General features: G+C 34.7%; 7 protein-coding genes across 7 annotated transcripts; 4 read left to right on the forward strand and 3 right to left on the reverse strand.

Moving 5' to 3' along the window:
• Positions 1–10,494: 10,494 nt before the first annotated feature.
• Positions 10,495–13,269, reverse strand: LOC120160290 (4-coumarate--CoA ligase-like 5). Its single transcript, XM_039170704.1, has 5 exons — positions 11,865–13,269; positions 11,618–11,763; positions 11,465–11,532; positions 10,812–10,914; positions 10,495–10,728 (listed from the first exon to the last, which is right to left on the reverse strand). The coding sequence occupies exons 1-5, from the start codon at positions 13,159–13,161 to the stop codon at positions 10,615–10,617; spliced, it is 1,728 nt and encodes a 575-aa protein (XP_039026635.1). The 5' UTR covers positions 13,162–13,269; the 3' UTR covers positions 10,495–10,614.
• A 7,498-nt stretch (positions 13,270–20,767) lies between these two features.
• LOC120160380 (NADH dehydrogenase [ubiquinone] 1 beta subcomplex subunit 2) lies at positions 20,768–22,419 on the forward strand. The gene is made up of 4 exons (XM_039170798.1): positions 20,768–20,960; positions 21,423–21,468; positions 21,553–21,591; positions 22,199–22,419. Exons 1-3 carry the CDS (start codon positions 20,857–20,859, stop codon positions 21,589–21,591), a joined length of 189 nt encoding a protein of 62 aa, XP_039026729.1. The 5' UTR covers positions 20,768–20,856; the 3' UTR covers positions 22,199–22,419.
• A 2,223-nt stretch (positions 22,420–24,642) lies between these two features.
• On the reverse strand, positions 24,643–25,332 carry LOC120160173. Its single transcript, XM_039170597.1, has one exon. It carries the CDS (start codon positions 25,330–25,332, stop codon positions 24,643–24,645), a length of 690 nt encoding a protein of 229 aa, XP_039026528.1.
• A 2,937-nt stretch (positions 25,333–28,269) lies between these two features.
• LOC120160288 (ATP-dependent zinc metalloprotease FTSH, chloroplastic) lies at positions 28,270–31,101 on the forward strand. Its single transcript, XM_039170702.1, has 5 exons — positions 28,270–29,532; positions 29,800–30,046; positions 30,129–30,312; positions 30,535–30,706; positions 30,797–31,101. The coding sequence occupies exons 1-5, from the start codon at positions 28,270–28,272 to the stop codon at positions 31,016–31,018; spliced, it is 2,088 nt and encodes a 695-aa protein (XP_039026633.1). The 3' UTR covers positions 31,019–31,101.
• Positions 31,102–35,366: 4,265 nt separating this feature from the next.
• LOC120160174 lies at positions 35,367–35,869 on the reverse strand. Its single transcript, XM_039170598.1, has 2 exons — positions 35,801–35,869; positions 35,367–35,750 (listed from the first exon to the last, which is right to left on the reverse strand). Exons 1-2 carry the CDS (start codon positions 35,867–35,869, stop codon positions 35,367–35,369), a joined length of 453 nt encoding a protein of 150 aa, XP_039026529.1.
• A 7,972-nt stretch (positions 35,870–43,841) lies between these two features.
• Positions 43,842–44,170, forward strand: LOC120160314. The gene has a single exon (XM_039170737.1). It carries the CDS (start codon positions 43,870–43,872, stop codon positions 44,167–44,169), a length of 300 nt encoding a protein of 99 aa, XP_039026668.1. The 5' UTR covers positions 43,842–43,869; the 3' UTR covers position 44,170.
• Positions 44,171–47,554: 3,384 nt separating this feature from the next.
• On the forward strand, positions 47,555–52,039 carry LOC120160313. Its single transcript, XM_039170736.1, has 11 exons — positions 47,555–48,092; positions 48,291–48,382; positions 48,511–48,704; positions 49,480–49,519; positions 49,662–49,743; positions 49,887–49,964; positions 50,054–50,179; positions 50,518–50,639; positions 51,330–51,369; positions 51,471–51,545; positions 51,784–52,039. Exons 1-11 carry the CDS (start codon positions 47,818–47,820, stop codon positions 51,917–51,919), a joined length of 1,260 nt encoding a protein of 419 aa, XP_039026667.1. The 5' UTR covers positions 47,555–47,817; the 3' UTR covers positions 51,920–52,039.
• The last annotated feature ends 1,410 nt before the right edge of the window (positions 52,040–53,449 follow it).

Consider the following 53,449-nt stretch of genomic DNA (forward strand, 5'->3'; position numbering starts at 1 on the left):
TTCAGTTCTTCCACCTTCACAAACCTATAATATGATACAGGACTTTGCACAACTAGAATAGAGCAGAAAACAAAAACAAAGAAGCAAAAGCATAATTTCTAGTCCCTGTACATAATGATATCAAAAGTTACTTATAGATAAAAACACAATGTAGAAACAAGCAAAAAGTTAGTTAATTAATGGCCACTACATAAGGTTTAAAAGCATCAGTTTTCTGGTGCAAAGCAAACTTAAAATGCCTTCTGCAAAATAAAGTATGTGGAACTTATGCAACAAAAGTTGTAAATCATTTCAATCACCAAAGAACTTTTTCCAAGTCAGCGATTAACTTTAAATGATTTCTTCGCTTAACATGTCTCAATTTAGACAATCTTCCCCGTTCAACAGAAAACCTTGTCACATGAAGAAAGGCAAAAATGCAAAATCCATAAATCATCAAAGCCTGCAGCCTACTTGCCCATTCCATGTAGAAACAAAATGCTTACACCAACTAAAAATTGTTTATTTATGCATAAACTAACATAACTCAAAAACCATTCATAGGATAAGCTTCTATTTCTAGAAACTGCAATTCAACTTATGTGACGACCATGTTTACAGCACACAAAATTCAAATATCATGAACTTAATTTGATGAACATTTTTTCCATGAAACACCCTTTGTCAACTAATGCTCCTCAAAGGATTTACAAGCATACGGCACGTCTCTATGATTCCAGAAGAATCAAGTCAACCAAAAGGGTGCATGTAAAGCTACCATCAACAGGAAATAATTAAATGAGCCAACATCTGAAATCAATATATGAGTTGATTTTGCAAAAAAAAAAAAAGTCATGACAAAACAGTCAATAGAAAAAAGGAAAATAAAGTTCCACCAAAATATAACTTAATTTTTTTTTTTTTTTTGATAAGAATGACAGGCCTCCTTAAAAACCTCCTTCTTGATCAAAGAAGGAGGAAAAGAGTGCCTTAGAAACTTTATTACTCCTCCGAAATTACATAAGATTTAACGTAGACACCATACTGAAAAAACACAACAGACTAAGCTACTCAACATAACCGAAAACCTAAACTCAAACGATAAAACGCACTGGAAACGACTAAACATCAACCAATTCCCATCTTTGCTAAACTATCAGCCTCCCCATTACACACCCTTGGAATCAGTCTAATAGAGTGCACCCTGTCCGTGATAAAAGATGAAATCTCTTTAACTAATGGGAGGATAAAAACTGGGGCCATAGCTGGTGTATGGACCCATTCCACAGCCGACTTACAGTCACTTTCCACAATCAACCTTCCAACCTTAACCCAACAAGAAGACATATAGATTTCAATGCCTCTCTTAATAGCCTTTAACTCAGCAACCGGCGGGGGACCCTGACCTACATTTTCTGAAAAAGTCAGAAGGGAGTTGCTATTCCAATCTCTCAAAATACCTCCTATACCTCCATTTGAGCCATCAAGTCTAACAGCTCCATCGACATTCATCTTCAAAAATCCATAGGGGGTGGAATCCAGCGAGAAACCTGAAAATTGTAAATGTTGAGAGCTTTAATACCATCTGCAAGAGATGGATCACCAATCAGCACATCCTCCTGAATAGGACACTTAGGATACTTGGCTAGAAACCATTTAGATAACCTGAATCTAGCAATAAAAAACAGAGACATCCTATCCAAGGGGGAACCATCGAACACCATTGCATTCCTAGCTTTCCATATCGACCAAAATACTACTCCCGGGATAAATTTCCAAATCAACGATTTCCCCCTCAGCTCACCCCAAGAACATAGCAAAGAAGGTGGATCCTTTGGAAGGACTAAGGCTATTTCCCAATAGCTTGCTATCTTGTTCCAAAGTTCCCAAACAACATCACATGAAATAAATAAATGCTGAACTGATTCCACCTGTTTTTTACAAAACGGACATAAAATTTCATCCCCTAGCTGCAAACCTCTTTTCACCAACTCCTCTCTCACTGCCACTTTCTGATGAGCTAGCTGCCACAGGAAGACTTCAACACGAGGAGGAGATAAACCCTGCCACACCCCTTTTACCCATAAATCGGACTCCCCAGACACCTTGCCGAGTTCCTTTCTACAAGATTTCACTGAAAACAGTCCATCCCCACTTGCAGACCAAGAAAGAAAGTCTTCAACTGAATCAGTCAGTTTAAAGTCCTTCAGTTTTGTCATTAAATCCAGCCACTGATCCAACTCCCAGTCACACAAATTCCTTCTGGTATCGATGTTCCACACCCAACCGTTCGAATCTGAACTTCCAAACTCAGCGACCATACCCCATTTATTTGTTGACAACGCATACATTCTAGGGAAAAGATATTTTAAAGGAGACTCATCAGCCCATGAATCCGTCCAAAATGCAATAGACTTTCCATTTCCCAGTTTCAACTTGGAGTTAGATCTGATACGTTCACCCTCCGAGTCGTTCTTCAAGAAATTGTTGGCAATCCCTCTCCAAATCCAAGAAGATTTGGGCGAAAAAACCTTACAAATAGACATGGAATTACTACTTACCTTGTGCCTGCAACATAACACACTTTTCCACAAAGTATTTTTTTCATTGGCGAACTTCCACACCCATTTTCCCAAAAGAGCCCGATTAGATATGTTCACATCAAGAACACCAAGGCCACCACAATTTAGAGGCGTGCAGACTGATTTCCAATTAACCCAGTGTATCTTCCTTTTGTCCTCATTATCCCCCCATAGGAAACTGGCCATTAAAGAATTAAGCTTCTTACCAATTTTACAAGGCATTCTAAAAAGAGATAAGAAGAATATTGGTAGGGATGTTAACACCGACTTTAATAAAACTGTCCTGCCCGCCAATGAGAGACAATTAGCTTTCCAGCCGGCTAGTTTGGAACTAAAATTCTTGAAAACTGGATCCCATAAGGCTTCTGAGTTTTTCTTAGCACCTAGAGGAAGTCCCAAGTAATCTGTTGGAAGAGAATCAATAGAGCAGCCCACCGAAGATGCCCATTCTGATAAAACTTCCTCTTCCACATTAATACCAAATAGCTTACTCTTAGCTAGATTAAGATGCAACCCTGTCATAACACTAAAAATCCTCAATACTCTCTTGACATTTTTAATCTGGGAGAGAGATGCTTGACAGAAGATGATCAAGTCATCTGCAAATTGTAGATGTGTCAATCGAACAGAATTTTCAGATTCCCCAATAACAAAGCCTTGAAACAGACCCCTGTCCACTGCTTTAGATATCATCAAATTAAGCAGCTCACCTACAATGTTAAACAGTAGCGGTGATAAACTGCACCCTTGCCTAAGTCCTTTGGCCATGTGGAACTCTTCCGATGGAGACCCGTTTACGAGAACTGAGATTGAAGCTGTTGAAATACACTGAGATATCCACGACAACCATCTCTTACCAAAACCCATCTCTGACATTATTCTAATTAAAATTGGCCATTCCACGGAATCATAAGCCCTACGAAAATCTACTTTGAAGGCAACCCCTTTTAACCCTTTTTTCCTCCAGTAATCAATCCCTTCGTTTGCTATAAAAGCACAATCCAGCAACTGTCTCCCTGGTATAAACGCAAACTGAGAGTGACTAATAATATCACCAACACAACAACTCAGTCTCTTCGAAAGAACTTTAGAAAGTATCTTGTATAAGCTGCCTACAAGGCTGATTGGTCTAAATTCCTCTACACTGTCCGGATTAAGCTTCTTCGGAATAAGTGTGATAAAAGCATGGTTTATACCGTGCTCCCATTTCCTTCCAAAATAGAAATCTTCAAAAAATTTCAACACGTGCTCCTTTAAAATCGGCCAGCAGTTTTTAAAGAAACCCATGGTGAAACCATCTGGTCCTGGAGCTTTAGAGCTGTCTGATGAGACTATAGCTTGCCAAATTTCCTGTTCTAAGAAGTGCTCTTCAAGCTTCTTAGACTGATCCCCTGATAGCTTAGCAAAATCCAGTAGTAAATCCTCCGTTTCCAATGTTGAATTGGAATTATAGGCTGCCTTGAAAAATTCTGAAATATGTACCTTTAATTGTTGAGGATCTGAAACCACACTCCCATTTATCTTCAAGCTTAAGATTTCATTTCTTTTGCTTCTGTTCAGAGCAGACAGATGAAAAAACCTTGTGTTCCTATCCCCCTCCTTGATCCATCTTGCCCTTGACTTCTGAAACCAGATGCTTTCTTCTGTCCTATACAACCTCCATAGATTTGTCCTACACAGCCTCAACTGATCCCACTCCTGCTTCGAAAGAATTCCACCTTGAGCTTTAAGATCCAATTCATTAATTTTCCTCTCTAAATCAGAAATCGACTCAGGGATCCCAGTAAATTTACTGCTGGACCAATTTCTGATTGAATTTTTAGTACCTTTTAAGATACTGAAAATACCCCTTTTATTATTTCTCCCCCTCATAGCAAGCATTGAAGATTTAACCAATTCCTCAAATCCTTCCTCCTCTAGTAAATAATTAAAAAACCTGAATGGTTTCGGTCCCCAATTAACAGCTTTGTCCTCTAATGAGACAGGATTATGATCAGATAGGGATTTAGGCAAGAGACTTTGCACTACATTTGGAAAACATGACAGAAACGTCCCAGAGATTAAGAACCTGTCTAGTCTTTCCCAAGTCGAGTCTTCTCTATTATTGCACCAAGTATACCTTCCTCCCACCAACGGTAGATCAATTAAATGTGATTGCTGTAAGAAGTTTCTAAATAAATCAATAGAATGCCAGTTTTGTGATTTTCCCATCTTCTCGTCCGGATCAAGATACACATTAAAATCTCCCCCAATACACACTAACATATTTTGAGCCGAAACAAACTCCAACAATTCCCTGAAAAAATCTTCCTTTTCTGCTTCAATTGATGGACCGTATACATTGATAATCAGACACTCTTCACTTGAATTTCTGAACTTCCCAAAGACTGCTATGAATCTGCCATTAAGATGGGTGTTCGAAACTTCAAATCATTTTCATTCCACATAATCATCAATCCACCAGCAGATCCCACTGCTGGCGCAACAATCCCTCCTCTAAGGAATCTCCCCCCTATCCTTCTTCTAAGAGCCAAAGAAACAGATTCTAGTTTTGTTTCTTGAATTAGAATCAAGTTCGGCTTATTCTTCTTCACCAAATTAGCTACCACTCTTGACTTTTCCTTTTTTCCAAGACCCCTTACATTCCAAGAAATAATGTTGACATTTATCATATCAAGAAGATCTACACCAAATCCTTATAGCTAGTCTCCAGAGAAATAGAGACTAAACCCCTGACTTCCCCTGTTCCCTACTCTCAGCCGAACCCTCTTCAAGGTGATAATTTTGTCCAAAAAAGCCTTCTTCCCATCTTTGAAAGAAATTCCTAGAACTTTACATACTTCCCATGTAACCATCGCTTCCTCAACCGCCTTCGAGAACTGAGGAGTAAAAACTAAAGGAGAATTAACCATATCAACTGCTTCCCTTGTTAAAACTCTTCTCTCCCTTCTTTTAGACCTTTCTGACCCTACAGCAGAGAAAGGAACTACTGCCAAGACCTCCGAAGAACTATTACAATTATTTGGTGCCACATAAGGGTTCTGATCATCAGCTGCACCATTTAAAATCACTTCCCTTCCACCTTCCATATTTATTGAAGGAGGCTGCAAATCCTTTCTCACCGGAATACCTTTGTGTTTATTCTCAAACCAGTTAATTCTCACCCTCGACCTGGTATAATGTCTTTTATAGCTGGCCATTCTCCTCCTCTCTATGGGCAAACTTTTGGGCCAAAATGTTCTTCTATGCTGGAACAACGATCTGTCTCTATCCCTAATCAGTTCAGTTCCAACCCCCCTACAATCGTCCTTTTCCAAGACTACTACTTCCTCTAACAGATCCTTATTTGGCTTATTTGAGATCCCTTCAGATTGAGACTGTACTCTATTGAACCCACCCTCAATCGAAATATGTTTGTAACCTGACAAATCAGTATTCGAATTCTGCATTTTTGAGTCTACCAAAACAGAATGCTGAAACTCTCCTTGAACCTCCATCCTACTTAATTTAACATCATGCCCCCCTGGAATTAGATTATTAGCTGGTGAATCATACTCCCTGTTAGATTGTGAAGACCCAGCAGGCAACAAATTTGGATTTAAGTCTGCCGAGACATTAGCCCAATTCTGCACCTTTATTTTATCTGAATCAGATTGCTGCTGAGAACCTGCAAATTCCACCCGAGACTCCAAACGGTTACCATATCCCAGTTTTAATAAATTAACAGCTGGCCCAGAAGGTACTATTCTGTAGATATTTGTATTGGACTCACTTGAGCCCTCTAAATGGGCTTCTTCAAATTCATTAATAGAGACATTCCTTAGACCAAGGCCCCTATAGTCCTCTTTAAAATTCAAATCTTCTGCAGAAAAACCTGACACCTTAGCACCACTAGGTTGACTTTCTCCTTCCTGCAGTATTAAATGTTTACTTCCACTGCCTCCTGCCACTGTTGTGCAGACATCACCTACCAACCATCTGTCTACTGTGTCCCTAGAATTCTCAGCTGGCAATTGTGGGCTACCTACTCCACCTGAACTCCGGACTTCTTTCTCTTCCGATGAAGAATCAACTCTAGACACACCATCTCCGGCCACCTGAAGAATTTCTGCAAAAAAACTCTCCTGTTTATAACTGACCGATCCCACACTAATCTTAACCTTATACGATCTCCCATATGCACCCAAGGTAACAGAATCCTGTATATCATAAGGACTCGCCACCCTCAACAAAGCTCTTGCCACCGCCAAATCCTCTCTTCTGATCGTGGACTCATGAATACACACCAATTTCCCCCACCTTGAGACCAGCTTTTCCAAAAAAGATCCATTACAACATAGTAAAGGGATTCCATGCAACTCCACTGAACAGAAAGCCATCGGGACTCCATCTACACTCATAAGTGGATCAAGCCAGTCGAACCAAAGTGACACTTCATCCCTTCTGTTTTTCCACGCCTCCTCGAACTCTTCCTTCGACCCAAAGGTTATAATGCAAGAGTTCCAGGTATAACCCCATTTAGTTCCCTTGACCTTGATCCCTTTACTAGCCAACCCCTTCACTACTGTCCCCAGATCAAAATGGGATTTAATGATCCCAGTTATTGATCTTTTCACCCAATCATATTCGTCTGGGGGAATATGCATTTCCCACAAATTCCTCACCCCTACTTCCTTGTCTTTATGGCCTTCCCAAATCACTTTAGACGCCGGACCTTCTCTCCTTCCATCCAAAGACGCTAACGCCTCCTTGTAAGATCTCTCATCTCTCAGTCGGCTATAAGATTCTGGTCCAGCTCTTCTACTCCGATGCGTATCCTTTTCCCACTTATCAACTTCCTTACTGTCGTTACTTCTAACAGCCTGCTTTAGTCTCTTCTTCTGGTACTTAGCAACTCCTACTGATATTTTCTTACCATCAATCCAGATACCATTAATTTTTGCTATCGCCCTCAACAACCCATCCTCATTAGCAAACTGGACGAAAGCAAACGTATAATTTCTATAATTCGGCTTGTTGGAATTATTCGGAATGTAGACACGAACAACACTCCCCTGTTGATGAAAAATTTCCTTAAGAGTTTTCCTAGTTACCCTTTTACTCAGATTGTCAACGAAAACCGTCCACTCCTCACCGGAAAACTGACCAACTGAAAACCTCTCTCTCTCTCCCACTTTCTCCCTGACACTCTCTCTCATCTTACTGATTATTCTATAACTTAATTTTTTTATTTAGCAAAGCCGTATACTAGGATTCTTATTCTTTCCAAATAAGAGTGAATCAAACATACCAGCTTGGAACAGCTCTATAAATAAGAGGTGTATAAGATCTCCAACAAAAAGGGTAGGAATGTGTAAAGGTTCCATGCTTAACAAGCGTGCCTTTTGCCTGAGAAATAAACGATGAGATCGGTGAAGTTATGGAGAAAGAAAAGTGCATAAAACCTAGTAAGAAACAAATCTTGGGAAATGTCAACAAGATTCTTTCTTCTTTTTTTGGCTCATAATGGTATTACAACCATCAACAATAGCTTTATATGTGCCTGAGAAATAAACGATGAGATTCTCGTCCTACATGCCAAAAATAGATAAATGAATAGTAAAAGAAGTACAAAGAAGGATGATATTAATCTGAAAGGTAAAACATAAAAAAAATGGAAATTAATTCAAATCACATAAAAGTGCAAACAAATATGGTGAATAAAAGAAATGAAGCCAATGCTTTGATTTATACACTAAATTTTCAAAAACAAAATAAACAACAAGATGCATTTGTAATAAAGGAAAACAACAGGAGAAAGAGCATCAGAAAATATAATCAAATTGAAGAGGGAAGTTTAAGCAGCAGCATTCCTGCCAGAAGGACACAAATCCCTTGAAAGTTAAGTTACATTTGTGATAGATAGATAGAAATTGTAAGCTGCAGCACTCTCTAATTATCTCTAAAACTGAACCTTTCTTAGGCATGAGACTTAGACACTTATTAATAAATGAGTTAATCCTATACTTCAAGATCAAAATCCGGACAAAGAGGGGATACAATACGTTTAGAGTCCAAGAAAATAGAAAATTGTTTAAGAATGAAATCTTATTGGTTCTGGCCAGTTCATACTTCTGAACCATATCACATCTCAAGTCTGATGCAATAGGATGAATTGGAAAGGTTTTTGAATATGCAATAGGATATGAATCCATACGAAGTTTGGACCATCTATGAGAGAGAAAATAATGAATGGATCTTGTAGGATTCCCAATGAATTCTTCAATTTCTTTCGGAAGAAAATGTTATTCACCCGTCTCTCATGTTCCATGGATAACCAGGGCATAAAGTTCATAACAGAAAAGTATTAATTTTGCAAAAACCATCAATCAAGAACATTACCGAGGCATGAAAGCCAAATGAAAAATCCGAAATATACATCAAAATATAAGACTAAACAAACATAATAGCTGGAGTAAATACACTCAGATAAATTACTCAAGAGCAAACCTTAATGATTATTTGATTTTCAGTACAAACACGGTAGTCATCTTCACCAAATGCAGGAGCACAGTTTACAATTCCAGGACCACTATCATCTTTCACATAATTGTCAGCTATTACCGTAAAAGCAACATCTGAAAACTCCAAGAAGTAGTTGAACAATGGTTCATACCTGCAACACATGTTCCCTCTTAGTATCCTACTACAAAGAAGCTGCATTGGCTCAAACCAATTTAAATACCACAAAAGACAGTAATGAATTTTAATGTTCTCTAGAACATTAGAACTGGCAGCCAAATATCGATCGCTGGCTCTGCAGCTTTTATATATTCCACTTAATGCTGCACGTGCTGCATTTCATTCCTACTTATGAAGACCAATTGCTATATAATATAGCATACTAGAGATCACCCAGACAGGGATCCTTAACGTATGAACCAAGGTGCCTAAAGCTAGATATCACCGCTTAATAATTCCCAGAAGAACTGCTTGGATGCAGACAGTACAAAGTTTCTTTTATAGTCGGCTACAACCAAAAACAGAACTATAAATATGAATACTTACTTTTTCCCCACTAATGAAAGCCCCAGAAAATTTTTCTAAGACCTCAAAGGAATCAGCTGCAGAATCTTTTGTCTTTTCACCAGAAGTTCCTTTGCTCTTAGATTTCTTGGAATCACCAGAAGATTCATTAGACGAATTTGACTTTGGTTTCTCAGTTGGAAGCGCAGACAACCTTGACTCAGCAACCACGTAGATTTTTCCAGAGTACTTATTTAGAACCTGAAATATAATTACAAAACCCATGTCTTTAGGAAGAAAGTCATATCTACGTCTTGCGTTCAGGCATGCCTTAAAAATAAAAGATGCAACTATATATTCCCCATGCATCAACCAATAAAGTTCTAGGAAAAGGAAAAACTATTCATGCACTTCAATATTATGATCCCACTCCTTTTGTAAAAGCTCCATCTGTTTGAATGGAAGAGCTATTTAAAAACTTCAAAATCTAATACATGAAAGACAAATAATTTTAAACAACAAACGAAAAACCATAAACTATTAAGCTCAAAACCCCAAAATTATAGTAAAAATTCTTAAAAGATGCACTTTGTCAATTGCCTTTCAAAATTTTTTTATAAGACGTATTTGAAGAGCACATGTTTTCTTCTTACGTAATACAAATAAATGCTATTTTAATAAATAATTAGAAATTAATGTTATTTCAAGTTTTAATTAATAAGAATTATATTTCGAGTTTTAATTAATAAAAATAATATATAGGTGCTAAAGCTAAGAGTATCAACATACCATTACTATAAGGTAAAGGATTTAGAGAAATCTTAATAATGTTACACATAAAATTCACATCAAACAGGGAAACGAAAGATTCTCATAAAACATAAATTTTGTTTTTTTATTAAGCAGAGATAAATTACATTTTTAAGATAAATGACAAGATTCAGCTCCACACAAGATGAGACAATATAAATATCGTTGACCACTTAATCTCGAAACTTTGCTTAGAAAATACAAATTTTATCATTATTGAGCTGTCGATGAGATAGTCTCAGATTCTGGAAATTGCAAGCTTGATTAGCTCCCTCCTAAGAATCTTCCCAGATGGGTTCTTGGGTATTGAAGTTACAAATGCCACTTTCCGGATTCTCTTGTATGGTGCTACCTGTTTTTGTTAATTAACACCTTTATCTAAATCATCATATCCTTCTTCAATCTTTCGACAATACAATATATATAATTGCTTACCTGTTTTGATATAAAATCAATGACTTCAGCCTCTGATATATTGCAACTACTTTTTCTGATCACATACGCCATGGGATATTCCCCAACCTCTTCATCAGGAAACCTAATAACAATATATGAAGAAATAAAACAATTTTTATGCATTTTGCATCGTAAAATGGTGTTGTTGGGTTTAGGGAACTAGCATTGAATAGAAAAATTCAAATTTTTTTATTTAATTTAACGTTAAAATATTGGACTCCTAATTTTATAAACTAGACTCAACTTAAAATTTTTTAAATAAACTTTGAGTTTTATAATAAGACTCGAATTTTTTAATAATTAATAGATTGATTTACAAGTTCGAGTCGAATATCTCAACTCTGCATGTATATGAATATCACATATGAAAAAATACGAAGAAATATATATATATACATATGCATATTGTATATGGTTATAAAACAATCGATTACCATAATTACATAATATTATAAACATTTACGATTAAATTTAAACAAAAATTTAAATAAATCGATTATATTTTTTAAAATAAAACTTGAGTTATGAAATAAGCTGATCAATCAACTACCTACAAAAAATTTACTTGACTCGACCCAATATTTCAACCTAGTTGTGTCAATGGGAATGACCTAAATGTACGTTAAACTTACGGTATAACAGCAGCATCAGAAATGTGGGGGTGAGAAAGAAGCAAAGCCTCAAGTTCAGCAGGAGGAACCTAAAACAATATAAACAAAGACATTACAGCATGTAAATGAAATTAGTTTTGACTTGTAAAGAAGAAGATGAAACTGTTTAAACACCTGAAATCCCTTGTATTTGATAAGCTCCTTCAACCTATCGACAAGGTGAAGGAAGCCATCATCGTCGATGTAGCAAAGATCACCTGTTTTCAACCATCCTTCTGAATCAACCGTTGCTGCTGTCGCTTCTGCATTGTTGAGATACCCTAAAATGGCAGCAGTCCCATTAATCAATGTATTTTTTTTTTTAAAAAAAGTGCCTTTCATAACTGAAGAAAGACGAAATTTCCATCAATAAATGATGTACCTTTCATAATGGAGGGCCCCCTTAGCCAAAGTTCACCTCTCTGATTGACCTTCAAGGCGTTCCCCGTTTCAGGATCCACAATTTTGGCTTCCAAGCTCGGCGACAACAGCCCTACGCTGTCGTACTTCCGGCTCTCCTCCTCTGTAAGCATTGAAGCTCCAAACCCTGTTGCCTCTGTTAAAGCGTACCCCTGACGAATATCTACCGTAGGAAACTTCTCTAAAAACCTATCTATCAAATCCTTGCTCAGCGGAGCGCCGCCGCACACGAGAGTTTGCAGCGAACTCAAATCGTACTTCTTTCGTATCTCATCAGCATCCTTCACCAACGCCAAGAGTATAGGTGGCACGAGTGGAAGGCAAGTGGCACGGTATTTCTCAACCGCCGACAGCATTTCGTTCATGTCGAACTTCGATAAAATCACGACTTTGGTTCCGTTCCCGAGCTTCCCGATGGCGAAAGCTCCGAATCCATATATGTGGAACATGGGAACGGTGCAGATATGGATTTCCTCTGGAGTACTCAAGCCTGAATATGCTTGCACTAGAGCTATGAGGTTTCTGTGAGATGATATCACACCTTTACTGGCACCCGTCGTGCCCGACGAATACAGTAGAGTCGCCGCGTCATCCTGGTACACTCGGTCCCTTACTCGGATCTGATCCGTTGTTCCCTTCTTCATCATTTTGTCAATAGTAGTAACTATTTCAACTTGGCCGGTGGCTTCAGTCGTCACCGGCTCATCGTCAACAAGTACGACGGGGATAGACGATCCAGCCAGCTTCGGGACGAGTTGACCGGTGGTGAAGACAAGGACGGGCTTTGAATCGTCCATTTGTAACGATATTTCACGAGGCGTATTGAGAGGGTTGCCGGTGGTTATAATAGCTCCAATATGCATCACAGAGAGGCAAACGACGGGGAAGAAGATGGAATTCGGTGCGATGATTAGAACGACGTCGCCTCTCCGTATGCCCAAACCCGATAAACACGTGGAAACGGAATCAACCGCTTCCCAAAGTTCGGAAAACGAGAGTTGGCGGCCGGAAGTGGCTTCGACGAAGGCGGTTTTGCCGTGGTGAGGATAAGATGAAAGAAATGTAGTGATGTCGAGGGAGCGGTTGGATGGAAGTGGAACTGGAGTGCGTTTGCTGTAGAAAGTATAATTTGAAGAACAAAACCCGCTTCTGGGATCGATTGCTAAGCTGCTAATTTCGGCCATAATAATGGTTTGATTGAGTTCTTCTTCTCTCCTACAGTTGCTACTTCTTTGATAACAGCAGTGTACTGAGAGCATCTGTTTCGAATTGTATTAGTATTTTCTGGGAAACGGACAATTGTGCATCGGTGATAGCACTTGGGAAATGGAAAGTGAGCTCAATCTTTCTGCCCCACTTCGTTTATTATTATTAGCTTACTACCAACGATGTATGGCAGTATGGAAGGCGTTTTTACCAAAATAATCACCCTCAGACCTATACGGAACGCGCGCATATATGAAACGCGTAGTTCATGAGAAATATTGGCATAACACCATGGAAGAAGTACGTTTCAAGATATATATGCCTTTCAAAATACACATCATTCTTTAAAGTATTTAAAAAAATATATTTTAAAAAATTTTAAAAATAAAATTATATAGACTAATATTATAATTTAATACATATTAATTTTTTATGAGTTGAAGAGTTTAATGAAATTAATTTATATATACATATTATAGTGTTTAGGTTATCTTTCTTGACAATATGAAATAAAAGTTAAAAGGTATATTCTTTAATTTTTTTTATCTTTATATCTAATAAATCTACTTATACATTATTGTTAACTCCTTCGGGATCTCCCATTTAAAATTGTTGAAGCTCATGTACCTAATCAATTTTTTTGTTAGTAGAAAGCAACAATCTTGATTGTCATAACGTGAAAAAAATACTTCAAGGTGATTCTTACAGAAGTTTTGACTCTTAAGCTCATCAATTTTAGAAAGAATAACATCTTGTAGCTTATTTCATCTCAAATTATTACAGCAAAAACATATAATTAAATAAATTACATGAAAATTACCCATTATCTCATAATCTAGATTTAAAACAAAAGAACATACAATATTTTAAGGCGTTTGAGCCGCTCGAATATAATTAATCTTATATTCGATCTTACATGAGTATATTGTTCCCCTCTTATATATATTAGCTTCAAATTTTAGTTTAGTATAAATCTTAATAATAAATATTAACATAATGTAATTATTTAAATGCATTAACAGATAAAAAAATATAATCTTAATTAATATAAACCTTAATAATAAATATTAATCTAATATAATTTAATAATATTGTATAAGTAGATTCGTTAGGTATAAAGATCAAAAAGTATACACTTTTTAGCTTTTATCTCACATTGTCAAGAAACATAACATCAATACTCCAATATACCTATATAAGTTAACTCCATTAAGCTCTTTAACTCATAGAACGAATATGTATTAAATTATGATGTTTGTCCCTATAGTTTAATTTTCTAATTTTTTTAAAGTATATATTTTTTAAAATACTTTGAGGGATGATGTGAACTTTGGAAGGTGTGTATTTTGAAACACACCTTCTCTTGTGGTGCCATGTCAACATTTTCCATAAAATGTGCACTGTATTATCTTGTATATGTCAGAAGTTCAGCGAATGCACGTATGATAATCCATGTCTTTGGTGGTTAAAAATGCTTGAATTATATCAAAATTTTATAAAATTTGCATTAGATTTTTAAGGTCTAATGAAAAGTAAAAAGTTAATTTTTTTAAGGTCTAATGAAAAAGATCAAGTAAAAACGAAGATGAGGAGTTGGGAATATGTTGAATTATGAGATGGCAAAGAATTAAAGTCTGATAATGCATTATTAAATCCGCGTGCAGGACCTTTGCATTATCAAACAGACAAACACGAAGATATAAAATTTTATAATTAAATTAATTATTATGTTAGTTTTATTAATTGTTGTCTCATCTGTCATTAGACTTTTAATAGAAAAAATATTACTATTGTTTAACTTAAGCGATTATTTTATATTTTTTATGATCGAGGGACCTAATAAAAACATCTTATGATTTCTCTATCATTTGTATATTTTATTCGAACTATTTTTATTAAATAAATATGAATAATGGGAGTCGTTGAACATTTTCAAGTTTATGAATTGTGGGAGTGGTTGATCTGTTGAAGATTTTCCGTGGGACTTGTCATCATATTTGAAGTTTTATTGCAATTAAATTAATGAATTAATAAAAAAATAATTTTATTAAAAATATTACATTTATTTATGATGATTTTTTATAAAGGAGGTTTTAACATTGTCACGTGTTTTATATAAAATTCAATAATTAAAATTTTAAAGGTTGGGTTTAAGAACTAGAATTTGGAGTTTATAGATTAGGAATTAGAATTTAAGGTCCTTAAATAAATTAAATAACAATATTAAAATCTCACTTGTGAAAAAAATAGGGTAAATAATACAAAATGATCACTCTGATTATAGGGTGTTATTTTGTTGAGTCCTCAAACAATTAAAAATTACAAAATGGTCACCGACTATTCATATATTCTAAACTCGTCATTTTTCTTTAAAAATGGACGGTCTTCTGAGTTTGACGTTAACTTAATGACTAAAATATAATAAAATCTGATCCCATAATCGTTTGAGTTATATTTTGTGGATCAGATATCCATTTACATTATGTCGTCGAACGAGTGCTTGGAACATTATGTTGTCGAGTCAGTGCTTGAAAGCAACAACGATGCCAATAGACATCATTTAAATATGATTTTATTATATCTCAATCAACACGTTAACGTCCAACTCATATGGGAATCATTTTTTAACAAAAAGGACAAATTTAGAACATATGAATAGTCGAATGATCATTTCATAAATAGTCAGGGGACTCAACAAATCATTGCCCTAAAATTAGATGATCATTTTATTACTTTTAATAATCAAGTGACTCAATAAAATAATATAATATAGTCAGAATTATTTGTATATTTTACCCAAAAAAAAAAATTCATCATTAATACATAAAATAAAGACTGGTACTTTCTTTTTTCTGGTATATATAACATACAAAAGATCAACTATAGTTGTTGGACGATATCCTTTAACACCATCGCTATCAACTTTAATGGATGCTCGTTAAAAACCCATTTACCTATAAGTTTATTATGACTCAATTTGATTAGTGCACCCGCAATGGTATTCTACTCTCTAGAAACATGATTGATCTTCACTTCCCAATCAAAAAAATAATAAAACCTCAATACCCATTGTTTCGATCTTCATTCTTATTATGTATAAACTGTTAAGGATCTGAACCACCTGCAAATTATATGATTCAATCTTCATTTTTATTATGTATAAACTGTAAATTTAATATTTAATTATTATAGTCTTTGTATTTTTAAAATTTTAAATTGTAATTTTATCCTGATAATAATTAAATAAATTTTATTAAATTTTATTATTAGTGTCTATATCATTAGTTAGTTATAAATTTAATTGTCTATATCATTAGTTATAATTATTGTAGTCTTTGTATTTTTTTTTAAATTGTAATTTTTATCAGGATAATAATTAATAAATTTTATTATTAGTGTCTATATCATTAGTTATAATTTTAAATCATACAATTTAATTATATTGTCTATATATTGTTTAAATCAATATATAAATTAAAAAGATTTACAATATAAATATTTATTAACAATAGCCCTATTTTTTTCTATTTTTATTTAATCACGTTAGTTTTTTTCTTTTTCTTCATCTATGTGATTGGCGACGCAACCGGTCTTGGTGTTGGTCGTTGACCGTCCATATTCATTGTTTTTCCTTTACTTATTACAATGTATATTTGTTTTTTTCCTTGTTTTTCATTTTTAATAATTCTACCTGTATGACACATTTTTTCTGTCTTTATGACATATTTTTCTTTGTCTTTATGACACAATTTTATTTATCTTTATGACACATTTTCGTTCATTTGGATGTTGTTTTCATTTTTTTTAGGGTTAGATTTGACATCGATACAACTTATCAAGATGACGCTTATTTGTTATCATGTTGATCTTCCCTTCTTTGGACCATCGGATTAGATTTGAATGTGCGATTTGCATTTATGAATAGTATTTTCACGTCGCTCGATTCTAATTTACAGTTAATCAGTGGTCTTTCAATAGCTCAATATTCTTTTACGATTTATTTGTCGATACTGTTAGATTTATTCGTATCTATATTTTGTTCGATTTTATTTGGTTAGGTTTTTTAATCTTTTCGATCCTTATGAATATTTAGTAGTTAGTTTTCTTATACTTAAGAAAATATTTTTATTATATGTTTAGTCTACGGTTGTGGTTATAAATCTTTATTGTAATTTTGATATTTTTTATTTTTAATCAAACTAATAATTTCTTTTAAAATATAAAATTAATTAAATGATAATATAAATATTAAGTTTACCATTTAATATAAATACCGAATATAAAATATTAAAAATCTGTTTTATTGAAACTTTCAAGAATCAAATCTCCAGTCTTTTTCTAAAAGATTTTTCAACCTGCTTTACTTGTAAAGTCGCAAACATTATGATCATTTTAATAATTTCATTTTCAGAATATCGACACAATTGAACAATAAAAATATTATCTAAATCCCTCCCCGTTTCATCCGTTCTTCGATCCACTCATCAGGAACGGGCCTACATTATAAATAAATAAGTGATCGCTAGTTTTAAAATAGGGTAAAATATACAAATGGTCCCCAATTATAGATGTTATTTTATTAAGTCTATCAACTATTAAAAATTATAAAATGGTTATTCAATTATAGGGCGTCACTTTGTTGAGTCCTCCGATTATTAAAAGTTATAAAATAGTAAATCAACTATTTATGTGTTTCAAACTCATTTTTTTTGATAAAAATTAATTAACGACAATCTGAGCTAGGGGTGAGTATTCGATCGAGTCGAGTCAAAAAATTTTGAGTTGACGATTCATATTTTATGACTCAAACTTAACTTGAAAATTTTTCGAGTTTAGTTGAATTGTTCGAGTTTCTATACAAATTTAATTGTAATTATTTATAGTATTACAATATAGTTTTGTTCCTAATTGTTTTTACTTTCTCTAACCATATAAGATATATATATTTCTTCATATTCTTTTCACATTATAATGTTACTTAATATATCATATACAATCTAAAATTATAAAATATATTTATAATATTATATTTCAAAGAATGTATTTTGAGGATAAAAGATTGATGAAAGAGAGTACATTTTTAGTAAAAAAAATAAGAATTGAAGTTACATATGTATTCTATAGTGGTAAGAGAGCATGTGGTTTAAATTTGGTCAAAAACGTACTTAAAATGAAGGATGAATCGAAGAAATACGGAAATCATGCAAAATTGATGAACTAAATTGAAAAATAGAAAATTTGCTATCAAAAAAGTGGAATTGAAAGTACATATGTATTATATGATGGTTTAGGAGCATGTGGTTCAAATTTGGTAAAAAATTGTCTTAAAATGAAGAAGGAATTGAAGGAATAGGAAATCAGGACCAAATCAAAAAATTTGTCGAAATACTCAACCAAATTTTTGATTTTTCGAGTTACTCGAAATTTTAAAATTTAAACTCAACTCGAACTCGAAAACAAAATTGATAATTTCAATTGACTTGAATAACTCGAAATTGAAAAAAACTTGATTTTTTGATCGAGTCGAGTTTTGCTCACTCATAATATGAGTTGGACATTAATATATTAAAACACGATCCCAAAATCTCAAACTACTATCATATCTCAATTAGTATGTTAACGTTCAACTAAGACGACCGTCAATTTTTTTACTGAAAATGACGAGTTTGGAACATATGAATAGTCGAGTGACAAATTTGTAACTTTTAATACTAGAGGGACTCAACAAAACAAACATCATATAATCAAAGGACCATTTTTTAACTTTTAATAATTGAAAGACTCAACAAATAAACATTATATTATTGGAGGATCTACTCCCACATAGTTCAATCCTAACTTCACGCACATCCAACCTTATAGTTGGCGCCGCCTCACGGCAACTGTCTATCCCATTGCCCTTCTCTCCATTTTGCTGCCGTAGATGGTGAAGCTATTTCTCAACGATTCCCTGTTGCGTTGATTGACTGTAATTTGGTGCCACAAAATTCGTCGACTAGCTTGCTTTAACGTGACCAACTCACTCGGAAGTGAGGAAAAGGTGTTTTTGTGCACTGTTTCAACCTTTATCGAAGGTGAACAAACGATTTGACCACACAACCACATGTCCACAATTACATTGATAAGAGCTTCATCTTAATACATTCATTTAATGAACTATTAAAAGATAACTAGACTTACACCACATGAAACCATATTTTTTTAAAGTCCCTATTCTCTCTGTTTTTTAGCATTTGGCCCTCAACGTTTTATTTTAGGACAAAAAGTCCCTCATTGAATAGAAAATATTAGTTAACAAACTATTAATGCTCTAAAATAAGAGTATTTTTTATCCTAAAATGAAATATTGAGAGCTTAAATGCTCTAGAAAAAAATAATAGTCAAAGTGACTAATTAGTCAAACGTTAGGATTATTTTACCTTAAAATGAAATATTAGGAGTCAAAATACTCTACAGAATAAAATTAGGATCAAAATGATCATTTTAATAAATATTGAAGGCTAATTTTGACATTATACCTACAAAATTTATCTAACATAATTTGTATATATTTTTTAATTTAAAAATATAATACTATAAATATCTATAATCAATCTAAAAATATATCAACTATACTAATATAACTTTTTAAATATAATTTATATATAGCTTTATTTAAATTATATACTAATTCTTTTATATTTTGCGATGGCTATGGCCCACCCCTAGATACGTCCCTGATTGTATCCTTATTGATCTTATTACGTGTTCAAACTTATTCATTTTTACTTATGTTACCTATCATCTTTACTTTTATGAATTACGAGTATTATAGTAGACTAGAAGTGTACCATTAAATTTTGTAAAACTCAATGATTAGATGTCTCTGTTTATAAGTTAATAGTTTGTACTTGTTCAAGGACCATCGTAATAGGATTCCAACATTGTCGTATCTAAGAACTAATTACTTTAGAGGTATACGTATCCATAAGTCCCTTATTTGTGTATGTGGTCCGTAAACTTTATTGATATTGTATTATTTTAATTTACATCAACAAATATTGTATAACTGTCGTGATTGTCGTATTTTGGTAGGTCAACATTGTATATTTTTCTGGTCACATAACATGTATTTTGAACTATAACATAAAGGAATTTTAATTTAATGATTTCTTTAACAACCTAAATGTGACATTTTAGATAGATGATATAATAATTAGATTTGGACTGTTACAATGACTTTCATAAATAATTTTAAAATATGGTATACTTGGATAAATTAATCATTATTACATATTATAATGAATTGTTGTACGAATCAAGAGACTCTAATAATTAAGGGATTATCATTTATTTTAAATAAATACTAATTTATATCACCTAAATTAAAAATAATAATAATGAATTGTCTGTTATGTACGGAGGGCGGAATACAATTTCAGACCCTCCTTTACTGTTTTTATTTAAAAACAAATTAAATTCAAATTTAATTTTTATCAATTTTCTGTGGTTTGGGCTAGGTACTGGGTTTCGTCAATTTTGTTTAGCCGATACTCAAACGCCCATTATAACGAAAAGAAACGAGTTCATGATCCGGTCCAGCACATATAGGAATCGGGCCCTCAGTTAATCGAATTCGCATCCAATGGTTTCGGGATCGGTTTAGATCAAAGCAACCGGCGAGCGATTTAATAATTAATACTCCAGCTTCGAACATTTGGGAACGTTTCTGGTGATTTAGGGTTTGGCTACAGAGAGTGATAAGAGAGATGGGAGGAGGCCATGGAGGGAGTACAACTTACAAAGGTGTAACTTTGCATCACCCAAAGAGATGGCATGCCGTCACCGGCAAAGGCTTGTGCGCCGTCATGTGGTAATATTTTATTACTTTGAATTAATCTATAGTGATTTGTCATCAATCGGCATTTATCGAATGATTCTGTTGAGCTAAGACGTGTTGAATTGGTGAAATTTCAATTTCAATTTGAATAGTTGAATATAGAATTCATCGATATGCATTGAAAGTGAAATTTTAAGGGAACTGGGGGTTTTGCTGAAATTTTTGCAGTGAAGGCTTGAATTCGATCAAATTAATTGATTCTCAGAGGATCTTATGTCTTAGAATTTATCTTGTTTTTCTGGTTAGGTTGTTGTTCGAACCTTTTCATTAACGATCATGGGTATTGATGGTTGTGTGTTGCTTTTAATATTTTGTCACTATATTATCCTTCGGATTCATAGACGATGTAGTAAGTTAAGTTTCTCGCAAACAATAAATATTATACCGAAACGCTGGTGGATTTTCTTAAGTTTCTCGAAATCTGGCATGTTTCAGGTTCTGGATTTTGTACAGGGCTAAGCAAGATGGTCCTGTTGTATTGGTAAGAAGTTCCTCGTTTCAGCTGTCTTCATGATCAATCCTTATTAACTTGCTTTCAATCCTGGACTGACTTTGTCGCTCTTAGGGTTGGCGACACCCTTGGGAAGGCCATGACGATCATTAGGTACTGTTTTTCTTTTTATGTGACCTCTTGGCATGACTTGTTGAGTTTCGATTTTGCATGGTTTTGCATTTTTTATGAGAGGTTAATTGAAAACAACTAGAAGAGAGGTCATTTATTCTTTGATGCTTGAAAGCTTACTTTCTCCTGTACCATGAGTTATTATGAAACTCCAATTTGGTGTTACATTAAGATTTAGTGCTTTATGTCGAAATAACTTTAAGGCTTTATGGTCTGCTATACTGGGTTAATGTCATTTGCATGCGTATGCGTAAGCAAAAAAGGATCATCACTAGTACAATAATAGAGAAGAGATAAACTGAGGATTAGCATTGTTATTATCAAATATTCAAGTATTCCTCAATTAGGAAGTTAAAGTTCATCTCTTCTGACATTTAACGGCCATATCTTTTGTCAATCGGTTAGTAGGCCTTAGGAAGTTAAAATTCATCTCCTCCAACGATTAAGGTCATATCTTTTGTCACCTCATTTGTTTGTTGGAAATTATAATGTGCACATAGTTTGCTGCTTAACTCATCTAAGTGCGTGCTTAGGTAATATCTATATTCATGTTGTGGCATGAAAAAGAAAACTTTGTTTTCCATTGCAGTGATTATTGGCAATGTTTTAGCAGCAGCCGGTGGAAGAATATCGGATTATAGGTTGCTGTTGCAGATGCTGTTAAAAATGTCTAAAGTTCTTTAGTTTCAATAAAGTGATTGTGAAGAAAGATTGTAAGCATAATAAGATAAATAAACGGAACGTCATTTCAACATTGGGTTTTGTTGTTTCTAAGCATGGATTCTTGTTAATGTATGTGTTGCTTGTGCACTCCTATGCTCAGCAGAATTATTATTTGATGAATTTACAGTAGTGTTTTTTAACTTTACAAGTACGATTCAGTGGTCATAATCTGTTGTAGAGTGAAAATAGCATCATCGTCAATCTATTAAATAATTATCCTTGATAATTATAGGGTGAAGTATACAAATATATAGGGTAAAGTATACAAATAATCCCTCGACTATAGGATGATGTTTTGTTGAGTCCCCTAACTATTAAAAGTTACAAAGTGGTCCCCGATTATAGAATACTATTTTATCAAGTCCAATGACTATTAAAAATTACAAAATGATCAATTGACTATTAATATGTTCCAAACTTGTCTTTTTCTGTTAAAAAATAATAGCCGTATGAGTTGGGTGTTAACATAATGATTAGGATATGATATAATCATATTTTAATTATGTCTATTGGTGTCATTGTTATTTTCAAGCATTGGTTCGATGATATAAAGTTTCAAACACTTGTTCGATGTTACGCTATAAAGGAGTGTTGATACTCAAAATATAGCTCAAACGGTTCTGAGATCATTTTTTTATCATATCTCAGTTAATATGTTAATGTCTAACTCAAATGATCATAAATCTTTTAATGGAAAAGGATGATCTTAGAACATATGAATAATTGGTGATTATTTTGTAACTTTTAATAGTTGGAGATTCAACAAAACAACATCCTATAGTTGAAGAATCATTTATAACTTTTAAATAGTCGATGGATTCAATAAAGCAACATCCTATAATCGATGGACTATTTGTGTACTTTATCCATAATTATATATATAGTGCTTTTTATCTTGGGTAAATTATGAATTCCATCACTCAATTTTCTTCTCACTTATATTTTGGTCTGTAAAGTATAAAAAGATTAATATACTTGATTTTTTTATAAGCAAAAAGATTAATATTCTATCTTTAAATACTTAACAATGTATTATTGAACATTTTTTTATAAAAGTTATAAAGTGGTCTCAAAACTTTCTTTATTTTTTGTGAAAGAATCATTGGTTTCAAACTCCTTTTGATTTCTTGATGACGAGGCATCTTCTTTCAAAACCCAACGTTCGGGATATGGAGGAGGAAGCAAGTTGTATATCTTGATTCCACTTTAATCAAATAGAGGATATTATAGATCAAAGTGATTTAGGATTTTACGAGTTTTAGGTTTGGGGTTGAATTTTTTGTGTTTTAACGTGATTTTGATAAAAATTAAAATGATGAAGTGGTATGAGACGATGAGATGAGTTCGTCAATACCTTGAGTAGTCGAAGACAACGTCGTAGAATGGTAGTTGCAGTGTCGACGTGAGATAAGAATGAAATTGTAAATTGTAATATTTGAAGGAAGAATAAAATAAAAAAATGTTATGGATGACATTTGAATATCATGTCAATAAAAATCATTTCACATCAACATACAATTGTCATGTTACCCTTTTATTATTATTTAATCCTCAACTGATTGGAATAAAAGTAAATTAAAAGTTTAATGAGTAATTTTTTTTAATTTTAATGATCAAAATAAGAATGAAAAGAAAGTTTAGTGATGAAATTTATAGTTTAACCTATATTTCACTATGAGAGAAAGAATGATCAACATACATTGCATTTATTGAGTAACCCGGTACCATATTTATCCATAAATGTCATGTAGTTTTAAGACATGGATTACAATTTCACTATGAGAGAAATATTTAATTTCTTTAGATAAATGAAATCCTCTCAACAATATATAATGGTCAAATTTTATGAATATATAGAATGTTATTCTTTGTAGAGGTCTCGAGTTTGAACAGTTGCGTCTGCATGATGTGTGCGTGTCATCAATAGTTTATGAAAGTTCTGAACAAATATTACTTTGTAATCACTCTAGACTAATTTAAAAAATAATCAAATTTCATCATTAATCATTATATTAAGTCTAAGCTATTAATTAATTTTATATGCTTGAATTTGATTGATTGTAGTTTTATCGATGGATATAAATTAAATCTGCAATTTACATATAACAGAGATATTAATAATAAGGTTTAACAGTTAAATACCAATAATTAGGACTGCGATATCTTATTGAAAAAGAAGCAAAGAATACAGCAGCTTTTGGTTTATTCAAATACTAAACCAAATTAGCATAACAATTAATCAGTGAAGAATTTGCCAATTGAAAGTGAAAAAAATGAAAAAGTTATGTATATATAGTGTATGGTGATTAATTAGTTGGTAAATATGTTAAGAAGTAAAACTCTAGTCTGTATCAAACATCTGAACATACACTCTATCTCAGCTTCAAGATCCTCAATCGTTATTTCCACTGCCTGCAATCGTTTATTCGCGCCTTGAACCTCCAGTTCATCACTTATATCGTAAAACCTCCGGCAACTCGATCGCATGAACTTCGATCCAAAATACCCTTTACACGATTTTCGTTCCAGCCATGGAATCGAAACGAGGGGAAGAAGTGACTCCACAACGGAGATGGCAGTTACTCTCACTTCTTGTAACACATCTATAACCATCGACAAGTTATTGTCGATGGGTGTTACGATGTCGTTAGCTATAGGTTTGTTTTTCATCCCTTTTAGTGATTGCAAACACTTGAGAGTATCTTTCTTTAGCTTCTTCGAGTACTGGTTGTAAACCGATATCTTGGTTCTGATATCGGACTCGTCGGTGCTTACTCGACGCAAGGTGAATTGTAGGTTTTGAACGTGGTCCTTGACGAGCAAGAGAATGTCTCGGGAGATGCCGCATGCATCCAACATCCTCAGAGACGATTCGGACACTTGATGAACCCATTTCTCTTGACCCCGGTGAACGAGTGCTCGCTTGATTATCGGCGAGTGAAGGAGGTCGTTAGCGGAGTTATGTAAGTCCCTTAGAGCATCGAAATTCAGGTTCGCCATTGTCGAAAACAAAGAGGAGAATTCGAGTGAAGGGTTAGGGCTGATGAAGGGGCTATGGAAGGCCAATAACACATGAACCTGGCTTTATATTGACTCTGTTAAGGGCAACTTATCCTACATTAGATCTCAGATCCGTGGGAAAAGGCGTACGAAGTCTCCTTCAGAGTGCGGGCGTGGGACAATTGGTAACAGCTAAGGGACCAAATTTGTCTGCGGGAACCTTCCGCTGAAGATATCGAAAATGTTCTTTATATTATTCCTAAACTCGCACGGATATATATAAAATTTTATGTTAAAGATTAATATATAAAATTTTAGAAAGAACAAAAATATAAATAAAATATATAAAATTTTAGAAGATGTGATCACTCTGTTAATACCTCTCGATTTATCCCTATATATTCCGATATAACATTTCTAATATAGATATAATATATATATATTCGAGTTTGCGTTACATAAGATTTGGATGCCAGCTTGTGTTAAATTGTCAAAAGGCACAAGAGACAAGATGTTGCCGAAGTGATAATGTCTTTTGTTTGCTTCTTTTCTGGTAATCAACTGTGTGTGTTTTGTGTGAAGGCAACATTAAATCTGATATATAAATATTTTTTATATATATAAAGATTTCAACACTCTCGGTGGGGGAATTTCCAAGAAAGTTTTGTGAAGGTTACTTTATATATATTTATAAAAATATAAAAAGCTTATTGTAGTTTATTAACCAATAACCATAGTTTCTTGGCGATCTATCTAAACTCGTAAACCCCTGCTTCTGCATGCGCCATGCAAGACGACGACTCTTCATTTGTAAAAGATCGCATACGTCAATTAAGCCCTACAAATCGGAGAGCAAACTACTCCGAAATGGAAAAAGTCACGTACATCATCCGGCCATGAAAATTTAAATTTTCATATATTTAAGATATAATTTTATTGATAATTTACTTTTATCTTCTAGAATATTATAAATTTGCACGTAGTATAAAATCTCATGTCTATCCATAAGTCTACTCTTAAAAAAATTATCTTCAAAGACTCCCTTGAAGCCCTCTCAAAGACCATGACTCCTGCGCACTAATGCATGGTGAGTGGAGGTAATCGTCTCCCAAATATTTTTAAATTCTTTTATATTTTAGATTTTTTTTGTGTTTTTTTACTAATTATATGTTTTAACACCTAAATTTTTTTTAGTTTGTTTTCCCCTTTAAATTTTTTTAGTTTGTAGTATAAAAGATAAAGATGTATGGAGATCGCAAATAGTAGCATCTTTAAAGAGTGAGTATATTACAGATAACCTAACATAACAAGAAGATTAGAGATAAGAGCATTGGGGTACGCACTCCTCGACAACGTTTTACACAAAATTTCTTTATAGACCATTTGTTAAATATTTATAAGTGAAAAACAAATAATGTAAGATCAACGTAGAATAAGACACACGTAATAAGAGACAACATTATAATTTTTGTGAAAAATGTGTTTCATACCAAACATATGCAATTATCCCTAGACAACCTGCAAAATATTTGAATATGGACATCAACCCATGTCTATTTGCAAAATGGGGTGAGGGATAAATTTACTATGATCTTTTCCTCTCACATGGAAAAAGAAATATTTGGTGGTTGCATACTACTATTTTACAAAATGGATTGAAACTGATCCTATCGTTTTTGTTACATTTTGGAGCATGAAAAACTTCATATGGAAAATTTCCCTTTGCAGATTCGACTTACCCTAAGAAATAGTGGTAGACAATGACACATAATTTGTGGTTACTAAATACTCATCACCTCCTGAAAATTTTAAATTATCATATATCTTAGATATTTTTTATATTTTCTATTGATAATTTTTTTATCCCCTAAAATTTTATAAGTTCGTATTTCTCTAATATAAAATCATGTGTCCGTCTTTAACTACGGTCATTGTTATTAGTTGTCGTTAAGAAATAATGATGTGACATGTTAAATTCTCCTTCCTCAAAAAATATCATTATTTTTCAAATCGACAATCACCACAAAGATTAATTTTTCGATAGACAAAATGATCGTCAGTCAATCCCAACAATGAGAAGGTCATGCTTGATCAAAAGATTAATGAAGTTTAGTTTCAAGTTTATTGTACTGTTAACAATGATGAATTATAAAGTTTTAATTTTTAGTTTTGGATCATCACCTCTCCGTCGTCATTTCTATCACTATTTATGGTTTCTTTGATAAAAAATTCATCAATTACTCTTCTTTTTTCTTTCTTTTTTTATTTCAAATTGATCGAAAAATCTTTTAATCCCTTCAGATTTCAATCAAAATTAAACACTAAAACTTTTCAATATGCCACTATGAATCAATATGAGGATTTGAGTTCATCACATAATCAAGTCCAAAGTTAGGGATGCAATGTTTGAGAAGGAAAAGGTGACAAGTCACCAAGGCTCAATGGCTACACTTCATTTTTTTTCCAAATGTGCATGGTCTGTTGTTAAAGATGAACCTTTTTGCAGTAACTCAACATCTCTGTTACTTTGTGCCTTTAATAACAACCACTCTTGTCCTTGGGCCTAAAATTCAAGATTCTGAGCACGTGGCTAATTTTTGGCCCATACTTTGTTAGAGTTGTATAAGCTCTGGGTCAGTGGGCCTTGTTCAGCTTAATTCCTCGTTTGATTAAGGAATCATTCCCAAGTATAGATTTGTGGATTAGAAGAGTAAGATTATAATGAAAAGGAGCGGATAATACGATGAATACGTAGCCACAACCCCAGCAACAATGAAGTCCACGGCGTTGCTTAATCCAACACACTCAAATGAGAATCCTCAAAACTCAATTCCTCCACGCCATTTGATTTCATAACAAAAGACTATTAATACCATACCACTTGGCTGTAGGTGTAGTAACAGAAACCGATAGCTTAATCTCTGATATTTGCCATCAATGGCGAACTCATTGCTTTCTTCAAATTTCTTCGGTACCCAACTTTTACTCTCTCCCCCAACTACAAAAACCACTAGAAAATTGCAAGTAACTCGGTCTATCCTCAACAAGAAACAGACTGTCAAAACCCTTCAATCTCATGCCACTCTTGCTGCCTTACTGTTCTCTTCGGTTGCCCCACAAGCGCTCGCCGTTGATAACGCACCGCCTACACCTCCTCCGGTGATTGAAGCCCAGCCAACGAAGCCGAGCCCGTCGAACCAGTCACCCTTTGCGCAAAATCTCCTCTTGACTGCTCCCAAGCCTCAATCTCAATCCTCGGATCTTCCAGAAGGTAGCCAATGGAGGTACAGCGAATTCTTGAACGCGGTCAAGAAGGGGAAAGTGGAGAGGGTCAGATTTAGCAAAGACGGTTCTGCTCTCCAACTCACCGCCGTCGATGGCCGTAGAGCCACCGTGATTGTCCCTAATGACCCTGACCTCATCGACATATTGGCAATGAACGGCGTCGATATTTCGGTATCCGAGGGTGATTCCGGTAACGGGCTTTTCAATTTTATTGGGAATTTGCTTTTCCCTTTCCTTGCTTTCGCCGGATTGTTCTTCCTCTTCCGTCGGGCTCAAGGTGGTCCAGGTGGCCCCGGCGGGATTGGAGGACCCATGGATTTCGGACGATCCAAATCCAAGTTCCAGGAAGTGCCGGAGACTGGTGTTACCTTCGCTGATGTCGCCGGAGCTGACCAGGCAAAATTGGAACTCCAAGAGGTTGTCGATTTCTTGAAGAACCCAGACAAGTACACGACTTTAGGAGCTAAAATCCCGAAAGGGTGTTTATTAGTTGGCCCTCCTGGTACCGGAAAGACTCTATTGGCGAGAGCAGTAGCAGGAGAAGCCGGGGTACCGTTTTTCTCATGCGCTGCTTCAGAGTTTGTGGAGTTGTTCGTCGGTGTAGGTGCTTCCAGAGTAAGGGATTTATTCGATAAGGCGAAATCGAAGGCGCCTTGCATTGTATTCATTGATGAGATTGATGCTGTTGGGAGACAAAGAGGAGCTGGTCTTGGAGGTGGAAATGATGAGAGAGAGCAAACAATCAATCAGTTGTTGACTGAGATGGATGGGTTTTCGGGCAATTCAGGTGTCATTGTGTTGGCTGCAACTAACAGACCCGATGTTCTCGATGCCGCTTTGTTGCGGCCTGGTAGGTTTGACAGACAGGTTACAGTCGATAGACCTGATGTCGCTGGGAGAGTGAAGATTCTCCAGGTTAGTCATTTCAATGCATTTGGTATATTTTTGTAAGATGAATGCTTGCACTTGGAAAACAACGTTATAGTAGTAACGTTATAGCGAAGTTGCAATTCCGTTTCCATTAGAAAGTGAAATAGATTGTCATTAGCTTTCCTATTAAACTTGCCGGTATTGCAGCTTGTGGCGATATTTAATTTCTACTACATTGATTTTTCTCAAATATGGTGTTGCCTTCAATTTCATCGTTGAGTTGCTCATCCTTGAGCCTTTCATTGACACTAGGTGCACTCGAGAGGAAAGGCACTTGCGAAGGATGTTGACTTTGAAAAGATCTCGAGGAGGACCCCAGGTTTCACCGGAGCTGATTTGCAGAACCTGATGAATGAAGCTGCCATTCTTGCAGCAAGGCGTGAGCTTAAGGAAATAAGCAAAGATGAAATATCTGATGCTTTGGAGAGGATCATTGCTGGACCTGAGAAGAAAAATACTGTCGTCTCTGATGAGAAGAAAAAATTGGTTGCCTATCACGGTGCGCATTGGTTCCCCGGTTGCTGCTTTGCCTATGATTTGATACTGGGTATTTGACTTTCTGTATGCACTTCAATCCACAGAGGCCGGCCATGCTTTAGTTGGTGCACTTATGCCTGAATATGATCCCGTAGCCAAGATTTCTATCATCCCTCGCGGTCAAGCTGGCGGACTTACCTTTTTCGCTCCAAGTGAAGAGAGGCTTGAATCTGGCCTCTATAGCCGAAGCTACCTAGAGAACCAGATGGCCGTTGCACTTGGTGGAAGGTTAGTTTTCTCGAGTTTTATTTGTCTTAAACAATTGGACTGAGATGAATTCTCGAGCCCTTTTTAGTGTCGGATGAGATAGGATGGTTAGATAAGATTCATAAATATATCTAGATCCTATTTAATAGACGTGATTCGAACAGCGTACAGTGGCGCTTGCATCTTTCCATTCAATTTGTCTTGTAACTTTATTCTAGGAGCTTTTCTCTATAACTTGTGCAGGATTGCCGAAGAAGTAATTTTCGGTGAGGAAAATGTGACAACAGGAGCTTCGAACGACTTTATGCAAGTCTCACGAGTAGCAAGGCAGATGGTTGAAAGATTTGGATTCAGCAAAAAGATTGGACAGGTTGCGATTGGTGGAGGTGGTGGCAATCCTTTCTTAGGTCAACAGGTGATGTTCTTCAATTTATTATTACAAATGTTGTATCTATATATCCTGCGGACTATGTAATCTGACTCGTAAATTCGATTCGATTCTTAGATGTCCTCTCAAAAAGACTACTCCATGGCAACCGCCGATGTGGTGGATGCAGAGGTAAGGGATCTAGCAGAGACTGCATACAGTAGGGCAAAGGAGATAATCACAACCCACATTGACATTTTACACAAGCTTGCACAACTTCTGATAGAGAAAGAAACTGTTGATGGAGAAGAGTTCATGAGCCTCTTCATTGATGGAAAAGCTGAGCTGTATGTTTCTTAGATCGTATATTATATACGATTGAGTCCTTGTACGACTGTGACAATCAAATGTTGAAAAATTTTGTACAATTCTTAAACTTTGCATACCTCTCCTCACCGTAAATCAAAATCCGAAAATATTGTACACTTAAGTATGTTCGACTTGACTCCTCCTTGTATGTACGGTGGTACCAACCAAACTAAAAAACTCAGCTCTTGTACCACATACAATGGAAATTACTTCAGCGTGTTCTGCAATTATTAGGCTCTTTATAAGCTTGCCTGCAATCGATAGCAAGCTTCTCCATTGCCATGAAAATCTGGTTTAGACCATATGGGTAACTATTTGCATACCTTGTATCACTGCGATGTGCGGTGTATATGGTAGGACATTGCTGCTGTCTTCCCTTGCCAACCTCATAGTCTTCTTCACTCGGCTTGCATTAACTTCTGCATCCTTTGCCCCTCTTTTCCAACATCTTTCATTTCCTTTCCCTTCCATGTCCTTATCGGATCTGCATTATGCTGTTCCACCACTTGGTTTACGCTCATTACAAGTCCATCTTCGCTTTATCCAATTCCTTCTCCGAGATTTTATCTTTATCCATGGCTTCCAACCGCCTGTTAAGGATCACAAACACAAGGGGTGCTCCACCTCTACCGGGAGATAAAGATGACGCACCGTCTGCTGTTTCGTCGGGTTCATATACGAGACATCTTTGAGCCAACCATTCAACTTTGATCCTCGTATTTACCAATAATCATTCAACTTGAACAAAAGGGCAAAGTGAATTTCAAAAGCAATTGACCCATACCTTGACTTCGCAGTTTCCTCAGAACTGAAGATAGATTCTGTGAACTAACAGTTTCATCATTCTCCATTGAACTAACCTTCTTTTTCTACAGTAACGACTCTGTCTCCGGTAATTTGAAGATATGAAATATCTTCGTTGAACCTGCATTATCAAAAACCATCAGGATTGTGTAACTGAAAATCAAAAACCCACTTTTAAGTTAAACATCTTTATTATAATCAATTGACATGTGAAGCATGTTTAATTTGTACATTATACATGATAGCAGTGGATTCAAAATTTTAAAAATAGGATTTAAAATTTTAATATTCTTTAAAAAAATGTTAAGCAACTTTTTTGTTTTTTCACTTCCTTTTAACCCATCAAACTAAATTTAATAAATTTTCTAAGATAATGGTTATGCACTTACTATCTTGTAGGACTTGGTGCTTCCGGCCATGTATCTTATACATTAATAAATAGAAAATACAGAAAAAAATATTCTTACGTGAAATTGTATTATGTAGACATTTATTTGAGCCTCTATATGAGTTACATAAGAGTTATGTGTTGAGCACATGCACATAAAGTGCGTGTTGAAAATGAAATCTAGTCAAAAAGCATTAAATGCATCGAAAGACAACAAATTTTGTTGAAATTTACTAATGGGATAATCTCAATTTTAGTCATTATAATTTAGGTATTTATAAATTAATCCTTAAAGCTTCAATAAATACCTTAGCTCATTTAGCTTCAAAACCATCCCAAAGCATTCTAGCTTTCTTCAATACTAGAGAAAATTTATAAAGTTTCTTGAGAGTTGTTTTCTCCTTTTTATCAAGAGAGAATTATCATTGTTTTCTCCTTGGTAGATCGAGAGAGGTTGTAATTCTTATTTTCTCATAGTGAAATTCTTCTACCGTTGCCCGTGGTTTTTACTATATTATTTAGGGTTTTCTACGTAAATTTGTGTCTTCTTTATCTTCATTTTATTTTCTCAAATTATCAGTTGCGATTTTGCTCTATCCGATAGTCGTCTTCGCAACATTATGTACGAGTTTGTTATGGAAACATGAATTAAAATGTTAATCTCATATATGTACACATTATAAAAACTCGACAAGTGTAATATAAATTCCGTAAATATAATTGACATGCTATAAAAACTCTTGTACTGCAGTGTATTTTCCTACTCTACGTTAATATTTCTTCGTACTCTGCGCTATAGTGTTGTTTGCTTCACTCGCTTATAGTCTTGTACCCAAATATATTCACCGTGCAATATATTTCTTTAAAGCAACATAACCGCTACATCTTAACACCTTTCTTTTTTCAGCTCTGCAACGAACCCTTATCGAATTTTGATTAGCTGAAAACGTTCAACTCTGTTATTTTTTAAGCTTGTAATAAAAAAGACAAACAAAGATTCCAGCTCCAAACTTCCAAATTAAACCCTAATTATTACATGAATTCAAAGCTCCTTATTTATAAGAGTTAATTGCATCATATGTCCCCAAACTATGACCCTCCTTTCAAATTGATCCTTAAACTTTCAAATATTCTAATTTCATCCTAAAATTATGACTCATTTTCCATTAGTGCACAACTTTTGAACATTCTAATTCCATCCAAAACTATGACTCTCAATCTAAATTGGTCCCCAAACTTTTTTAATCTTCCAATTTCATCCCCAATTCATCCAAATATGTAATTAGTTTCAACCATAGATTGACCCAAATTTTTTTTTTTCAAGCATATATTAATATAATTTAGCCTAACGATTTTATTAACAATGGATGTGATTAGTATATACATATAATTTTGGATGAAATTTAAATGTTCAAAAAGTTTGGAGACATATTTAGAAGGAAGATCATAGTTGAGGGATGAAACTGAAATGTTTAAAATTTTGAGGACTAATCTAGAATGATAGTCATAATTTATGGGTAAAAATTAAAATATTTAAAAGCTTTAGAACCAATTTATAATAATGTCATTAGTAAAGGACATGTGATCCAGTTAACTCTATATTTAATATCACGAACGGGATTAATTCACATCTTCCCAGTAGACAATGAGATGATTTCAACATAATTGAGAGCAACTAAGGGACCACAAATTAATGACGTCTATGGCTATCTCTCAAATAATTTGCTTTTGCAGGGTGCCCAAAACGCATTGTGAGCTCAAATCTGCTGTCAATGGCGGTGGCGGTGGCGGTGGAGAATCCTAAATCTGTATTCTAAGGCAAGTTGAAGCAACCTCCAATAATTTGCAGCATTATCTTGAGGCAAAACTGATCATGAATGAATGATTATTTTCAATTATAGGTTTTGCTAAAAATGTGTTTCAAATACATTTTTTTTAAATTATTATATGTATAATTTAATTTTAAAATGAATTGAATCGTATATTATTGCATTTAATATAGTTAAATTATATTTTTATTTGACGTATTAAACGTGCATGGCTTACTCCCAAGTATATCTCTCCTGGTTGACAATAATTAAGAAGCGAAGAGAAGGAGCTACCACGTTACAATGTCTCACTGCCGGCCACGTGCAACCGAAAATAACTTCTACAGATTCACTGGACAGAAATAGATATTTGGAAAGAAAAATTAAAGATTTAGTGATAATATTAGATTAATTAAGGAAATAGGGATGTTTTTATAGTATGGATAAAATTGTCGATAATTAAAAGTAATTTTATGATTTTTTTCTTTTTTATATTTAAGATTAGGATGAAAGAATATTAAAAGTGAAATTTTATCAAAATGATTATAACAAAATAGAATAATAAATTTAAGAAAGTTGTCCAAAATTCACTAGATGTTGATTTATGAAAAATTCATATTTTAGTTCTTCATTTTTTTTTATAATTTTATGTCAAAATATAAAAAATGATATAAAATTATTCAACAACCACTAACGACTTTATTTCAATTACTACAAAACATCTCTATTTTCTTAAATAATTCAATATTATCTTGAAATATCTGATTTTCTCTCCTAACATCCATTTCCCCTAATTTAACATTTTTTAATTTATTTGTATTTTTTGGATTAATAGTTGCCAAAACAATATTATACCAAATGAATAGTAAGATTGAAAAAAGATAAAGAGCTTTATTGGAAGACCAAAATTTACAAAAATAAATAAATAAATTACTGACTGTACACCATAAGAAAAATCTCTATGCAAGCACTTTTGGACAACAAATTTTCACAAATTTAGTTACTTTCTACCGGAGAAAAACATAGAAGTAAATTGCATCTCTATTTTGTATTTTGTTTACTTTATCCCTTTCTTCCTTCTATTTGGTGAGAGTATTGAGCAGTGAAACCCTAGTTTTTATCAAACTCCTGAAAGCTTTTTCACTGCCATTTTCAACATCGGATAAACACCGTTCCAGTTCTTGCATTCTGTTCAAAACCATCCTCAATTCATCGTCTTCCTTTTCTACCAAACCCCACATGTCGGCTTCACCGATTTGTTGGAATTCTTTGATACTTTCCTCGACCCTAACTTTCGTGGCATTCTTCTTCAACGTCAGCCCCATCCACGACGATTTTCTCAGCAAAACGACGTCGAAATCCCGTTGAAAATAGCCACTGAAATTAAAACAGTGATTTCAACGACGTCGCTGATGACACCGGCCAGCTCGGTGTCTGCGATAGAAACCAAAGCCGGCCCGGAAAACGAGTACGGCCAGACAGATCGAATTGACGACACGAGTTTAGCGATCTCTTTAGCCATCTTCTTGCGACTTTTCAAATACACGGCGATCTTAGAATCGTCTTTCCTCCTCATAGCCATCCTCGCGGCGAGTTGTTCTTCTTTGAGTGCCAACAACGACGATTGGAAGATCCCGTAAACGTCGACGAAACGCAAGAAATCTTCGAGGAGCTTCTCGACCCATTCACGCTTATGGCTCAACAGTTCACTCGTTTGAGGGAGCTGAAGAAGATCATGCAGAGATTCATGCACGTCCTTTAAACGAACCAAACCATCACAAAGCCAAGCCGAGGTCCGATTCTCCGGATTCCAAGACCATGCTTTGAGCTCAGTGATTTCATCTCTGAGTTGGGAAATCAAGGGGTGTGATCTACACGGAAGAGAGATGGATCTAAAGTGGTGAGAAATCGGCGGCTTAGTGGACGGTTTAGGGCTTTGTTAGGGAAAGAAAGTGAACGCCGGAAAACGCCAACCATATTTTCTGATTGAATAGTTTTGAAAACTGGCTGTCTTTGCTTTAGAGTTGTGTGGTTTGAGAAGGAAATGTGAGGTATATAAAGGAAGGAGAAACAAGGCGCACGAGGGGGTGGATTAGAGGGGGACTGGATCCGCGAATAAATATTAGGTGTTGCAGCCATTAAACTAAAGTAATCAGACATGGGTTTAGGGTTTGTAAACAGACGCGCTTATGGGTTCCATTTCCTCTGAAGAAGAGACACCACCTGGGTTGACACTCTGGCAGCTCAGTCAATAAGGGCAAAATCAGCCTATTAATGAATTGGGAAAAAAAACTTGAAATATTGGTTGTCAAGTTAATTTTCTCAAATATTATGTACAGTACCTGATGCCGGAGGTGTTTTTTCCAAAAAAAAAAAAAAAACGATCTAACACCGGTCAGATTATATTTTCTGATTTAAGACACGTAGCAGTAAAGCGCACCCTCTGTCCCGCGTTATATGTTGATTTGGCGCCACATGGGGTATAGCGCTCCCCATGTACCGCTCTATACGCTGACATGGGTTACACGTGTGTATAGCACGCTCCCTGATCCGCGCTATACGCCACGTAGAGGTATAGTGCGGATCAGGGGCAGCACTATACGCCGTACCAGAATTATATTTAACGTGGTCCCTGGTCCGCACTATATCTTTTCTGAATAATTACATATAGCGCGGTGCAGGTACCACGCATTAAATGGTTATAAATACCCTTCTTCTTCTGTTAAGTTTCTCACATCTCATGGCATCTCTCCTCTCAACTTATAAATTAATACAACAATTTCGTCAACGAGTAATAATTCAGGCAATCTTCTCATAAGTTCGTGCGATTTTTCGTTATAAGGTAATTTTGTTATAATTTTTTAATTATACTTATTGTTTATTATCATTATTTGAAAAATTATTATACTAATTATTTTCAATTAATTTTTATATTTGTAAAATTGAAAAACGGGAGCATACGTCGAAATAATTTTGCGGTACAAGTAATAATATAATATTATATTATTTAAATTATTTACGTTGATGTGTAAAAAAATTATTGTGTTATATTTTCGTTCATATATAATTTATTTAATCAGGTTTGTTTCAGTTATTTTTTTGCAGATATACTATTGCCGCACTTTTAAACTCAAAGAATGACGCGACTTTCAGCTATTGTTTATTATGATGGTGAAATTCGAGAATATGAAACCGGCGTTGTTTTCGTATCAAATGAGCGTGTTAAAATATCATTCAAGAGAAACATAACTCTTGAGGAGCTGATAACGAAGATTTCGAGGAAGATTCATGTTGGAAGTAGTAGAAGAATGTCATCGTTGCAGTACAGATTTCCAACATTATTGTTGCCATTAACTTATACATCGTTCGAACTTTCGAACAATGATGGTTGAAGCTCAAAGTAATTATTCAGACGTCGCTATTGAGATGTATGTACATTTTGTTCAAGTGTGTGTTGTTCGGGGTTAATCATTAAGCTCCCACTATGGGCTGGCTGAACAAGTTGATCAAGTTGACAGCCCGACTACAGTAATTTGTAATGATTTTAATGCCATAATGGGGAGACATTCATCTGCAACTCCTTATGATATGTACCGATGTGGGTCCACGAACAATTCGTATGGCAACACCGCGTCCAGTTCAAGGGGAAGACATTCATCTGCAAATTTCTTTAACCTTAATATGGAGATGTCATCGACGCAACAATCTGTGCAGTTTCCATTTGACATGATGGCTTCAAGCTCCAGGGGAGGCATTCGACTGCGAGCTTTTTCGATCTTAATGTCGATATGCCTTATAGTTCAAGGGGAAGACATACAAGTAGTAGGTTCTTCGACCTAAATATGGAGAGCATGGAGGAACCATCATCTCCACCAGAAGAACCGCTTCGTGATCCTGGTGCGGATGATGCTGAGACTGGATTATTCATTCACCCAGAATCACCGCAATTCAACTCCGATGATGATGATGTAGATGAAGTTCCAGGAAATGTGACATAAACTGACCCTCCTGCACACATGTATGAAGCTGATTATGGTGCAATGTACGGGCCAGAATTTGCGGATATGCCTCATCTCGGTGACTATGGATATTACTCATCAATAAATAATGGTGAGTTATCTTTAGGCATGGAGTTTTCAAGCAAAGAAGAAGCGATGATGGCTATAAAAAATTACAATATCCGTAATTCTGTTCAGTCCAGAGTCAACCGATCGACGACCGAAAAATATGTATGCTATTTTGCCCGACGCGAAAACGGATGCAATTGGATGGTTCGCGTATCGAAAATAAAGAGGAAAAACAACATATGTGAACTAACAATATACAACGGTCCTCACACATGTTGTGCTGGAGAGGTCAACCAAGATCATCCCAACTTGGACTCTGAAATGATATGCCAAGACATCATGCCCATGGTAAAAGCAAGCTCTCATATAGCTGTTGTAGTGTTGATTTCAGCTATACAATCGCAATATGGGTACACTGTCTCCTATAAAAAAGCTTGGTTGGCAAAACAAAATGCCATTGTCAAACTTCATGGTGAATGAGATGCATCTTACAACGAACTTCCAGGTTGGTTTAGGCTGGTGCGGACGTTGAATCCTGTGATAATTGTGGACTTCAAAACCTCCTATGCATACCATAATGATCGAGTTCTTCGCGATCGAAGCCAATTCTACCGGGTTTTTTGGAGTTACCCACAGTGCATTAATGTTGTCAAATACTGCAAGCCTGTGGTCCAGATCGACGGGACTTTCTTGTATGGAAAATACAAGCAAATTTTACTATTGGCAGTTGTCCAAGATGGCAATCACAACATTCTTCCAGTTGCTTTTGCTCTTGTCGAAGGAGAAGATACAGATTCTTGGGCTTTTTTCCTCCAAAATTTACGTGCACATGTTATCACGAGGGAAAACATCTATGTCATTTCAGATCGTGGAGCTGGGATCAAAGCAGCAATGGAGTCTTTGGGTCCAATGTGGCAACCACCCTTTGTCCAACATAGGTATTGTCTCCGACACATTGCTACGAACTATCATGGAAGGTACAAGAAGAATGATGAGCGTCAATTAATTGTGCGCATGGGTAAGTGAAAGCAAGTTAGTAAGTTATACATTTTTTTTATAATTTTAATTTTGCAAAGAAAGCAAGTTAGTAAGTTATACATTTTTTGATCAGGTTACGAACTACTTCCTCGAACTTTTGAATCAATGCTTCAAGATTTGCGGGCGAAGAACGAGGAAGGATACGATTACATCAGCCTCATCGATAAAGAAATATGGACGAACGCATATGATGGTGGATATCGATATGGAAACATGACGTCCAACTTGGCTGAGGCAATCAATTCAACCTTAAAGGGTGCACGTCACTTACTTGAAGCGGCTTTGGTAAAAACTATATATTTTTGTTTGGGGGCGTTTTTTGCGAAGCTCGGGGGATAAGCTCAAACCTGGATGCAAGGCGGTCATGTCTATCACCCTAGATTAGTTGCAGATCTACATATAAAAAAATTGTTGCATCAAATGGAATGTCTGTAACAAGCTTCTCTAGAAGGCATCAAATGTTTCGTGTCACAGAGTTGCTGCGACCTCTTTAAGGGATTGAAGCTGTGTCGTTAAGAGTAAATCTAAGGGACAGAACGTGCGACTGCGGGTTTTTTCAAGTTCTGAAGTATCGATGCTCTCATGTGATAGTTGTTTGCTCGCACACACGTCAATACTATAACCATTTTGTGGATCCCGTATACCTACTATCTGAAGTTTTTAAGGTATATGAATTTGAGTTTCCCCCCATAGGTAATGACAAAGACCCTGATGAGGTTCAAGATTGGCTTCCGATTGTATCAAATCCGAGTTTATTGAGGGAGCGTGGTCGTCCAAAATCCAATCGAATTCATTGCGATATGGATATTCGAGAAAGATCTAGACAAGATAGAAGATGTGGGAATTGTAGAAACCCAGGACACACGAGAAAAACATGTCCACTTCTGTTGTCATCAAGGAACAATTGATGAGGAAATGATGTATTTGTTTATCAAATAATAATTCTTGTACTTTAATTTGCCTTTACTGCAAGTTAATGATAACCAAATTGATATTTGAATATAATTTTAAATACAACAAACTTACAATAAGTATTAAATGATAACCAAATTACAATAACTGAGATTAAATGGTAATAAACAAAATTAACTGAAATACATTAAAAAAAAGTCCAACAAATTTAATAAAATAAAGTAAGTATTAAATGAGAAATAATAAAAAATTACAATTTAACAGAATAGAGTAAATACAAATATAATAAAAAAAATCTATCGATGTCTACGACGTGAATGTGTTCCGCAGGGCGGTGGCTGTCGATCTCGAGGAGGATTTCTTCGTATCACTGGTTCCGACTCCTCGCTGTCATTATCATCACCATCGTCGTCGTCGTCGTCCTGAGCAGATACATTAGGTTGATGAGGAGCTGATGACAATGAAGCACCTCCATAGAATAAGGACCTTGGAGGTGTATGACTGACTATCCCACCGGCCTGCGAAAACTGGGAAAACCCAGACATCGCTGATTGTGAAAACTATACAGGAGGTGTATGTGCTGCGGCCATGGGTGATGAGGCTGAACCCACCAAATATCCAACATATGAACCCCAAGTTGGATCTACAAATATATACCCATAATAGCCTCCAGGAGGGGTCATCTGTGATGGTGGCGGCGGCGGGGTCATAAAACCAGGTGAAGACGGCGGCGGCGGCATCTGGTAATGGAAAGGTGATGGCGGCATCATATATGGCTGCGACATCATAAATGGCTGCGGTGGCTGCTGTGAAGGTCCTGCTGGTACAGTTGAGGATGAACCGAGAGCACCTGCTCTCCGTCCACGAGTCGAGAGACGATGGTGCTGTGTAAGATCACGTCTCTGTCGACGTCGCAGAAAGGTCTGCCCTCGTGCATCCTCGGGAAGCAGAAACGGTTTCCTGTTACTGTTGAACCACTCATAATAACCGTCAGCATACATCAAGAAGTCAGTAAAAATGGGCTCTCTACGGGGAAGGCGCCGATGTCCATCCTCCCACAACACGACCCACTCATGATGCCTCACCAGCCAATATGTATCTGTCTTGCCACGTCTACCTAAGTTATGCAACTCATCCATATTACGATGTGCTTCCAGAATTGGTTGAAAACAACCAAACTGCCGGAGCACGCGATCAATGGAGTGCCACTCGACGGTCGCATAACAGATCAGAGGGACCATCACCATCCAAACATCTGATAGACCTCTCAACTCAGGTGGGATCACCGCCCTCACATCATCAGTAGAATATGACACCCATTCAAACTAAAACAAATAATATATAATTTTTTATTAAAATAATAATCTAATTATATAACTATAATCTAAAATCGATTTTTAAACATTAAAATTCATACATGTGTGCCCGCCTTCTGATCGATTAGCACCCTAATATTTTTCTAAATCATCAGGTAGCTCCTGATGAATTTTCATATTAGTAGACCACCTATTCAAGGAAAAAAAATTATTATACGTTGTATAAAATTATTAATATACAAAACCAGTTTTATAATTACCTCAGAAGTAGTGGAAATATGAATGGGTTCTTCACAACGAGACATAAAAATGGCAATCGATACCATGCCCAAGACTGCAGCAGTAGGAGACATCCGCCGATAGCATTACGCCTGTTGTTCTACGGGAGTGGTTGACCCATTTGTAGATATTCGTTTCTGGTCAACTGGAAATATAGAACCAATTTTGTTTATCAGAGATTCAAAATAACTGGCTACTTGCAGTGGAATTCCATGGATGCATTCATGGCAACCGGACACGACAGATAATGCTATGAACAACTTGCCTGCAACTGCTCAACTACACATCATACTTTAAATTCATAACATTTTGTTAATGAGAAAAGATGTGTTTGTAGTGGTTTTTTTTACTGTTAAACTTTTTTGTTTAAGTAAAAAATCGTAACCAGTTATTTAATGGAGGTAAAATAAAAAACATACGAACTCAAGACGACGATGAATAATAGTTGAGAGAGAAAAAACTTGAAAGAGAGAAGTTTTTTTCTTTTTACTCTTGCATTGTGTCTTGTATACTTACTCGTAGTGTCAAGTTTATTGTTATTATGTCTCTATTTGTAGGTTGATAGACTCAATAGATCTAGCTCTGAGACGGTAGATCTGGCTTTGACAGATCATGTAAACCCACAAATGGTCACGTCAAAAGATTGTAGCCAATTAAAGGATATGAAACTTCATAAGCTTCTAAGAACTCTAGAGGCTTCGATCCATAGAGGAGTGATAATGGAGACACGACTTACGGAGGAGGTTTAACTTGTCTATAGTTGTGTCAGAAGATTACAATCAACCAGAAGATGTGAAACTCTGAAGACTTCTAGAAACTCCAAATACTTTGATCAAAGAAAAAGTATAACAAAATTGCAATTTGCAGAGAAGATTCGAAGGAGATACAACACTTTAAACATTTAAGCGAATTGTACATCTTATTTGTATACACACACGTACAAAAATACACACACCCATTTATATTTTTATATCTTTTTTATGATATAAATCATGAAATTTTTTAATCGGATATGTATGTCTATGAACGGATGCATAACTTTATTCTAGGAGGCAATTTATAAAATTTTGAAGACGAACGAATTTATAAAATTTTATGGGTGAAAATAAATTATTAATAGAAAATACACATAAAAAATCTAAAATAAAAAAAAAGTTTAAAAATTTTAATGGACGATTCCTTGTATGTGCCAACATACAAATGGATGTTTTTTGAGGTAATTCATTTGTAGGAGGGACCAACGAGTGCTTGATCATTTACTCTCATCTAAGAAATATTGCCATTGACTCAGACCGCGTGCATGCTGCGATGGAGATGATAAGAAGGCATCTTCACCAAAAGCTAACGAACAAAACTCGTCACGTTTTAAATATTCTTCCCAACATGCGGGATTTAGGAGTAAGAATCCACCTCACAACTAATATGGGCATTATCATTCACATGAAAGCTATTCAGAATTTGGTGATGTTTGTCGCTTTACGTCACATTGTTACTATACATTATTCTCATAGTTTTTTTTAGTTTAAATCTATTTAAGTGCATTAGCCTCTCATAAGTTAAGGATAACAATTTAATAAAAATAATTACGTTAAATTATTTTTTATAAATAATATTGATGTGATATATTATCATATTAGTATTTCATCTCACATTGTTATGTTATGCAAGTTTCTCGTATTAATTATTAGTCAATTAATGATTTCTACTAAAAATATTTTTTTTGACAAAAATTGAAATATTAAGACTAAAATACTTCCAAAATATATATATAAAAAATAAAAAATTAAAAAATATTTAATTAAATATTAAGCTAGAAAAATTGTCTAGGTCTTGACAGCTTTTCTTTTTGTAACAGTTGGTTTTAAAATGAAACATCCCTGGAGTACAAAGTCCCAACCAAAGAAACCCACGGACTATTAGACTGACCCATTTTCTCAAGGATGGCAATGGGCGATATATGTGCCTCAGAAACAAAATTTCAATTATGGCCCAAAACATCATAAAACTTATGGCTAGCCTTGTAATTTGCAATGTATGCAAATGGATGAAGTGGTTGCCTCCTCCAAACGCCACGCAGTTTACAAAATAACACGTGCCCGCTCGGTCTTCGAGACGCAGGCCAAAAAACAAGATGGACCAGAGAGATGCAATAAAATATGAATGCAAGGGAAGTGGATGAGGATCACATCGTCTCAAACTCGGTTGAAATTGTCAAATTGTTGTTTGATTAATGATGGAGAAGAAAAGTGCACCGGAGGAAGGAAAAGGAAAACAGCCGACGGCGGCGACTAAGCAGAGTCATCATCAGCCTCCTAATATTTCACCCATGTATCCAGTGACACACGATGCTTACGGTGGCGGAATGTACGGAACCGAGCAGGGACAGGCGAAGAAACCGGAAAAGCCGCCGGCCAGCGAGACCCAAGGTGCTGATGGACCGGATGAGGGCAGGAAGGAGCCCAAACACAAAGCTCCACCGTCATCCGGTGATCGAGACATTGATATCACCGGGCAATCTTATATCCAGTAAAATGGTCTGTTTTCCAGTGTACTTTCAGGCTTTTTGTTATAATAGAAAGTGTTAGGATATATGCTAAGCCTGTTTAATAATGAGATTAGTAGTAAGATCAAGAACATGAATGATTGATTATGGCATGAACATTAATATGTATATTGGTGAAAGGATTGTCATGTTTTTAATCAATTTATTCCGTACAAGAGAACCCTCCTTAGTTCCAATTAATAAAAACTATCCAATAAAAGTTATCCATGTAATTTAATACTATAACTCATGCATTAAATAACGGTTTTTGCTGTAACTCTAAAAACCCACTCTAACTCCAACTCTAACTCGTCTTTTCAAACTTCAAAAATGTTTACTATTACGGAAATATACCCCTAAACTAATTATTAAGCTTTAAACAATCATTATTGTTTCATCTTCAACCCCGCTCTACAGATCTCCTTCAGTCCTAGTATTCGATTAAATAATTCTAAATATACAAGTACTCAATACATGGTTAGTCTATATACTTAAAAGGTAACGTAATAATCAATTTACATAATAATGTTGCTAATATTTGATTAAATTATTATTATATTATTAAAGTATTTTAATTTTAATATTTTATTTGGGATAAAAAATATCGACATTTTGATTCATTTTTGAAAAATTTTGACTTTAAACTTTTCATTTTAATATTGAAAATCCATAACTTTCGTCTAAATAATGACGTCTCCCAACATTACAAAAAGAGAAAATCGGATTAGAAGATTAACTTCGTAATGGATATGTATATAGAGAAAGTCGGGATTAAATATTAAAAAGATAAAGATTTATTAAATATTTAAATTTAAAAATTGAGAGAGACAAAATTTTTATTTAACTAATAAAGATATTATTATATAAAAAACTGAAGGTCATAGTCTTGACTGACGGATCTTCGTCAGGGTCAAGAGAAGCCTTGACCTCCGCTACTTTTTTAATTATTAATTAATATGAAAAATATTTTTTCAAACTAAATAAATTATATATATGAAAAATAAAAAATACTTTAATCCCTATCTTAATAAATTACTGATTTCGACCCCGATAATCCTTCCCACCCAGGAAGTAATTTATTTATATTTAATCTAAATTAATATATATTATTATATAAAATTAAAAGAACAAAAATATAAATAATAAAGATAAAAGGCTGGCCCATTGTAAAACGTGTAAATTTAATATAAGTTGAGACTTGAGAGGAATAAAGTTGGGAAAAGTAAAAACGTTGGATGCGCGTAACTTTTCAGCTGGGGGGGGGGAGAACAATTTACCAATTCAAAATGTTTCATGAAATCCAATTCTAAGTTAAATTTGATGTTTAATCCAATTTATCAAATCAGAATGTTTTACTAAACCTAATTCAAGTCAAATACTCAGATTTTATATGCAACCAAGTCAAAAAAACGTTGACAGTTCCTACCTGGATGCCATTAGGGGAGTTGTCAGCCGTCAGGACTCGAACTTGTTCCTCCGTCTGCGGCACTAATCTCTGGTCAAATATTCGAACCGACGCGAGCCTCGGCGCGGATTCCAGGAGCGATAACTTGAAGGCATTTTTATCCATGGGACAGTGCAAAAAAAGGTCTGCATTAGGATACTCTTTAAGAACCCTCTCGACGATCGAGGGTCCAGTGAGTTCGAACCTCTTCGCTCCACCCACTAAGCACACTTATTGGTGACGTTGGCCGAGTGATCTCCATCGGAGCACCCGACTGGAGATGAACCGGTAAAATCGGTAACGTTGCTTGCGGTGAAGGTAAATGATCGGATCGGTAAAAAAAATCGACGAATGCTGTAGATGATAAAGCACTAAACAGAAGAATCGAAAAAAGGAAGGATTACCAATAAAAGGAAACGCCAATCGGGATCCGAAATTCGTTTCTTAATGAACATGTTATTCTTTTCTGTCATCTTTAATGTCTCTCCTTCATCCTCTTCGCTCCACTCCCTATTCACAATATGTTTGAAAACCTGGTGGAAAAATTGAAAAATCTGAAGTAAAAAAATGTTTTTAGGGATATGAAGGAATGTAAGACACAACTTTAAGCTCAAGGAAGATAAGGTATTTTAGAATTTCAAGTCACTGATAATTCATTTGATCATACATGCATGCATGCACATATATATATATATATTATGTCATGAACAGTTGCATACAAGGATGGATTGAGGGGTTGTTGACCATGCGATCGCACTCTAAATTTTTTAAACTTTTTTATATTTTAGATATTATTTATTAATTATTTAATTTTATACCGTAAATTTCTAATACAATTTATTAAGTTCGCATTCCAAGTTCATATATATGAGTAATAATGATATAGTGAAAAAAGCTATACAAACATTATTAACATGATAATATAGAGTATTTCTGTTGTAATACGACCTAATTTAAGGTTAAGGAAATATACAACCTAAAATGTTAAAAAAAATCTTAACATTTTTGGTTGAGCGCAACCTAAAATATTAATTTTTTAACATTTCTAGTTAACCCGAAAATGTTATGAAGAATGTAACATTTTCGGCTGCTAACTGAAAATGTTAAAAAATTAACATTTTAAGTTGCGCTCAATCGAAAATATTAATTTTTTAAACATTTTTAGTTGTATCTTTCTTTAATCTTAAATTAGGTTGTCTTTTCTTAGACAATCCAACCGATAATATGTACTCTCACACATACAAATATAGAATAATTATTTGATATAATGATGATAAATTTTTTAATTCTACAATCAAAGTTAAGAAGCAACAGCATATCTAATTTTTAATTTTTTTTAAAGATATTAATGAAAAACACATTATATATAATTTTTACCTTTATACACCGATAATTAGAGGTTTTTAAAAATCGTGGCATTTGTGTATATTGATTTTATATGTTTTAAATGCGTCTATTTTTCAATAAATCTTATGGGATTAAAAGATTCTTCAATAATTTTAGAAAAATAATCGATTTATATAATTAGTTTAATTTAATTTTTTATTAATATTTATAAATACAAATTTTTTATCCCAATTTTGATAAAGCTGATGGCCTCGAAGATACATAATCCATTCACGAATTCTAAATATAAATCAGACTAATGTTAAGGTCACTAGTATTTCCTATAATGATTGTCCTTAAAAAATGGCGAGAGAGAGAGAGAAGAAAATGGAAAAGAAAGAAAGAAAGTGACGGCTGATGTGAAAACAAGTGGCGAATCGAGAGAGACATAAGGGACCACGGAAACTGCTGACGTGTATGATTAAATCGCGGGGACCACGGGAACTGCTGCCCACAAACCCCAACCGTGAGGGGTCGTCAGTGGCTGAAGCCCACAGAGCCACCGATCTCATGATATTCTCATCTCTTCCCACTCCACCACACACTTCTCTTTGTTCCTTTTAAGTTCCAGCGTTGTTTAGAACAAGTTCTGTGGCCGTCAAATGAATCCCAAACGCAAAGATTCTACCGATATTTTCTCTATTACATTGCCGTTGGCCGCCCATTTCTCTAGGTTTTCAACTCCCACTCCTTCCGAATCCAGTTTCCTTGTATAACAAAACTCTACTCATCGTTTTTTTTTTCAATTTAAGTTTATATATTTTGGCTTTCTTTTTCTGGACTCGTCCATGGCAATTTCTTAATCTATGGCAATGAATCACAGAGGACTCGCAACTCAGTTTGAGTTCGGCCTCTTCAAGCTATATGTCTCCGATGGATTCGCGCCGACCAAAAAACGGAGAATGTGTTTTCGTCGTGATCAGTTCACTACGTTGAGTCGAATCAGTTGCTGCTGCTCCGACTCCGTGCTCCCAATCCGGAGAGCCGACGGTTCAGGCAATGAAAATGAGAAGAAAGGCGAGAATTGCCTTCACAGGGTCCGAGTTATGTCATCTCCTGCAACGCCGTTTGCTTCGGCTCAGTACGTCACTGCTTTTAGCGTTATTAAGAATGTATTTTCTTTTTAGCTAAACAACGGATAAGTGATTTGCTAATTTAGTCATTTTTTTTGTGAATAGGATTTTGAATATTATGTTGATTTTTATGCAAAAACTTAAAATGTCGTGTTCACCGTCAAAGCTTGTAATGTAATGTTGATCTCATATTATGCTTGTTACAGATCTCGGTTTTCTTCCAAACAGCAAAAGTTCTACCCTCAGTGTACTCCACGAAATTCAGGTCCTCAGTCTCGTGATACTCCACCGACAAGAGGTAACACAGGAAGCTCATTACGCTGTTGAATCTTATTTTGAATTTCTCTCTGTGCTTATATATTTAAGGTTTCTGATGTCATTTAGATTAATGTGGGAAGTGGTTGTTCTCTTCTTTCGTCATTATAGACACTGGTATTGCAAATGAGAAGGACTGGGACATTAGCTTGTTAAATGAGAATGTTTATGAGTCTGGAACAAATGAAGATGGAAGTACTTGGTATCGAGAAAGTGGAGAGGACCTTGGTGAGAACGGATTCTGGTGTAGATGGACAAGGATGGGTGGTAAATCCCATGATGGATCCTCTGAATGGATGGGAACGGTATATTATGTTTCTTATTATATGACACTTTGATGTATGAATTTTGTTGATCTTATAGTTGCAATCGAGCGGAAGATCCTAGTGTTCTTTCAAATATCAACGAACATGAACTTATGATTGTAAATTAAAGCAATTAGGTGCAATGTTTGCCACCAAATTTGTTTGAAGAGAACTCTTGGGAGAAACTTCTTTCTATTTCCAAACTTGGAAGGATGTTTCTAACAGGCCATCATTTGCTAATATTTCCAGAACTCTCAAAGTTATCCATGTTGAATGTGAAATTTGCTACTCTGATAGTCTGATATCCATGTTCTTATCAATGCCTAATGTCTATTTCTGTGTTAAATGGTCAATTTTTTTGGTGGAAGTATTTGAAGTATGTGTCTGTCTGTTATTATTATAATGCAAAAGAAATAACTTAAATTCAGTTAGAATGTCCATTCTCTGGTGCTTTGCAACAAAGATAGGATCAGCCGACTTCTGTGCTTATTTTTGTTTATTTTGGGAGTGGGGGTCCCAAGGAGTTTGTATAATGAATCATCATATCTGTGAGACAATGTAACTCAAGAAAGATTTGAGTTGTAGTAGCTCAAGAGATGTGAGCATCCAAAACTTTAAATGTTAGTTAAATAGAGGAAAGAGGACGATTCTTAAAGATTTTGAGTATGGAATCGCAGTACTACTAGCAAACTGTAATATGTTTCTGTTTCTGTTACTTAACATGTATTTATAATCCCAATAAGTATTTAATTGGATTAACTGATATCCTTGACAGTGGTGGGAGAAAAGTGACAGGAGTGGATACAAAGAGCTAGGTACTTTTACTTGCATTTTCATTGTTTTATTCTATGACGTAATTGTGGCAATTAATTTCAAATGGTTTATTCTTGCTGAAATGACTTTTAAATCATCTGGGCATGGATCTGAGTTACTTTTAATAGAGGCTATGTTTCATAGGTGTTGAGAAGTCCGGAAGAAATGCTGAAGGAGATTCATGGTGGGAAATTTGGCAAGAATTGCTTCATCAAGATGAATGGAGGTCTTTATTTCCACATCATTCAACTGATCAGGGAACACTTTAGTTTTTTCAATTGTCATATAGTAACAAATAGGATCTTTCCAGTTGAGCACACTTGCAATTTTTTCATCAGTGCAATGATTATTGTTTGTTTAAAACTGCAGCAATTTAGCAAGGATAGAGAAGAGTGCTCAGAAGCAAGCTAAAAAAGGTAGTGAAAATGCTGGTTGGTATGAGAAATGGTGAGTCACATATCAATGCATGAAATTCATGATCTTAGAATTCATTCTTATTATGTATTCGTATTATTAATACTTCCTGTATATGGTAGGTGGGAGAAGTATGATGCTAAAGGGCAGACAGAGAAAGGGGCACATAAGTATGGTAGGCTGAATGGACAGTCATGGTGGGAAAAGTGGGGAGAGCGTTATGACGGATGTGGATTTGTTCTCAAATGGTGATTTTCAGTTAGCCTCTTATGCAGAACCATTCTGTGCTAGCACACTACTAGATTTTGAATTAATTTAGATGTTAAGTTCATGATCTATTTTGGCACAAATTACTATCTTCATTTAGTTGTACAAGAAAAACAATCATATCATGCCATGTTTTATCTGGAATAGTTGTCCTTGGATTGATGAAAATTTCATCAGCCTTTGTTTTATCTTCTCATAAGAAAAACTGCTATTGTGATTATAAACTTTTCTTCTCTTATATTTTCCTATTTGGCCTGGCCTTCCCACCCCAAGCGTTTTTCTGTGGTTATAATAAATTTTCCATTTTGATAATAATCAGGTCAGACAAATGGGCTGAGCCTGAAGTGGGATCTAAATGGGGAGACAAGTGGGAGGAGAAGTTCTTTGAGGGTATTGGTGCACGTCAAGGGGAGACATGGCATTTATCTCCGAGTGGCGAACGTATGTATAGTCATTTCATGCTATATGCTTTGTGATGCATTATTTGACAGAAGTTTTTGTGTTTCAAGTTGAAGGTTTTACATAATATCTTGTGGGTTGGATAAGTAGCCACATTGATTATATTTATTGGCTCATGCCTGGGTGCAAGCTTGTTAGCTACTCCTTAAGCAAATAACAATATAGGTATTTCCTAAAAGTTTGCACATAGCATGACGACCATAGCTGTAGACCAAAACCTGTTTCTGTTTGCGTGATGAAAATAAATATTTTCGAGTATCTCTCCTGACACCTGAAACTTAACTTTTAACAGTAAAAGTAAAAAGCACATTTGAATTGGTTTGTTTACATATTGTGAGTTGTGACAAGATTTTTAGAGAGACTAGTTCGTTTTGCAATGTAACTTGTATTCACCCATGGGTGAGAGAGGCCGGTAATTTATGTATAGGTATGTAACAAGTGTGTTCCTTTTGTCTTTAATGGGAAGTAAAGGCCTATTGGTTCAATATTGCTCCCTTTCACGTCATTGACAAATATAGCTATAATCATTCACATATTTTTGCAACTCTTGGTATAGAAATGGCCTAAGGAATTATATGCCTGACTCAATCATTTTGATATTTCGCACGTGCCTTCGTTGCTCATAAACTTTATTCAATTAACTTTAGTAACTAAGACATTCTGGTCTCGTAGGTTGGTCAAGAACGTGGGGTGAGGAGCATCTTGGAAACGGGTATGGAACAATTATTGAAACCCTTAAACTATTTCATGTCTCTCTCTCTCTGATGCAATTCAACACGGAAGAAGCTAAAATCCCCTTTGTCTGGTAAACAGGAAAGTTCACAAGTATGGGAAGAGCACAACTGGTGAAAGCGGGGATTCAATTGTTGAAGAGGAGACGTATTATGTGTAAGAACATTCTCTTTTGGCCTAGTTAAAAATAGTTCTACATATATATATATATATATATATATATATGGGTCACTGTTTGATGATTGATGGCGTATAATTCAATACACTATCAGTAAACGAGATGATGTCATGTCATTACACGTATCATCTAATTCAATGATAGTACATAAAATTATACACATGCATCAAGTATAAATGTACGTATTTCTTGACAAGTTATCATATTTTGCTGAAGGGCTGAACCTCATTATGGATGGGCAGATGTGGTGGGCGACTCAAGCCAGTTGTTATCGATCAAGCCTCGGGAAAGGCCTCCTGGTGTCTTCCCCGAGCTTGATTTTGGGTCATCGTTTCCTCAAGGTGATGACTAGCCTCCCACTTCAAATTTGAGTAGTTGGAGTAGTCTGCTTTCTTTTTGGTAAACGTTGGAATTTATTTTGGTTTAGGTGGTTTTAAATCAATTAACTACTATTAGTTGAACTTGAAACATTTTTGGATTATCGGTTGATTTATAATTAATTCTTTAAAGTTTTAAAAAGTAAATAAATAAATAAATAAATACCCCCTCTTTGTTAATAAAAACAAAGAAAAAAACCCATAGCATTTTGGCATCATAAAATTAAGAAAAACACCAAAAACAAGTTTTGCCCGGATGCATGATTTCTTACAAGGGATGTTGTCTGCAAAGAGAAACAGGACTTGAATTTAAAACCAAACCAATCAAAGGACAAGTGCAATTACATCACATGTACAAAGATATTGGCATCTACAGAAAGAACCATTTCACCCAGTAAATATTGTACATGCACACATACAATGTTAGATACAGGAAACAAGGGACCGACATGCGACAAAAACTTACAGAATCATTTTAACATAGATTCTCCAAAGACCGAAGCGTAAAGGTTCACATCAGTGCCAAGTTCCTACAATTGAGAACAATATACATGGATTCAAGGACTAAACATTGAAGTGGGATGCTTTATTAACTTGATTGATTGGATACTGTCGTAACCGGTTTTCGTCCGGGCACGAAATATTTATTTGGCGAGAAAATTGATGTGAATAAATGGTTTTGAAAATAATTTGGGAGTCGCCATCGGCCTTTTGGATCAGGTAGGTCGAATACCTAAAAAATTATCTTTTAAAAGAGTTTTTAAGAAAATATCAGTTAAAAGATAAATTGATCTGCGTTTTAACCAAAAATTCGTTCTTTTTAATAATAAAAAGGGATTCGTGGTCGGTTACGTTTAGGGAAGGATTAGCACCCCTACAACGCCCAAAATTGGTACTTTTTAATTATAAATTGTCTCTATTATTAGAAATTTAAAATTTCAAAATATATTTAATTTAAAATTCTATTATTTCAAAATTATAATTATGAGAAAAAATAATTTATATATATTTATAAATAAAATATTTATTTATTTAGAAATATCAGAAAAGGACTTCTAGGTGCCTTAAGACAGCTCCTTTCTTAATTTTGAATAAATTTTAATAGAAAAAATATAAAAACAGATTTATATATTAAAATATTTATTTTTTATTTAAAAATATCAGAAAATTGACATCCAGTTGCTTTAAGACTGTCCTTTCTTAATATTGATAAATATATATTAAAATATGATTATTTTTCTTAAAAGTAATTTATAAAATTAAATTTATAAATATGATTTTAATAGAAAATAAAATAAAATAAATAAATAAATACTACTTATTATATATATTTATATGACTAACTAATAATAACATAATAATTAAAGTAATAATTTAAACTTATTGAAATTGAAATAATAATAATAATATAAATTAAATTGCAATTAAATAGTGACTGAAATAAAAAAATTAAAACTATAATATCATATTCATAAATAAAATAATAACATAATTAATTAATGACT

The sequence above is a fragment of the Hibiscus syriacus genome, unplaced genomic scaffold, assembly GCF_006381635.1.
Source record: "Hibiscus syriacus cultivar Baekdansim isolate YM2019G1 unplaced genomic scaffold, ASM638163v2 tig00111392_pilon, whole genome shotgun sequence".
Classification (NCBI taxonomy): Eukaryota; Viridiplantae; Streptophyta; class Magnoliopsida; order Malvales; family Malvaceae; genus Hibiscus; species Hibiscus syriacus.

Bases quoted from the DNA above. Each gene is read 5' to 3' on its own strand.
- LOC120160290 (XM_039170704.1), bottom strand. From the start codon at position 13,161: ATGCTCTCAGTACACTGCTGTTATCAAAGAAGTAGCAACTGTAGGAGA. The intron at 11,533-11,617 runs GTGTTTAAACAG...ATATTGTTTTAG, and splicing joins TCAAATACAAGGGATTTCAG to GTTCCTCCTGCTGAACTTGA. The intron at 10,729-10,811 runs GTAAGCAATTAT...TAACAAAAACAG, and splicing joins TTGATTTTATATCAAAACAG to GTAGCACCATACAAGAGAAT.
- LOC120160380 (XM_039170798.1), top strand. From the start codon at position 20,857: ATGGGAGGAGGCCATGGAGGGAGTACAACTTACAAAGGTGTAACTTTG. The intron at 20,961-21,422 runs GTAATATTTTAT...GGCATGTTTCAG, and splicing joins GGCTTGTGCGCCGTCATGTG to GTTCTGGATTTTGTACAGGG. The intron at 21,469-21,552 runs GTAAGAAGTTCC...TGTCGCTCTTAG, and splicing joins AAGATGGTCCTGTTGTATTG to GGTTGGCGACACCCTTGGGA.
- LOC120160173 (XM_039170597.1), bottom strand. From the start codon at position 25,332: ATGGCGAACCTGAATTTCGATGCTCTAAGGGACTTACATAACTCCGCT.
- LOC120160288 (XM_039170702.1), top strand. From the start codon at position 28,270: ATGGCGAACTCATTGCTTTCTTCAAATTTCTTCGGTACCCAACTTTTA. The intron at 30,047-30,128 runs GTGCGCATTGGT...TTCAATCCACAG, and splicing joins AAAATTGGTTGCCTATCACG to AGGCCGGCCATGCTTTAGTT. The intron at 30,313-30,534 runs GTTAGTTTTCTC...TAACTTGTGCAG, and splicing joins GCCGTTGCACTTGGTGGAAG to GATTGCCGAAGAAGTAATTT.
- LOC120160174 (XM_039170598.1), bottom strand. From the start codon at position 35,869: ATGAAATCACTGAGCTCAAAGCATGGTCTTGGAATCCGGAGAATCGGA. The intron at 35,751-35,800 runs GTTTGGTTCGTT...GATCTTCTTCAG, and splicing joins CTCGGCTTGGCTTTGTGATG to CTCCCTCAAACGAGTGAACT.
- LOC120160314 (XM_039170737.1), top strand. From the start codon at position 43,870: ATGATGGAGAAGAAAAGTGCACCGGAGGAAGGAAAAGGAAAACAGCCG.
- LOC120160313 (XM_039170736.1), top strand. From the start codon at position 47,818: ATGGCAATGAATCACAGAGGACTCGCAACTCAGTTTGAGTTCGGCCTC. The intron at 48,705-49,479 runs GTATATTATGTT...TATCCTTGACAG, and splicing joins CCTCTGAATGGATGGGAACG to TGGTGGGAGAAAAGTGACAG. The intron at 49,744-49,886 runs GTCTTTATTTCC...TTAAAACTGCAG, and splicing joins CTTCATCAAGATGAATGGAG to CAATTTAGCAAGGATAGAGA.